The 72089-nt window shown below is 39.6% G+C and overlaps 1 protein-coding gene across 1 annotated transcript; it reads right to left on the bottom strand.

Annotated features, from left to right (window-relative positions):
- Positions 1 to 42173: 42173 nt before the first annotated feature.
- Positions 42174 to 69613, bottom strand: LOC138419156 (transmembrane protein 45A-like). Its single transcript, XM_069551436.1, has 5 exons — positions 69424 to 69613; positions 68512 to 68724; positions 64288 to 64472; positions 54748 to 54893; positions 42174 to 42592 (listed from the first exon to the last, which is right to left on the bottom strand). The coding sequence occupies exons 1-5, from the start codon at positions 69611 to 69613 to the stop codon at positions 42499 to 42501; spliced, it is 828 nt and encodes a 275-aa protein (XP_069407537.1). The 3' UTR covers positions 42174 to 42498.
- Between the last annotated feature and the right edge of the window lie 2476 nt (positions 69614 to 72089).

Raw genomic sequence — 72089 nt, 5'->3', positions numbered from 1 at the left:
CCTCCCTCTCCTCCCCCCATCCCACTCCTTTAGGTCATCACAGAGCGCCAGATTGGGCTTCCTGTGTTATAAGGCAACTTCTCTCCAGCTATCCATATTACACATGATAGCATATACATAAGTTGATGCCACTTTCTCCATTTGTCCCACTCTCACCCACCCCCACTGCGTCCCCAAGTCCCATTCTCTACATCTGTGATTCCATTCCTTCCCTGCAAATAGGTTCATCAATACCATTTTTTAGGTTCCATGTGTACGTCTTAATATACGGTATTTGTCTTTCGCTTTCTCACTTTAACAAGCTCTAGGTTCATCCACCTCCCTGGAACTGACTCCAGTTTATTCTTTTTTATGGTTGAGTAATATTCCATTGCATATATGCACCACATCTTCTTTATATATTCCTTTGTTGATGGACATCTAGGTCACTTCCATGTCCTGCCTATTGTAAATCATGCTGCAGGGAACATTAGGACACATGTGTCTTTTAGAATTGTGGTTTTCTCACAGTGTATATCCAGTAGTGGGTCCATAAATCTCTTTTACAAGAAATCTCTTTTACAAGAAATCTCTTTTGGTTAAGATAACTTAAATAGGCATCTTGTAAGTGAAGAAAGCTGAGCGGAACAGAAATGCAAACAGAAATGTACAATGTATATATACAAAGTGGTCAGTACTTAGGGAAGTGGTTTGACATTCCCAAAAATAGATATACAAGAGCAATTATGAGTCTGAATGTAACAGCAAAGTTTTAAGGTTATGAATCAGTCTTTACAACAAGTGTTAAAATGGAGAAATGAAATCTTAGATTCACTGGCTGTAGTAGAATGCCTTTGCCATCACAGACCATGCCCTGGTTGGGCTCAGTTCAACACTGCCTCCTACCAGGTTACAACAAGAAAATGCATGAGAGGATGCTGGAGAACTCTGTTGCAGCTGGAATGGGTTCTTTCCGCCCTACCAAGCTCCTCTGTTTTACTCTCACCCTGTCCGCTTCTCCCCGTAAGTGTAGATGGGGAGCTCAGTAGCTTAGCAAAGGAAACTTGAGAATGAAAGAAGGGAAAAGTCAGAGTGAGATGCACCATGAAGGCTGATATCTATCAGAATTTGCACCCTGGTCTCAATTCAGCGATGGAGAAGGCAATGGCAACCCACTCCAGTACTCTTGCCTGGAAAATCTCATGGATGGAGGAGCCTGGTAGGCTGCAGTCCATGGGGTCACGGAGAGTCAGACAAGACTGAGTGACTTCACTTTCACTTTTCACTTTCATGCATTGGAAAAGGAAATGGCAACCCACTCCAGTGTTCTTGCCTGGAGAATCCCAGGGACAGGGAGCCTAGTAGGCTGCCATCTATGGAGTCGCACAGAGTAGGACACGACTGAAGCGACTTAGCAGCAGCAGCTCAGTTCAGTGAAAGAGTTGCCTCAAGTAACAGTCTCCTTCCAAGGGGAGAGGAGACAAGAGAGATCACCTCTGCTGGCAGCTCACTAAGATTTTTCTCCTGAGGAAAGCTAAGGGGTTGGTGACCTGATCTTAGGGCTGGAGGCTGAAGACGAAAATCTTATCTACATGTATAAAGACCTGAGCCCACAAATGTTTCTGCAAAAGATCACCTGGGAGAGGGTAAACTGATAATCCATCATTAGAAAAATAAGTCGACTAGAAATTCAGAGTGGGAGGAAAAGGGACTGAGTGTGGTTATACCATTTTATATTTTAGCGTGCCCTATATTTAAATGTTTTATGTATCCTCTACATACCTTCTTTGACGTCATTTGGACTTACACATAAATCACACAGATTTGGTTTTTTTTTCTCCATGCCTTAAGCTGGTAAAACCCCTAAATGTTTATTGTTGGGACAGTGTTTTCATCTGTCTCGTGATCTGTGATTTTCTCAGCTGAATCCCACAGTGGCTCTTTGCTCAGCCTTCTCATCAAAAACATCCACTCTTCCCCTTTGCCTCCAGCAAGACAGCAAACACAGAGCCTCCAGCTCTGAAAGGAGTTCACTGAACATAGACTCTGGATCTCATGGGTGCTGCCTTCTCCAACTTCAAGAAAAATGGGAGGATCCACACACCCAGTGAGAAAGATCCAGACTCCTAGCGAAATCCAAGGTCATTAAATATACCAGTTCAATTGTTTACAACAACCCTACCACCATCTCTCAGATGTATAATCTTGTGAGTGTTCTGTGCCTTTGTGCTTTTTCTACTTTGAGAACTCAACACTAAATACGTACTTATAATAAATTAGAGAACTGAGAACTACATCTAAGAAATAATAGGTCATGGAAACAAAGATTATGTACAAGAATGTCAACTGCTCAAAATATTAAAAGACCTGAAACTATCTAAATGTCCAGCACCAGAGAACTGCTTAATAGTTCACTCATATTATGCAGTAATCTATAATTTGTGATATAGACACATAGGTATTTATACTAAAAAGATGGTTATAAGGTATTATTGAGTAACAAAAACAAGTCTTAAATTTGAAAAGTATGTACTAGGGACCTCCCTGGTGGTCCAGTGGTTAAGACTTCACCTTCCAATGCAGAGGGTATGGGTTCACTTCCTGGTCAGGGAGCTAAGATACCACATGGCTTGTGTTCAAAAAATCGGAAGAATACAGAAGCAATACTGTAACCAATTCATTGAAAGACTTCAAAATTAGCCCACATCAGAGAAGAAATCTTAAAAAGAGTATGTAGCAGGATGCACACACATAGAGGAAAAAAAATCTTGAAGAATATATACCAACGGGTTAATAAAGATGACACAATTTTAAAATTTTTGATCTTCTATACACTTTCTTATTTTCCTATAACGTGTATGCATATTTAGTTAAATTTTGAAAGAGTTAAGAAAACTGTATAGAAAATAAAAACACAATGAATCCTTGTGAGAGACGTCCATGAATGAAGTACATGAGTGTTAGTATAAATGCACAACCAGAAGTAATCTGTGACATAGGAATCGAAAAGAGAGAAAGCAGGCAGAGTTGGATCCTCTTTTTTTTTCAGTGTAGCCTTGGGAAAGCTTAATCAAACTACACTAGGCTCTTGGGAAGAGCTGAATTCGGGTGGGGTGGAGGTGCAGGGGAGCTAGAAATGTCTCTTGCAAAGCTATGCTGTTATTTGCAGCTCTGTGCACTGAGAAAGGAGCTGGCAGAATTATGCGTGCAGCGGTTCCAGTGACATGCCAAACTAAGGCTGGGAAGTGAAAGTCGCTCAGTCGTGTCTGACTCTTTGCAACCCCAAAATTCTCTAGGCCAGAATACTGGAGGGGGTAGCCTTTCCCTTCTTCAGGGGATCTTCCCAACCCAGGGATTGAAGCCAGGTCTCCTGCACTGCAGGCAGATTCTTTACCAGCTGAGCCACAAGCAAAGGCTGGGAAAACAAGTCTTAATCTGAATCCTCCCAGTTATTCTATTTCACAGGCCATGAACACCCCTGGAACCAAGAGTTAACATTTACCACTCTATTAACTGAGATCAGGTGGAAAGCTACGGCTTTTGGAACCAAGAGTTAACATTTACCACTCTATTAACTGAGATCAGGTGGAAACTACGGCTTTAGTCTGCCAGAGGCATCAGTCATTTAGCGCATCCATGAGAGAAATAAAAATACCTCTGTTAATGATTTAATTTAACAGAGATCAAATTGCCAACATCTGCTATATCATCGAAAAAGAAAGAGAGTTCCATAAAAACATCTATTTCTGCTTTGTTGACTATGCCAAAGCCTTTGACTGTGTGGATCACAATAAACTGTGGAAAATTTTGAAAGAGATGGGAATACCAGACCACCTGACCTGCCTCCTGAGAAATCAGTATGCAGGTTAGGAGGCAACAGTTAGAACTGGACATGGAACAACAGACTGGTTATATCAAGGCTGTATATTGTCACCTGCTTATTTAACTTATATGCAGAGTATATCACGAGAAATGCTGGGCTGGATGAAGCACAAGCTGGAATCAAGATTGCAGAAGAAATATCAATAACCTCAGGTATGCAGATGACACCACCCTTATGGCAGAAAATGAAGAAAGACTTAAGAGCCTCTTGATGGAAGTGAAAGAGGAGAGTGAAAAAGTTGGCTTAAAGCTCAACATTGAGAAAACTAAGATCATGGCATCCAGTCCCATCACTTCATGGCAAATAGATGGAGAAACAGTCAGTGGCAGACTTTATTTTTGGGGCTCCATAATCACTGCAGATGGTGACTGCAGCCATGAAATTAAAAGACACTTACTCCTTGGAAAGAAAGTTATAACCAACCTAGACAGCATATTAAAAAGCAGAGACATTACTTTGTCAACAAAGGTCCATCTAGTCAAGGCTATGGTTTTTCCAGTAGTCATGTGTGGATGTGAGAGTTGGACTATAAAGAAAGTTGAGCGCTGAAGAATTGATGCTTTTGAACTGTGGTGTTGGAGAAGACTCTTGAGAGTCCCTTGGGCTGCAAGGTGATCTAACCAGTCCATCCTAAAGAAAATCAACCCTGAATGTTCATTGGAAGGACTGATGTTGAAGCTGAAACTCCAATACTTTGGCCACCTGATGTGAAGAGCTGACTCATTTGAAAAGACCCTGTTGCTGGGAAAGATTGAAAACGAGAGGAGAAGGGGACGACAGAGGATAAGATGGTTGGATGGCATCACTGACTGAATGGACATGATTTAGAGTAAACTCTGGGAGTTGGTGATGGACAGGGAGGTCTGGTATGCTGCAGCCCATGGCGTCTCAAAGAGTCAGACACGATTGAGCAACTGAACTAAACTGAATGCTTTAACCTAGGAAAGTAAACAGGACCTCACTAGGTTTTCCTTCCAAACAGGAATTGTGCTTACACTGTGAAGATATCATCATTATTAACGGCAGCAGTTCCTTGTAAAACATCTTCACTAGCATCTAGAAGTTGACTTACTATTGTCACAGCAACTTTTTTCACCTGCCAGAAAGAAGACACTGATCATCACAGAAGACACATTGCACACCACCATCATCACCATAGTTATCATGAATTATGGTATCAAGTGGCACCATTGGTATGGTAATCTAGAGATGTTCTTCAAAACCAAAGGCTTGGTTTTTAATCTACCTAAGAAAGCAGAGGGAATAAAGATAAGCACAGTGAAAATATAAACTGAGTCAATTAGGAGGCTTAGGTCTCTGAATCTGACCTCATAGCAACCTCAACCCTCATCCCAAGAGCACAAAAGCAGGTGCTTGGATACAGAAGCAGAAACAAAATGAGAAGAGTACAGGACTGTTCAAAACCTTAAAGTCCATGATACTTAGCATAACATTTAGTTTTACTTAGTATAATTGTTAGACTTAGTAACTATTAGACTTAGTAGAATTATTTCCAGTTTTCTTTCCATTAAAGACTCAGGAGTACATCAGAGAAGATGTCTCTGCATCTGATTACATTTTAAATGCCTTCTTCAGGGAAATACCCTTCTGTCTTTATGGGCTAATCCTTCTATAACTTGTACATATTGTGGTCATTGTTTTTATTTCAATTCCATCTTTATTAACTTGGGATTTGAATCCCACTTTCTTTCTAAAGGACCTAGGATAACAAAAGAACTTTTTTTTTTGAGATAAAATATTTAAAGGGAGTAGAAGAAAATGAATGTTTTTAGGCCATGCTGATATCCAACTAGCAGATACTGGGTCCTTCCATATTGGTGGTTTATAAACCCTGCTAGGCCAGTACCTAAGGGGTGCCAATTGGTGAATGCTGCCTGCAGTTCTCATTTTCAGGTACCAGAGTTTAACAGGTTATGATGTAAATTAGGCTCAGAAATGTAAACTAGGCTCAATTTTTTTGAAAACCCAAATGCAAATATGCTCAGGAGAAAGGGATCACAGTTTAAAATAGCATGATCCAAAGTGAGTTTCTTAGAACTCCAGTTACTTGGAACTGGAGGTCAAATACAACTGATAAATATATTCAGTTCAGTTCAGTTCAGTTGCTCAGTCGTGTCCAACTCTTCGGGACCCCATGAATTGCAGCATGCCTGGCCTCCCTGTCCATCACCAACTCCCAGAGTTCACTCAAACTCACGTCTATCGAGTCGGTAATGCCATCCAACCATCTCATCCTCTGTCGTCCCCTTCTCCTCCTGTCCCCAATCCCTCCCAGCATCAGAGTCTTTTCCAATGAGTCAACTCTTCGCATGAGGTGGCCAAAGTACTGGAGTTTCAGCTTTAGCATCATTCCTTCCAAGGAACACCCAGGACTGATCTCCTTTAGAATGGACTGGCTGGATTTCCTTGCAGTCCAAGGGACTCTCAAGAGTCTTCTCCAACACCACAGTTCAAAAGCATCGATACTTCAGTGCTCAGCTTTCTTCACAGTCCAATTCTCTCATCCATTCATGACCAGCGGAAAAACCATAGCCTTGACTAGACAGACCTTGGTAGGCAAAGTAATGTCTCTGCTTTTGAATATGCTGTCTAGGTGGGTCATAACTTTTCTTCCAAGGAGTAAGCGTCTTTTAATTTCATGGCTGCAATCACCATCTGCAGTGATTTTGGAGCCCCAAAAATTAAAGTCTGACACTGTTTCCCCATCTATTTCCCGTGAAGTGATGGGGCCGAATGCCATGATCTTTGTTTCCTGAATGTTGAGCTTTAAGCCAACTTTTTCACTCTCCTCTTTCACTTTCATCAAGAGGCTTTTTCGTTCCTCTTCACTTTCTGCCATAAGGGTGGTGTCATCTGCATATCTGAGGTTATTGATATTTCTCCTGGCAATCTTGATTCCAGCTGTGCTTCTTCCAGCCCAGCATTTCTCATGATGGACTCTGCATAGAAGTTAAATAAGCAGGGTGACAATATACAGCCTTGACGTACTCCTTTTCCTATTTGGAACCAGTCTGTTGTTCCATGTCCAGTTCTAACTATTGCTTCCTGACCTACATATAGGTTTCTCAAGAGGCAGGTCAGGTGGTCTGGGATTCCCATCTCTCTCAGAATTTTCCACAGTTTATTGTGATCCACACAGTCAAAGGCTTTGGCATAGTCAATAAAGCAGAAATAGATGTTTTTCTTAGTAAAGTGAAATAGACTTGTTCATTCCAGGACTTTCCAGAAGATTTAACTTGATAATCATCATTGTGACTGTTAGGGGAAGCACAGTGACTGAAACCACCCACCCTGGCCAGGCACCATAGTAACCATGAGTTGTTTTATGACAGGAGGTCCTGGTAAGGAACACGGGACTAATAAGCCACCACCAATCAGAAGAGTTCAGGAAAGGTCAAAAGGAGACACCACATGTCTGACCACCTCCCAGAATCCTTCTCACTGGCATCCATCTTGGCTGAACAAGGTGTGCACCACCAGGAAGGACTCTGAGTCAGAATGATTGGCTAAAGACAACCCAGAAACTAATCCCATCAACCTAAAACCTGAGACTGCGAGCCATATGGCAGAGCTGTTTTCCTGGTTTCCCTTACCCTACTGCTCTCTTCCCAGGTGCCCTTTCCCAATATAATCTCTTGCTTTGTCAGCGCATGTGTCTCCTCGGACAATTCTTTTCCAAGTGTTAGACAGGCCCTGGAAGGAGTCCCCTTTCCTGCAACACAACTATTCCCAAAGAGAATATTTGGACAAGGAGCCTTTCAATATCGATATTTCTTTGAGCATCTCCTAGAAATAGTGCTCTGCAAAATGATTTTGAGCCCTGCCCAAGTCCATACCTTGGAATTAGGAGTAGAGTTGAGATGTCTTTCTTCCTACCCCTCCCCTTTTCAAAATCCTTGTGAATTTACCTCAGGTAAAGCATTTCTGGATGTGTTAAAAATCTATCTGACCATTTTAGAAGCAGAAATAATGTTCTCAGGACTTAATTAACTGGCATTCAATGTTAAAATCTGGGCTTTATCAGAAATATTTTGAGGCTGCATTGAGATGTTTTGTTTAAAAAACAAAAAGGCCTAATAAAAATGTCTAAACACTTTGCAAGGAACTACAAGTGAATAAGCCAGAACTGAGCTGATCCTCAACCTCCTGAACATTGTATCCACTCCGTTTTTCACTTGCATAATGGACACAGTTCATGCAGGCCAGTGGCTTTCTCAGCCCTTACTATTGATACTTGCCAGGATTAATTAACTATGCCAGACCACCTTAGCTGGTAGCGCTCCTAGGTGTGATCCATGGGCCAATGTTGGTTCAATGATTGTTACAGGGTCCATAGGGAGATAAGAACTGAAAGTGGTCAAAAACATATAACAATTCTACACTATTGAATCTGATAATTTTTAATGCATTTTTATTTTATATAGTTTTCATTTCATTTTCCTAGTAATTCATTTTGACAATGTTTTACAAAATTATGGTCTGCAATGTGTTTTTTAAGCTGGCTTTCAGCACAGAGAGTCTGGGAACACGGACCTAGGTAACCTTCCGGATACCCATGAGCCTCAAGGTTCTGGGTTGTGAGACTAAAGCATGTTAATACATATTGTCTTTAGTGGGACCATGTGTCAATGTGTATGTACGTCTGCGTGGCTTAGTTTTCACTAGATGGCAGCACCAACGCAAAATTAAAAACCAAGGTCATAGGCTATTCACCCCCATGAAAGAATCAGAAACAATGTCCAATCAGTAGGCAGAAACAAGGCTCTCAAAAAATGGCCAGGTCTCCGTTATGTGTTAGGCACTTTACTAGACATTTTATCACATTTAATATGCAAAAAACCATTATGAGTTGAGCACCCTCCTTCTTATTTAAAGGCTTGGAGAGGTTATAGAACTCACCCAAAGTTCATGTAGATTACAAATGACAGAAAGTAAGTGTTTGCTGTTCAGTCATGTCCGACTCTTTGCGACCCACTGGACTGTAGCCTGCCAGGCTCCTATCTCCATGGAATTTTCTAAGTAAGCATACTGGAGTGGGTTGCCATTTCCTTCTCCAGGGAATCTTCCTGATTCAGGGACTGAACCCGGGTCTCCCACATTGCAGGCAGATTCTTTACAAATGACAGAAGTGAGAGTCAAAAACTGACTTATCAGACTTCAGAACATGAAGCCTTTTTCCCAATCTGTGTAGCTGATATAACCTACGTAGTTGGCAGCACACACTCCACCATCAACCCAACTCCTTCCTTTGCCCAACTGAGATTAGGGAGCCAGGATGCTACAGTGTGGACTTTAAAATCAAGACCAGCTCCATCACTTTTTGACCATGATTCACTGGGGAAAATATTAAACTCTCAGAGACATAGTTTCTTCATCTGTACAATGGGAACATCAATGCCTATTTAGCTATTTTTTAAATTAAAATAACACATGTAAAATGTTTAGCACAGTATTTAGCATGCCATAAGTGCTTAATAACTTGTAAGTGTGATTAGGTAGAATTATCTATGAGAATAAAAATCTAACTCACAGAGGTTATATAAGGCCTAAATGAGATAATACATCTAATAGGTCTGTTACCCAGAGGAACACATAAATTTCTTCTTCCTCCCCTTGCTTGACCCCAGGTATTAACAATTCCTTGTATTTACATTTGAGTATATCATTAGTCAAAATAATCTAATTGGCATGAAAGAACAGCCACGCCAAGAAAGTATATTTGCTACTTCACCTGCTCATGGATATAACCCTGAGACCAGCATCAGGTTCTGAACTTTCTTGTTTCAAAGGGATTTTTGGTCATAGTTTGTTTCTCTTTATTCTGATCCAGCAGACCATCAAAATACCTTCCTTTTGGTCTTAAATGTTAAGGATCTATTTTCAGTCAAAACTTTGATGGTCAAAAATATAAGGCCATTTCAAATATGCTACAGAGTATCATTTGCTGACCTTTGTCAGACCAACATGTCTACCTGTCCCTTTTCACAAATGGATATCAACTTAAAAAAAAAAAAAGAATGGTTTTAGTTACTTGTCTTTGTTGTTTCTAATTTGAGAGTTTTAAAAGCGATGATTTGGCATCAAGTATCTAAAGAACAGAGAATATGCACCATCTGAACCTTTTCCCATTGCCCATCTCATGGAACATAGAGCATACCTGCTTTTCCATGGTTTTCAGATTTTCATTACCATTTCCAGTTGTCACATTTTATAATTCTGTCTCTCCATATTTATTAAGACTGCACAGCCAATGTCCCTAAATCACCCACTTTAATAAAAAGCAGCAGCAGGGAGGGATAAATCATGATTATGGGATTAACAGGTAGATACACACTACCATGTATAAAATAAACAACAAGAGTTTACTGTATAGCACAAAGAACTAAATTCAGTATCTATAACAGAAAATCAAAAAAAGAATACACATGTATATATGAATTTAAATCACTGTGCTCTACACCTGAAACTAACACAATATTGTAAATCAACAACAATATTTCTTTAAAAAAGAAGAAATACAGACAATACTTGCAAAGATGGGAGCAATCATCTGTCCCAGTACACAAAACCCTTTGGCAATGTGATTTTACTGCTCCTCCCATCAAGTGAAGTCTGTTCCTCCATTTCTTGAATCCAGGTTGGCCTTATAACTTTCTTTGACCAACAAAATGTGGTAGAAATGACAGTGTGAGTTCAAAAACCTAGATCCTCAAGAAGACTTGGACTTTAGGTCTTCACCCTCCTGAAATGCTGTCCTGAGACCATCATATAAGGAAGCAAGTCTAATCTACTGGAGGGTGAAAGGCCATGTGGAGGAGACCTGAAGCCCTCTAGCCAACAGGCAGCACCAATGCCTCATGTAAGTAAGATCATTTTAAACCTTCCAACACAATCCAGCTGCCACAGTCAACCCACAGGACTATGAGGAGCTTGTATCTTTACTGCTGTCAGCCAGTAACTTTGGGGTAGTTTGACACACAGCAAGGGAAAAGTAAATCAAACAGTCACTGCAAGAATATTTCAGGGAGATACCACTTGTCTTGATTTTTAAATATGGAATTCAAAAGACCAGTTACCTATTTCCTTCCTTTGAAGTTTGCAAGGAAGGCTTGCCACCCAATAACTAAGGACAAAAGGGCTTTGAATTGGATATGAAGGAGAATACTGACCTGAGAGACCAGAAATAATATGAAAAGTTCCTACTAGATACTGAATCATATGCTGATCTTCCTTTCTTTAATCAAATCTGGGTAAAACATGAAAGGCAAAGAGTTCTACAGTATTGCAGCATCTAGAGAATATGTTATTGCCTCTCAATAAGTCACTGGGTTTATTTCCTAGGATTATACCTGAGTCTCTGCATCTCAGTGTCCTCCTCTGGCTAGTACTCAAGAGGCTGTAAATAGATAAAATCACCTCCAGCTGTCATTAGAAGGACAGCTGATCAGTAGGTGAACTCTCCTCGGAACTCTCCTCAGCTTTGGGTAGCTGTTTGAGCAACAATTAGAAACACAGAAACTAGACACTGCTCCCATAACACTTAAAGTAGAAGGTTAAAGCCATTCTTACATGATCGTTCCATCTCTACGGCATTATGGAAATTTTAAACATTTACATAGGATGTTATTTTTTAAGTGGTCATAGTTCAAATGCATCTTTTCCTCTATATTACCTACAAGTATGAACCCATCTACTCAAAATCATTGAAAAGAATTTTGGTCATTCACTATCAGTTCAGTCGCTCAGTTGTGCCCAACTATTTGCAACACCATGGACTGCAGCACACCAGGCTTCCCTGTCCATCACCAACTCCTGGAGTGTACTCAAAATCATGTCCATCGAGTCAGTGATGCCATCCAACCATCCCAGCCTCTGTTGTCCCCTTCTCTTCCTGCCTTCAATCTTGCCCAGCATCAGGGTCTTTTCAAATGAGTCAGTTCTTCACATCAAGTGGCCAAGTACTGGAGTTTCAGCTTCCGCATCAGTCCTTCCAATGAATATTCAGGACTGATCTCCTTTAGGATGGACTGGTTGGATCTCCTTGCAGCCCAAGGGACTCTCAATTGAGAGTCTTCTCCAACACCACAGTTCAAAAGCATCAATTCTTCAGCACTCAGCATTTTTTATATTCCAGCTCTCACATCCATACATGACCACTGGAAAAACCATACCTTTGACTAGACGGACATTTGTTGGCAAAGTAATGTCTCTGCTTTTTAATATGCTGCTAGGTTGGTCATAACCTCTCTTTCAAGGAGTAAGCATCTTTTAATTTCATGGCTGCAGTCACCATCTGCAGTGATTTTGGAGCCCAAAAAAATAAAGTCTGCCACTGTTTCCCCATCTATTTCCCATGAAGTGATGGGACCAGATGCCATGATCTTCGTTTTCTGAATGTTGAGTTTTAAGCCAGCTTTTTCACTCTCCTCTTTCACTTTCATCAAACTCTTTAGTTCCTCTTCACTTTCTGCCATAATGGTGGTGTCATCTGCATATCTGAGGTTATTGATATTTCTCCCAGCAATCTTGATTCCAGCTTGTGCTTCATCCAGTCCATCATTCATTATATAAAGCCAAAAAATTAGGAGTAATTGTTAATATGTTAATACTACTACTGTTACTACTAATAATACTGAAGGCAAATTTGCCAATAGTTGTAATCTATGTGCTTAAATAACTTTATGGGATCAATCTTAAGTACAAGTATACTATAGTATAAATAAACATTTTCATAATGACTATATTTTGTATACTATACTATAAGTATAGCAAACATTTTCATAATAGTTACTCAGAGAAGAAAAATATATAACCAAATGAAAGATGGTGATTCTCTGGTCTCAAAAATGTAATACATTTCAAGCAATTGTGATGTCCCTTGATGGGTATACCACTGCAATCACCATCTGCAGTGATTTTGGAGTAAATCAACTATATTCCAATAAAAATTAAAGGGAAAAACAGAGTTGGATAATTGACATTACTAGTTTTATGACTTACTACACAGCCATGGCAATCAAAATATTATGATAACTTCATAAAGACAGTCAAACACACCACTGAAATAAAATAGCTTAGAAATAGATACAACATATATAGTCAGTTTATTCTAAAAGATTCCAGGGCAATTCAGTGGGAAACGGAAAACGGTTTCAACAAATAGTGCTAGACTAACTGGATAATATACCATACTCAAAACGCAATTTAAGATGGACCAGAGATCCAAAAGTAAAAGCTAAAACTACAAAGCTTCTCTAAGAGATACCCCACGTCCAAGGTAAGAGAAACCCAAGTAAGATGGTAGGTGTTGCAAGAGGGCATCAGAAGGCAGACACACTGAAATCATAATCACAGAAAACTAGTCAATCTAATCACACTAGGACCACAGCCTTGTCTAACTCAATGAAACTAAGCCATGCCCTGAGGGACCACCCAAGACGGGTGGGTCACGGTGGAGAGGTCTGACAGAATGTGGTCCACTGGAGAAGGGAATGGTAAACCACTTCAGTATTCTGGCCTTAAGAACCCCATTAACAGTATGAAAAGGCAAAATGATAGGATACTGAAAGAAGAACTCCCCAGGTCAGTAGGTGCCCAATATGCTACTGGAGATCAGTGGAGAAATAACTCCAGAAAGAATGAAGGGATGGAGCCAAAGCAAAAACAATACCCAGTTGTGGATGTGACTGGTGATAGAAGCAAGGTCCGATGCTGTAAAGAGCAATATTGCATAGGAACCTGGAATGTTAGGTCCATGAATCAAGGCAAATTGGAAGTCGTCAAACAAGAGATGGCAAGAATGAATGTTGACATTCTAGGAATCAGCGAACTAAAAGGGACTGGAATGGGTGAATTTAACTCAGATGACCATTATATCTACTACTGTGGGCAGGAATCCCTTAGAAAAAATGGAGTAGCCATCATGGTCAACAAAAGAGTCCAAAATGCAGTACTTGGATGCAATCTCAAAAATGACAGAATGATCTCTGTTCGTTTCCAAGGCAAGCCATTCAATATCACGGTAATCCAAGTCTATGCCCAACCAGTAATGCTGAAGAAGCTGAAGTTGAATGGTTCTATGAAGACCTACAAGACCTTTTAGAACTAACATCCAAAAAAGATGTCCTTTTCATTATAGGGGACTGGTATGCAAAAGTAGGAAGTCAAGAAACACCTGGAGTAACAGGAAAATTTGGCCTTGGAATGTGGAATAAAGCAGGGCAAAGATTAATAGAGTTTTGCCAAGAGAACACACTGGTCATAGCACACACCCCCTTCCAACAACACAAGAGAAGACTCTACACATGGACATCACCAGATGCTCAACACCGAAATCAGACTGATTATATTCTTTGCAGCCAAAGATGGAGAAACTCTATACGGTCAGCAAAAACAAGACTGGGAGCTGACTGTGGCTCAGATCATGGGCTCCTTATTGCCAAATTCAGACTTAAATTGAAGAAAGCAGGGAAAACCACTAGACCATTCAGGTATGACCTAAATCAAATCCCTTATGATTACACAATGGAAGTGAGAAATAGATTTAAGGGACTAGATCTGATACATAGAGTGCCTGATCAACTATGGAATAAGGTTCGTGACATTGTACAGGAGACAGGGATCACGACCATACCCATGGAAAAGAAATGCAAACAAGCAAACTGGCTGTCTGGGGAGGCCTTACAAATAGCTGTGAAAAGCAAAGGAGAAAAGGAAAGATATACCCATTTGAATGCAGAGTTCCAAAGAATAACAAGGAGAGATAAGAAAGCCTTGCCCAGTGATCAGCGCAAAGAAATAGAGGAAAAGAACAGAATGGGAAAGACTAGAGATCTCTTCAAGAAAATTAGAGATACCAAGGGAACATTTCATGCAAAGATGGGCTCGATAAAGGACAGAAATGGTCTGGACCTAACAGAAGCAGAAGATAATAAGAAGAGGTGGCAAGAATACACGAAAGAACTGTACAAAAAAGATCTTCACGACCCAGATAATCACGATGATGTGATCACTCACCTAGAGCCAGACATCCTGGAATGTGAAGTCAAGTGGGCCTTAGAAAGCATCACTACAAACAAAGCTAGTGGAGGGAATGGAATTCCAGTTGAGCTATTTCAAATCCTGAAAGATGATGCTGTGAAAGTGCTACACTCAATATGCCAACAAATTTGGAAAACTCAGCAGTGGCCACAGGACTGGAAAAGGTCAGTGTTCATTCCAATCCCTAAGAACACTCAAACTACCGCACAATTGCACTCATCTCACACGCTAGTAAAGTAATGCTCAAAATTCTCCAAGCCAGGCTTCACCAATACGTGAACCATGAACTTCCAGATGTACAAGATGGATTAAGAAAAGGCAGAGGAACCAGAGATCAAATTGCCAACATCTGCTGGATCATGGAAAAAGCAAGATAGTTCCAAAAAAACATCTATTTCTGCTTTATTGACTATGCCAAAGCCTTTGACTGTGTGGATCACAATAAACTGTGGAAAATTTTGAAAGAGATGGGAATACCAGACCACCTGACCTGCCTCTTGAGAAACCTATATGCAGGTCAGGAAGCAGCAATTAGAACTGGACATGGAACAATAGACTGGTTCCAAATAGGAAAAGGAGTACGTTTAGGCTGTATATTGTCACCCTGCTTATTTAACTTCTATGCAGGGTACATCATGAGAAATGCTGGGCTGGAAGAAGCACAAGCTGGACTCAAGATTTCCAGGAGAAATATCAATAACCTCAGATATGCAGATGACACCACCCTTATGGCAGAAAGTGAAGAGGAACGAAAAAGCCTCTTGATAAAAGTGAAAGCGGAGAGTAAAAAAAGTTGGCTTAAAGCTCAACATTCAGAAAACAAAGATCATGGCATCAGGTCCCATCACTTCATGGGAAATAGATGGAGAAACCGTGGAAACAGTGGTAGACTTTATTTTGGGGGGCTCCCAAATCACTGCAGATGGTGATTGCAGCCATGAAATTAAAAGATGCTTACTCCTTGGAAGGAAAGTTATGACCCACCTAGACAGCATATTCAAAAGCAGAGACATTACTTTGCCAACAAAGGTCCGTCTAGTCAAGGCTATGTTTTTCCCAGTGGTCATGTATGGATGTTAGAGTTGGACTGTGAAGAAAGCTGAGCACCAAAGAATTGATGCTTTTGAACTGTGGCGTTGGAGAAGACTCTTGAGAGTCCCTTGGACTACAAGGAGATCCAACCAGTCCATTCTGAAGGAGATCAGCCCTGGGATTTCTTTGGAAGGAATGATGCTAAAGCTGAAACTCCAGTACTTTGGCCACCTCATGCGAAGAGTTGACTCACTGAAAAAGATTCTGATGCTGAGACGGACTAGGGGCAGGAGGAGAAGGGGACAACAGAGGATGAGATGGCTGGATGGCATCACTGACTCGATGGACGTGAGTTTGAGTGAATGCTGGGAGTTGGTGATGGACAGGGAGGCCTGGCGTGCTGCGATTCATGGGATCACGAAGAGTTGGACACAACTGAGTGACTGAACTAAACTGAACTGAACTGAAGAATACAGGAGAATACCTTTGCAACTTTGGAACAAAGTTTTTTTTTTTTTTTTTAGAGGACACAAAAAGCACTACACATAGAAGAAAAAATATTGATCAACTGTACTTAATCAAAACTAAAAACTGCTCATCAAAAGACACCATTAAAGAAAATAAAAATGGAAACGACAGACTGGGAGAAATGTGTGCAGTACTTCTCTGACAAAGGAAATGTTTCTATAACTTTAAACTAGGATTGTAAAGAGTATACATTATTAATAAGAACACAACCCACTTTTTTAAATGGGCAAAAGGCTTGAATATACACTCATAAAAGAAGATATACAGACGGGTACTAAGCACATGAAAATGATCAGCATATTAGTCATCAGAGAAATGCAAGTTAAAACTACAATGAAATATCATCCTACATCTGACTAGAACAGCTAAAATTACAAAACAGACAATGCCAAATGCTGTTAAGGAAGTGAAACAACTGGAACGTCAGCAAATTGCTGAGAATTTCAAATAAAGCAACCACTGTGTTAAGCTGTTTGGTACTGCCATAAAGTTAAAGACACGCCTACCAGAAATTCCACGTCTAGAGGTATATGCAAAATAAATGGAAATATATGTCCACAAAGGGACTTGAATATTTCTAGTACCTGCAGTAAATGCGGTCAATCATATGCCACATTTAGGACTAAAGCACTCACTCCTCCAGCCTTGGGGGATGTTGGCAACTAAGAAAATAGTTGAATCCTTTTCTAGAAATTGCCCTCAACTGAAGAGAGTCAGCCTATACAAGAGCCTCGTGATACATGCCATGACTAGTCAGTGCCAGGGAATAAAGGCTCATCCTTCAGCCTCAATACCTCAAAGAATGCATTTTCCAAAGACAGCTGTACTACACATTCCACCTCACTCACTCTTCTTGCAGTGATGACACCTCTCCATTGAGAAGCCTGGCTACTCTGAAGCCTCCATGCTGGAGATACCAAGCGGGGAACTACACAGAGACAGGGAAGCTGGAGGAGCTTCAGCTGTTTCAACTTTCTGAGTCTTCCCAGCCCAGGCACCGGGGTTCCCAAGTGGCACAGCAGTCAAGAATCGGCCTGCCAATGCAGGAGACACAAGAGACACAGGTTCCATCCCTGGGTCAGGAAAAGCCCCTGGAGAAGGAAACAGCAACCCATTCCAGTATTCTCGCCTGGGTAATCCTATGGATAGAGGAGACTAGCAGGCTACAGTCCAGGGGGTCGCGAAGAGTCAGACACAACTGAGCACCTGCACAGAAAGCCCAGGCACCACACAGGGTGAAGATGCATTTAGGTGACCCCGGCTCCAGTCACCACCTGAGGGCAACTTTATGACAGATCCTAATCCAGAACTACACAAGGCAGGCTGCTTCCAAATTCTAAATTCTGACAGATAATAAATGATTGTGGTTGTTTTAAGCCACTAGGTTTTGGGGTGATTTCTTCTGCAACAAGAAAACTGATACACAGAGGGCAACTCTGAAGGGCCAGTCCAGTTTCAGCTGTGTTCAATTTCTCCTTTCACCCAATCCTGCCTGTCATTTCCCATGAGTACGGATCTCAACACCTGTTGAAACCTTTATGTAGAAAAATCAATTCAGAATTTGTTTTCCAGGGAACACAATCTTGGAATTTTGTGGGTTTTTTTTAAACTTTTAATTTTTTTTGGCCACACCACGTGACTTGTGAGATCTTAGTTGCCTGACAGAGGATCAACCTGTGCCTCCTGCAGTGCAAGCAGTCTAACCACCAGATCACCAAGGAAGCCTCTTGGAAGTTTTATTCATGATAGCCAAAAGAAAAGGAAACCACCCAAACAGTCCATCAACAGGAGACTGAAAAAACAAATTATGGTATTCATACAATAGAATACTGATTGTTTGGTATTAAAATCAATACACTCAACATGGACATGTTAATGAAAGTATTCAGACACAGAGTAAATCTTGTATGGTTCTTTTCATGAAGTTCAAGAAAACAAAACTAATCTTATGGTGATAAAATCAGAACAGTGTGGCCTAAAGGGTGGGTAGTAGGGATGGGGAGATTGACTGGCAAGGAACACCTACAGCTACCATAAACAGTGAACACAGTCTAACTCCTGGCCTGACAAACATAAAACCTCACACTAAAGGCTTGCACCTCAATTCCGTTTACCTAATATATCATGTCTGATTTTCTAGTACACATTTAAAGGGCATGCTGAAAGGCAAAAGACAGCCTGAAGGGACAAGTCAACCATCAGAACCAGATTTCTAGATGACAGGGATTTTGGAATTATTAGATCAGGAATTTAAGATAATTATGATTAATAAGCTAAGAGCATTAAGGAAAAAAACTGGACAATTTTTAAAAACAAGGAGGTGATATAAGTAGAGAGACGTAAACTCTAAGCAAGAATCAAAAGAAATGCTAGATTTCCCTGGTGGGCCAGTGGTTAAGAATCCACCTGCCAGGTTCAATCCCTAGTCCAGGAAGTTTCCACATTCCTCGCAGCAACTAAACTTGTGCCCTACAACTGGGCCCATGCATTGCAACTGCTAAACGTGTGCGTTGCAACTGCTGAGCCTGCTTGCCCTGAAGCTCGCCCAAAAAAAAAGCTACCACAATGAGAAGATCACGCACCACAAATAGAGATTAGCCCCCAGTCTCTGCAACTAGAGACAGCCCACGCACAACAACAAAAAGCCAGAACATCAAAAAAAATTTTTTTAATTAATTAAACTAACAAATGAAGAATGCCTTTTCTGGGTTCATTAGTAGACTAGACAAGAATCAAGGAGCTTGAAGGATGTCAGTAGGAACTTCCCAAACTAAACAGCAATGAGAAAAAATAATGAAAAATATAATATCTAAGAAATGTGGGACAAAAGGTATAGTGTATACATAATGGGAATAACAGGAGAGGAAAAGGTAAAAGAAATATTAAAAATATTTGAAGTTTTTATGTCTGAGAATATTCCAAAATAAATGACAGACACCAAATTACAGATCCAGAAAGCTGTCAGAGAACACTAACTGGGATAAATATCAAATACAATACAAAACCCTACACTTAGGCATTTCCTATTCAAACTGCAGAAAATCGAAGATGAAAAGATTATTTCTAAAGAAGTTAAAAGGGGAGAAAAATACCTCTAGAGCAACAAGTACAAGAATATACTGAAATTTTCTTCAGAAATCACATAAGCAAAAGAGAGTAAAGTGAAATATTTGGTGTTGAACGAAAACCAACAAAGAATTCTGTATCCAAGAAATTATCCTTTAAAAGTAAAGTAGAAATAAAGACATTTAAAAGTAAAGTAGAATTTAAGACAAAGAAAAATTGAGGGAGTTTGTCACCAGTAGACCTGCCTTGCAAGAAATATTAAAGGAGTTTATTCAGAAAGAAGGAAATGATAAAGGTCAGCAGCTTAGATCTACATAAAAAGAACATTAAAGAAGGAATAAATGAAGGCAAAATAAAATCTTTCAGTTACTTTTATTTTTAATTGATCTGATAACTGTTTAAAATAATAATAGTAATGATATATGAGGTGATTAAAGCTCATGCACAAATGAAATGAATGACAAAAAGTGTTATAAGGAACAAGGATGAGGAACTGGAAATACTCTGCTACAAAGTACTGGCATTACCTATGAGGCCATACATTGTTACTAGAAAGTGAATTTAGATTAATCGTAAATGTATATTGCAAACTTTAGGCTGCTCCTAGGCATTCACCCAAATAAGTGAAAACTTGCCCCCAGACAAAAAGCTGCACCTGAACGTTTACAACAGCTGTATATGCAATCACCAAAAACTGGAAGCAAACAAGATGACCTTCAATAGGTGAATGGATTTTAAAAAAGCCTGCAGTATATCCATACAATGGTAAATTATTCAGCCATAAAAAGAAACGAGCTATGAAGCTGTAGCCCACAAAAGATAGGAAGGAATCTTATATATATTTAGCTAAGTGAAAGAAGTTAATCTCAAAAGGTTACATACTGTATGATTCCAAATATGTTATTCTGGAAAAGGCAAAACTCTAGAGACAATAAAAAGATCAGTGGTTGGGGAAGGGAGAGAAGGATGAATAGGTCAATTTTTAGCCAGTGAACTACTCTAAATGAGCCTGTATTAGTGAATATGTCATTTTGTCAAAATCCACAGAACTGTACAACACAAAGAGTTAACCATTATAAACTATATAGTTTAACTAATAATAATGTATCAATATTGGTGTGTCTGTTTTAACAAAAGCAACACACCAGTGTAAGCTATTAATAAGGGAAACTATAGAGGAGGAGTGATGAGAGAGAGACAATAAATGGAAATTCTCAGTACTTCCTGCTTAAATTTTCTGTAAACCTAAAACTGCTCTAAAAATAGTTTTTTCAAAACAAGGTATGGATCCTGATCTCAAAGAGCTTACAACCCAGCAAGAGAGATTTAACTGTAACTGTTGCATGACAAATTTCTCTATGTGAACAAGAGATATGAAAATCTTTCTAAATTATGAAATACTTCAAATACACAAAGTACAGAAAGTAATAAAACATCACTAATTACCCACATTCAGGTTTAAAAGACAGTAACTTTCTCACATATTTTCTTTAGATTTTTTTTTTTAATGAGCAATGAAACTTTACAGAAAGAGATGAAACCCCCTGAATTTCTGTCTATTGATATTCTTTTAACCCCCTACCTAGAAATAACACTATTCAGAAATTATCTTCTCCATCACATTTTATACTATTGTTATATCTAAGTCAGTATGTAGCATGCATGTAGCTTTTGAAAAAAAAAATACCAATAACTATTTTAATGGTAACTGTTCTGTTTAAGTTTCTTCCCTTCCTTTTGGAGTAAATTTTGGTCACTTACATTATTTCAAGAAAATTGCCATTTGACCAAAGTTTCATCGTAGCTAAGATTCTTCATGGTATCTACTTATGAGTTTCCTCATAAGTTACTGTTTCTTTGAAATCACTCTTACTTTAATACATATTTTAATAGGTAATATACACAGAGTTGAAATATAAAAATAACACTTGTTCCCATTCACAAATATACACAAGTAATAATTTCTATTCATTTTTCCAATTTTCCTTCCACAAGGATAAGAAAATATGAATCTACAGTCTTATTTTCTCCCGTTTTCTGTAGCTTGAGCGAGTGAGTGAGTGAAGTCGCTCAGTCGTGTCTGACTCTTTGCAACCCAGTGGACTGTAGCCCACAAGGCTCCTCCCTCCACGGGATTCTCCAGGCATTTCTGTAGCTTGCTCTTTACGAATGTCAAAAATCTTTACACTGCAGTTCACAGAGAACTTCCACACCTTCCTTTACAGTCGCATTATATTCCATTATGTGACTCTACCCTAATTTACTTAACTAACCTCTTTTGAACAGAACTAGCATTGTTTTCCGGAGAGGGCAATGGCACCCCACTCCAGTATTCTTGCTTGGAAAATCCCATGGATGGAGGAGCCTGGTAGGCTGCAGTCCATGGAATCGCGAAGTCGGACACGACTGAGCAACTTCACTTTCACTTTTCACTCTCATGCATTGGAGAAGGAAATGGCAACCCACTCCGGTGTTCTTGCCTGGAGAATCCCAGGGACAGAAGAGCCTGGTAGGCTGCCATCTCTGGGGTCGCACAGAGTCAGGCACGACTGAAGCGACTTAGCAGCAGCAGCATTGTTTTCAGTTGTTGCTTCAAAGTTGCATTATGCACATTTTATTTTGCCACTGTAGAAATTCATCTGTAGAAGAAATTTCCAGAAATGAAATTTCTGAGCCAAAGAGTACACATTCACATCTTGACAGTTTTTACCATCTCGCCACAGGGGTGGTGCTAATTTGTATTTTCAGCAGCAACACAACCATATGCACGGTCTGGGACGAAATACGATGAAGACCTATGTACCATTTATATATAAGAAAAGTCTATTCTAAAGCCATAATAAACATACCTTCACAAAGACCTGAAAATTCAGGTCTGGGACTTAGAAACCGTGGGTTCCTCGGAGCCCTACCTCAGAAGGCCAGCGACGGGCAGCTGCCCCTTCTCGCCCCATGTCCGTCCTGTCCCACCCTCAGGGACAGGGTGATCACACACGCAGACAGCCCAGCCCACACCCACAAGCTCTTCTCACACCACACTGTGGACAGCCTCCCCTCACAGTCAGCGAAGCACCGCCAGCATGGCTGACCCGAGAGAGGATGATCGGAAGGGGAGGCACAGTCTCGCGGGCTGGTCAGGGCTTCTAAAGACCCGGATGCAGGAGAGGCGTGCAGCGCTTAGAAGGGGTGATGCAGGATCTGGGTGGGCGTATCTCCTTGGCTTCCCAGAGAAGTGGGAGTTTGCTTAAAGAGTCGTGACCCTTTTATTTTTGTATGAAAGCGAAAGAAAGTGAAAGTGTTAGTTGCTGAGTCGTGTCTGACTCTTTGTGACCCCCATGGACTGTAACCCACTGGGCTTCTCTGTCCATGGGGTTCTCCAGGCAAAATTACTGGAGTGGGTAGCCATTCCCTTCTCCAGGGAATCTTCCCCACCCAGGGGTGGAGCCAGAGTCACCTGCACTGCAGACAGATTCTTTACCGTCTGAGACACCTTATTTTTGTATATATTGCTTAATTATGCTTGTTGGTTTTTTTTGGTCCTAATAAGTCTCCCAGGACATATATCTATTTAAATTATTCTTTTTAAAAAATTAATCTTTTGGTTTTGTTGATCTCTCCTCTTGTTTGTTTGATTTACATTAATTGGTCTTCCTTTTATTGGTCTTCCTTTTATTACTGCCAAACTTACTTACTTAGAACTTACTCTTTTCATTTTTACCTTCTAAAATTAGAATCCTTAATTTCACTCTGTCCCACTTTTTAATATATACCTAAAGTTATACATGTCAGTCAGTTCAGTTCAGTCACTCAGTCGTGTCAGATTCTTTGAGACCCCATGGACTACAGGCTTCAACAATACGTGAACCGTGTACTTACAGATGTTCAAGGTGGATTTAGAAAAGACAGAGGAACCAGAGATCAAGTTGCCAACATCCGTTGGGTCATCGAAAAAGCAAGAGAGTACCAGAAAAACATCTATTTCTGCTTTATTGGCTATGCCAAAGCCTTTGACTGTGTGGATCACAACCAGACCACCTGACCTGCCTCCTGAGAAATCTGTATGCAGGTCAAGAAGGAACAGTTGGAACTGCACATGGAACAACAGACTGGTTCCAAATCAGGAAAGGAGTACGTCAAGGCTGTATATTGTCAACCTACTTATTTAGCTTATATGCAGAGTACATCATGAGAAACACTGGGCTGGATGAAGCACAAGCTGGAATCAAGGTTGCCAGGAGAAATATCAATAACCTCAGATATGCAGATGACACCACCCTTATGGCAGAAATTGAAGAGGAACTAAAAAGCCTCTTGATGAAAGTGAAAGAGGAGAGTCAAAAAGCTGGCTTAAAGCTCAACATTCAGAAAACAAAGATCATGGCATCTGGTCCCATCACTTCATGGCAAATAGATGGGGAAACAATGGAAACAGTGAGAGACTTTATTTTCTTGGGCTCCAAAATCACTGCAGATGGTGACTGCAGCCATGAAATTAAAAGATACTTGCTGCTTGAAAGAAAAGCTATGACCCACCTAGACAGCATATTCAAAAGCAGAGACATTACTTTGCCAACAAAGTTCTGTCTAGTCAAAGCTGTGGTTTTCCCAGTAGTCATGTATGGATGTGAGAGTTGGACTATAAAGAAAGCTGAGCACCGAAGAATTGATGCTTTTGAACTGTGGTGTTGGAGAAGACTCTTGAGAGTCCCTTGGACTGCAAGGAGATCCAATCAGTCCATCCTAAAGGAAATCAGTCCTGAATATTCATTGGAAGGACTGATGCTGAAGCTGAAATTCCAATACTTTGGCCACCTGATGCGAAGAACTGACTCATTTGAAAAGACACTGATGCTGGGAAAAATTGAAGGCAGGAGGAGAAGGGGACGACAGAGGATGAGATGGTTGGATGGCATCACCGACTCAATGGACATGAATCTGAGTAAACTCCAGGAGTTGGTGATGGACAGGGAAGCCTCGTGTGCTGTATAGTCCATGGGGTCTCAAAGAGTCGGACACAATTGAGCGACTAAACTGAACTGAACTGACACTGGTAGGATAAATTCAGCTTCTATAGCCTGGGGTTTCATTTACATGTGGTGACTTTTCTTTTCCTACTCATTTCACTGAACGATGATACTGGTTTTCAGTGCTTCTCTGGAGTAGTGAAAAGAACTTTTCTAACCTTCTAACAGTCGAGGCAACTTTTTAAGGCTTTAGGATACTCCCTGTGGCTCAGGTCTAGCTTTCCCTATTGACACAGGATGGAATACATGCTTCCAGTGCCCATGTGTTCATTGAATGACCACCCCCAGCCTCTAAAGCTAATGCAGTGCCTCATCATTATGGTACTGACTTTTCTCTCTGTTTCTGCCACCTGGCATTTCCCTTCAAGAAAGAAAGTCTGCTATTTATTTCAATTATTTTTATTTTTTATTTATAATTTCTATGTGTTACAAACACATACAAATACAAAGTAGGAAGGGTGCCTATCTGTGTCTATTTTTTTTTTTTTGCCATTAATCAAGAGTCATTAAAGTCATTCCTTTTACTTAATGGGTATTTTGACTCCCTTTAGAGAAGGGCTGTCTGTAAAAGGCAATGCCAACCTGTTCCAGTACTCTTTCCTGGAAAATCCCATGGACGGAGGAGCCTGGTAGGCTGCAGTCCATGGGGTCGCGAAGAGTCAGACACGACTGAGCAACTTCACTTTCACTTTTCATTTTTATGCACTAGAGAAGAAAATGACAACCCACTCCAGTGTTCTTACCTTGAGAATCCCAGGGACAGGGGAGCCTGGTGGGCTGCTGTCTATGGGGTTGCACAGAGTCGGACACGACTGAAACAACTTAGCAGCAGCAGAGAAGGACTGTGGGTTGTATCTTCAGTTGCTAGCACAATGCCAGATACATAGAAAGTACCCCAAAATTTTTGCTCACTGGCTTCTTTGCCATTTACCTTTTTGTTGAGGATATCAAACTGAGCTATCTACTCTTGGATCATAATCACATTTCAACTCCTTGTGCTCCCCAGTTCAAGACCCTATCCTCTGAAATACCTAAATTACCCACAAATATATAGCAAAAGTAGTATTTGTATTTTTAAGCCTCTCTGTTTTAAGTAAAGAAAGTCAGATCCAGAAAGATTGAGCGATTTGTTTTTATCCTATAACTAGTATTTTAGAGTTATTGACTCATAAAAGTAGCATTAGCTCTTCACTGGCCCAACTTCCTCATCCTATGTAGTGGGTATATTCTCCATTAAGAATAATCCTTTCTAGTTCAATAATTGGTTGGTAGCTGAGTAGGGGCTATAATTCAGATCTCATTATTAGCAACCAAGACCTCCTGGCCCCTCCTCACAATGCCTGACTTTACCACAGGGATAACAAGAAAAGTAGACATCAGCTTCATATCACTTGAGATTCCATACATTGGAACATACTTTATAGTACTATTTTTCTTTTATAACATCAGTATGATAATAATAAATATTAATCATGTTTAATAGTTACAAAAGCCAGCACATGGAATCAACCTAGATGTCCACTGACAGATGAATGGATAAATAAGTTGTGGTACATATATACAATGGAATATTATTCAGCCATAAAAAGGATTGAATTTGAGTCAGTTGTAATGAGGTGGATGAATGTAGAGTTTGTTAAACAAAGTCAGAGAGAGAGAAAAAAACATTATATATTAATATATGCTAGTAAAGTAATGCTCAAAATTCTCCAAGCCAGGCTTCACCAATACGTGAACCATGAACTTCCTGATGTTCAAGCTGGTTTTAGAAAAGGCAGAAGAACCAGAGATCAAATTGCCAACGTCCACTGGATCATGGAAATAGCAAGAGATTTCCAGAAAAAAACATCTATTTCTGCTTTATTGACTATGCCAAAGCCTTTGACTGTGTGGATCACAATAAACTGTGGAAAATTCTGAAAGAGATGGGAATACCAGACCACCTGACCTGCCTCTTGAGAAATCTGTATGCAGATCAGGAAGCTACAGTTAGAACTGGACATGGAACAACAGACTGGTTCCAAATAGGAAAAGGAGTATGTCAAGGCTGTATATTGTCACCCTGCTTGTTTAACTTATATGCAGAGAACATCATGAGAAACTCTGGGCTGGAAGAAACACAAGCTGGAATCAAGATTGCTGGGAGAAATATCAATAACCTCAGATATGCAGATGACACCACCCTTATGGCAGAAAGTGAAGAAGAACTAAAAAGCCTCTTGATGAAAGTGAAAGAGGAGAGTGAAAAAGTTAGCTTAAAGCTCAACATTCAGAAAACGAAGATGATGGCATCTGGTCCCATCACTTCATGGGAAATAGATGGGGAAACAGCGGCAGATTTTATTTTGGGGGGCTCCAAAACCACTGCAGATGGTAACTGCAGCCATGAAATTAAAAGATGCTTACTCCTTGGAAGGAAAGTTATGACCCACCTAGACAGCATATTGAAAAGCAGAGACATTACTTTGTCAACAAAGGCCCGTCTAGTCAAGGCTATGGTTTTTCCAGTGGTCATGTATGGATGTTAGAGTTGGACTGTGAAGAAAACTGAGCACCGAAGAATTGATGCGTTTGAACTGTGGTGTTGGAGAAGACTCTTAAGAGTCCCTTGGACTGCAAGGAGATCCAACCAGTCCATTCTGAAGGAGATCAGCCCTGGGATTTCTTTGGAAGGACTGATGCTAAAGCTGAAACTCCAGTACTTTGGCCACCTCATGTGAAGAGTTGACTCATTGGAAAAGACTCTGATGCAGGGAGGGATTGGGGGCAGGAGGAGAAGGGGACGACAGAGGATGAGATGGCTGGATGGCATCACTGACTCGATGGACGTGTGTTTGAGTGAACTCTGGGAGTTGGTGATGGACAGGGAGGCCAGGCGTGCTGTGATTCATGGGGTCACAAAGAGTTGGACACGACTGAGCGACTGAACTGAACTGAATATATATATTGGGCTTCCCTGGTGGCTCAGATGCTTAAGAGTCCACCTGCAAAGCAGGAGACCCTGGTTCAGTCATTGGGTTCAGATGATCCCCTGGAGAGGGGAATGGCTATCCACTCCAGTGTTCTTGCCTGTAGAATTCCATGGACAGAGGAGCCTGGCAGGCTACAGTCCATGGGCCTCATAGAGTCAGATACAACTGACTGACTAACACTTTCACTTTCCTTGCTAGGAGCCTAGAAAAATAGTACTGATGGACCTACTTACAGACAAGGAATGAAGGTGCAGACATGGAGGACACTGGTGGACACAGTGGAGGAAGGAGAGGGTAAGACAAGAAAGTAGCATTGATATAGTTCATTTCAGTCCCTCAGTTGTGTCCAACTCTTTGAGATCCCATGGACTACAGCACGCCAAGCTTCCCTGTCCATCACCAACTCCCAGAGCTTGCTCAAACTCATGTCCATCAAATTGGTGATGCCATCCAACCATCTCATCCTCTGTTATCCCCTTCTCCTCACATCTTCAATCTTTTCCAGCATCAGGGTCTTTTCAAATGAGTCAGTTCTTCACATCAGGTGACCAAAATATTGGGGTTTCAGCTTCAGCATCAGTTCCTTCTAATGATATTCAGGACTGATTTCCTTGAGAACTGACTGGTTTGATCTCCTTGCAGTCCAAAGGACTCTCAAGAGTATTCTCAAACACCACAGATCAAAAGCATCAGTTCTTCGGCACTCAGCTTTCTGTGTAGTCCAACTCTCACATCCATACATGACCACTGGAAAAACCATAACTGTGACTAGATTGTCCTTTGGTGGCAAAGTAATGTCTCTGCTTTTTAATATGCTGTCTAGGCTGGTCATAGTTTTTCTTCCAAGGAACAAGTGTCTTTTAACTTCATGGCTGCAGTCACCATCTGCAGTGATTTTGGAGCCCCCAAAATAAAGTCTCTCACTGTTTTCACTGTTTCCCCATCTATCTGCCATGAAGTGATGGAACCAGATGCCATGATCTTCGTTTTTTGAATGTTGAGTTTTAAGTCAGCTTTTTCACTCACCCCTTTCACTTTCATCAAGACACTCTTTAGTACTTCTTCACTTTATGCCATCAGGGTGGTGTCATCTGCATACCCGAGGTTATTGATGTTTCTCCCGGCAATCTTCTAGCATTGACATACTATACACTATCATATATTCATGAAGATATACTAGCGGGAAGCTAGCATAACACAGGGAGCCCAGTCTGGCACTCTGTGATGACCTAGAGGGGTGGAATGGAGGCTCAGAGGGAGGCTTAAGAGGGTGGGTATCTATCTATCTATCTATCTATCTATATGTATATATAGATGTAATTTATATTTTTATTTTAGAGGGACAGAGAGGCTTTCCATGCTGCAGCCCATGGAGTCACAGAGTAGGACACAACTCATCAACTAAACAACAGCAAAATAAAATTATGACTGATTTGTATTGATGCACTGCTGAGACAACCACAATATTGTAATGCAATTATCCTCCACTTTAAAAAATTCTTCTTGGGAATCTGAGAGATGTGATGAAAAACATTTTTCATTTTTCATCCCTTTTATGTTTTCATCTTATATTTTTATTATTTTTTCAAGTATTATAATAATAAATATATCTATTATCTCTTCAATAGTAAAGAGAATCATTTTCAATAAATAAGAAACCTAAGAAAAAAAATACCAACAAAGGTGCTAAGCACTTTACATATTGTATTTCATTTATAAATATGTACAATAATCCCATGGAATAGATGCTTTTGCACATTGCATGAATGAAGAAATGAGACTTGGGCAGGTACTACTCTGAACAGGAGCTCTGTGGTTAAGGACATCTGGGTGACACTAGGTTACACAAAGTTAACAGCTTTCTTCAGTTCTAGGATTTCTCAGAGCCTTTCGTATGCTCACATACTTGTGAATTATCAGGTTTATAATTATCCATCCCATGTGGATACCCTTCTCACTAACCATGACTCTTGAGCATTATTTGGCCACAGAATCCTCTTGCTGAGAACCTTTCAGAGGTAGCATTCTTAGAAGTGTGCTTTGGAAGCACTGCCCCACATGAACATCTGCAGGGCGGTCTTAGTTGAGCAGTGTGACTGTAGGCTCTGGTCATGGGCAAGTCTTTCCCATGTAGCGAAGGGCATTCATCTCATGTAGAGTTCCAGGTATTCTGAAGGGGTTGTACCCTGGTGACTGAGAACCAGCTTTGGTAGTGCTCAGACATTTTCTGTTCCACACAGGATAGAAGTGCTGGAATCCTCGGAATCTTACAGTAGCCATACCTTTTTAGTGTCTCCATCTTCATCTATAGGCCAGATATCCCCCTAGGCACTCTAGAAATTCAGGGAATGGAGGAAATCCCTAGCCACAGAAATTTAGATGTTGACATTTATATAAGAGCATGAATTTCTGTTGGTTATAGACCAATATTAACATATAAAGTCATTAATCTATGCACACATATACTAAGATGACAAAGAAGAAATGGAAAAGAACTACACAGGGGATGCTTCACTCATTCATTCATTGTATTCATGGAGACTTCACTCTAGGTGCTGGAGACAAAGCAGTGAACAAGAGAGGCAGGCTTCCTGCTCTCACGTAGCTGACACTCAGGGAGGCCTGGACTTGTACTGACTTTGTCTCAATTTGATCTGTGACCAGGGACAAGCCACATAAACTTCTGAATCTCTGTTTCTTCACATTTTAAACAACCTATATGATGCCTTTCCTTCATGAAAATTTCAGCCATAAAGTCATAGTTGAGGAAGAACAAGGTAGGTATCTGTGATGGGGGTATAGAGTAGCAGTAGCCCAGAGCAGGTGTCAGAACTCAAGGGGATAAGGAGGGGATTCACAGTGGGGGAGGGCAAAGGACGGGGAAAGCCTGGCATGAGATGGTAACCCCTAAGCAGGGTGAATAAGCCACCCACACGATGGGGAGAGGAGCCTGGCATGAGGTATCAGAAGCAGGTGTGAAGAAGGTGTCCAGGTGATAGAGAGTCCCGTGTGGGAAACCAAAGTCAGAACAGAGGAGGACAGTGCTTCAGAGACCAAGACGGGTCAGAAAGACATCTTCAGGATGAGCTGATTGATGTGGGAACTCAGAGTCATCGTTAGTGAGAAGGGTGTCCACATGGAATGGCAGCCTAGAATAGGGAGTCAGACCCCAAGCAAGAAGAAAAGGCTGTCCACACATGGGTGGAGGTGGGGAGTGAAGTTGCTCAGTCATTTCCAACTCATTGTGACCCCATGGACTGTAGTGTACACCAGGCTTCTCCGTCCATGACATTTTCCAGGCAAGAGTACTGGAGTGGGTTGCCATTTCCTTCTCCAGGAGATCTTCCTGACACAGGGAATGAACCTGGGTCTCCCGCATTGCAGGAAGATGCTTTTACCCTCTGAACCACAAGGGAAGCTATTAGGTGGAGGTGGGGGTGAAGATCAAAGTTTGGTTACACAGAGGTTACATCAAACAGGTGAATGTTTAAGAATAATCAGAGCCAATTTCCTTACTCTAGAAGAGAGTTACAACAATGCAAAGGAAGAAAACTTAATTCCATGAGAATTTCAAAACAAGTAATCAGCAACATGGAGAAAGAAACAAAGCTACATGCAGTCAATTCTGAAGGAAGCAATATCCTCCAGGGAAAGTGGCGGTCAGACAAATGCACAAATGCAGCAATGAACTTCTCATCCAAAAGCTGAAAACTTGTGACTTGCTGTGATACAACAAAAACAAATATTTTGAAGACATATTATAACAAAGACAAATATTACTTTTTATTTCTAGTGCTTGAATGAAATAATTTCCATTGTGCCTTAATGACAGTCATGTATGGATGTGAGAGTTAGACCATAAAAAGTCTGGGCACCAAAGTACTGATGCTTTGCAACTATGGTGCTAGAGAAGACTCTTGGGAGTCCCTTGAACAGCAAGGAGATCAAACCAGTCAATACTATAGAAAATCAACCCTGAATATTCATTGGAAGGATTGATGCTAAAGCTGAAGTCCCAATACTTTTGCCTCCTGATGCAAAGAGTCCACTCATTTTAAAAGACCCTGATGCTGGGAAAGATTGAAGGCATGAGAATAGGGTGACAGAGGATGAGATGGTTGGATGGCACCATTGACTTAATGGACATGAGTTTGGGAAAACTCTGGGAGATAGTGAAGGACAGGGAAGCCTGGCATGCTGCAGTCCATGGGGTCACAAAGAATTGGACACAACTGAGCAACTGAACAACAAACTGTAGTGTTGAATTGGAATTGGATGTATGTGTCAATATAAACTCACTGCTTTTCATATATTTTGATATACTTTTCATCATATATTTCAACATATATTTAATAAATTTATTTTATATATAAATAATATAGAAGAAAGCATAGATGCAAGTGTGTTAAACACAAAAATGTATATACTGCACATTTGTGACATATATCACACAGATATTCTCTAGCTCCAGCCACTCATAGGGCCTGGAAGCAGTTATACCCCATTAGCAATAAGCCCAGATTCTGACTTCTAAAAACAATTTTCCACTAAAAGGAATATGGCTCCTTTAGGAAACGGCTAATTCCAAGACTGGGGCAGGGAAAATCCAAGTCGAGCATAGAATATCATAGACCAGAAAGCAAAAAAGTGTGCAAGGAATGATAGTTACATATTAAATAGACACAGACTCCAGCATGAAGTGACTCTCCATTACCAAATGGGAGACAATTTGAGCATCAAAATAAATGATGTTTACAACATATTATAATTCATTAAATAAAATAGGAAATCTACTGAATCTGAAGTAGGGCCCAGCAATCTGTGGGCCCAGTAATCCCCAACTCTATGCCCACAAATGTTTGGTAACCACTGTTCAAGGTGATTCTCCCAAAGGAAGTGATCCAATTTATAGTAAACTAACAAATGGCAAGAGATTGAATGGCTTTTTTAACAATAGGACATTCCTTTGTTAATGCTTATGGGAAATCTCATGGCTTCAAAGATTGCTAGATATCAGATAAGTATGCTAAAATTCATAAGTAGACTATATTTTTTTGTCATATGTAAAACTACCATTCTGTTTTATCTTATTCATTTATTCAACTAGATTTTTAATGGGTTTATACCCAGAAGTATCACGCAGTTCTTAAATCCCTTTAATCTTCCTACCATCTGGACTGTGACCCCAGCAAAGAGCTAAGTACATATAAACCTGCTTACCTTACCTCCCACAGCATTGATGAGGAAGGCCAATCTCAACTTCCCCCATCTGTTAAAACTTAGAGATGAGTCGTGGGTGTTCAATGGAAGGACTGATGTTGAAGCTGAAACTCCAATACTTTGGCCACCTGATGCGAAGAGTTGACCCCTTTGAAAAGACCCTGATGCTGGGAAAGATTGAAAGCAGGAGAAGAAGGAGACGACAGAGGATGAGATGGTTGGATGGCATCACCGACTCAATGGACATGAGTTTGGGTAAACTCCAGGAGTTGGTGATGGACAGGGAGGCCTGGCATGCTGTGGTTCATGGGGTCGCAAAGAGTCGGACACGACTGAGCAACTGAACTGAACTAAACTGAGCCTCTGAGTTTCTCTTTTGGAAAATATCCCAGTGGCATTATCTACCTCTTAATTAGTGAAAAGTCTGAACTATTGCCTACAGAGAAGCCTTGAACTCACCTGTTTATATTTCTATTTCAACCCTACCATCCTCTGTTTCTACCTAGTCAATGGAGGATAGGAAGAAAGATATGGAAGAAAAAAAAAAAAAAAACCTTTTCTGGGCCAAGAGGAAGTTACCAAGTCACTCACCTTGCTTTCTTTGTGCTTTTCCACTTTCCCATGCTCTGTGTGTCTTTATTCATCAGGTACCTCCTACGCTCCCCACAGCAAGGTGTTCCAGATAGTATTTCAAGGGCTGATTTCTTCATAGATGGAAATACCTTGCTTAATACTAGTAGTAGCTTGTTGCCTAAGAAACTCAAACATATGTGGAAGATGCTGCACTCTGATTAATGTGTATTCAGTCATTTCTGACTCTTTGTGATCCTGTGGACTGTAGCCTATCAGGCTCCTCTGTCCATGGGGTTCTCCAGGCAAGAATAGTGGAGTGGGTAGCTATTCCTTCTCCAGGGGATCTTCCAACTTGTGTCTCCGGCATCTCCAGCATTGCAGGTGGACTTTTTACCACTGAGCCACTGGGGAAGCCTTGGTTAATGCAACCCTGAGCTAACCTCTTTGTGCCCCAGAAGATGAAAGAAAAGGCACCCTCAATTTTTTTTTAGTTTTAAATTTACTTCTGCATCTTGCTCCAGAGAATCTCAATTTCTCTCTCCATGTATTCCAACATGTTCCTATTAAATTTCTTCCCTGTTTTCTCCTCTTTTATTTCTTCTCTTTTTCATCCCTTGTTTCAGCTGATGGGCACAGATATGCGGTCAAGACTGAAAGCAGAGAGAAATGGTCCACTATGGGTTAGGTTAAGAAACTATAGTGTAGGATAATAGTGTGGGGATAGTTTTATTCTTTTCCTTCTAGAAACCCAGCTCCAGGTGAAAGACGAATCCAGAATTTATAGCAAATAGACATGAGTTTTAGCCAAGAAACATTAGTCCCATGTAAATGCTAGTCTTCCTGAAAATATTAATATGAAGTCTTAAGCTTAGCTGAGCTAACTTGATGTTTTCAGTGTCTTATGTCAAAATCGCTATGATTTATACCTTAACAATGGAGATCCTAAGTCTCTCCATTAGTATGATTATTTTACAGAAATCAATTATCTATTGCTGTATAACTGGCCACTCCAAAGTTTAGTGATTTAAAACACAACCATCATTTATTTGCTCATAATCAAGTAATTTGGACAGAACTCAGCAGCAGTGGCTTTGCTCCACATGATCATATAGCCAAATCATCTGGAAGTTTCACAGGAGCTTCAAGGATCCAAGATGATCTTTCTCACATGTCTGGGATCTCAGCTGAGATGACCAGAAAGGCCAACTGCCCGGGCCTCTCTCTATCTCGTGGTCTGTTCTGCTCCAGGGCCTCCTCCTTGAAGATTTCCCGACAAAATAGGCTTGTTTCCTTCACGTTCAGGCTGGGTTTCAAGACAGCAACAGGGTGAGCTGTAAGACCTCCTAAAGTGGAAGACCATATTTGCCGCATATGCTCTTCCCACATTTCATTGGTGAAACAAAATTGTAAGGCCTGTCCAGATTCAGTGCTGAGGGAACCACAAAACACATGGAATCGAGTAAGCAGAATCCCTAATGGCTATGAAGTTTCATTTTATGTGTCAACTAAGCTAGGCCCTGGTTCCTTCTTATTGGTCACACTTTATTCCAGATGTTTCTGTGGAGGTGATTTTTAGATGAGATTAATGGTTTCATCTGTAGACTTTGAGTAAAGTGGATTACCTTCATCCAAGCAATTGAAGACCTTAATATTAATAGAAAAACACTGACTTCCACCTAACAGGGAATTCTGTAGCAGGCTGCCTTTGAACTCAAACTGCAGCATCAACTCTTTCCAGCATCAACTCTTTCCAGCATCAATTCTTTGCCTTCTTAAAAGCTTAGGAGGGCACTCTGCAGATTTTGTACTTGACAACCTCCACAATGAGTCAGTTATTTAAAATACATAAATTATATATATATATATATATATATATGCACACATATATATGAGATAAACTAGGAGTTTGTGATTAAAATATGTACAATATTATATATAAAATAGATAATCAATAAGGACCTTCTAAATAGCACAGGGAACTACATTCAATATCATGATATATGTACTGAATCACTTTGCTGTATACCTGAAACTAACAAAACATTATAAATCAACTAAATTTCAAACTAAACAAAAATTTAATTAAATATATCATATATATATATGTGCCAAATTGTTTCAGTCATGTCTGACTCTTTGTGACCCCATGGACTGTAGCCCACAGGATCCCCTGTCCATGGGATTCTCCAGGCAAGAATGCTGGAAGGAGTGGGCTACTGTGCCATTCTCCAGGGGATCTTTCTGACACAGGGATCAAACGTGAGTCTCCTGAGGCTCTTGCAGTCTGAGTCACAGGGGAAACTTATATATATGTATGTATATATATCTTACAGGTTATGTATCTGGGAAACCTTGGCTAATACAAGAGCATCTTGTGATGAACACCATGCATTTTTCAGAAAAGGACTAATTCCCAGAAAGCTTAATATTAGTGTATGATACTCAAGGAGTTTGTGATCTAGTTAGAGAACAGGCATATAAAAAGTTTGAGAATACCAAAGATAATAATGCAGAAGTTACTTGCTGATAAATGATTTACTCTCCAAGTGTAAACTCTACCTACCTGAGAAATGTTGAACAAAAAATCCAGTTAAGGAAAATTGCCAACCTGAGTAAGGCCATAAAAAAAGCGTAAATGTATAACCAAGCCACTTGTCAGCAGTTTTTCCAATAAGGACAACATATTTTATGGCTGTTAACAAAACATAGGAGGGATCATATTTTCATGTCTGGAATTGCCATATAACTTTACATGCCATTTCCCAGCTCAAATGCATATCTTATTTTGAAGTCTAAAACATTAAATTTAAAACTGATGTTAGAGTAGTGAATGTATTAGTTTTCTTTGGCTGCTATAACAAAGTAACACAAATAGAGTGGCTTAACAGAAATTTATTGTCTCACAGTTCAGGTAGCTTAGAAGTCCAAGATCAAATTATTGGTAGGGTCATGCTCCTTCCCTCTAAAGTTGCTGGGAAAGAATCTGTTCCAACTCTTTCTCCTTGATTCTGGTGGTTTGCTGGCATCATTGGCACCCTGGTCTGTCCCTTCCTGTCCACATGATATTCTCCCTATGTGTATCTTCATCCAAATTCCTTTTTATGTGGCCATCAGTCTATTGGGATTGGGGGTCACCCTACTCCAGTATGACCTCATCTTAACTAAGCTAATTACATCTACAACAACTGTATTTCCAAATAAGTTCACAGTCTGAGGTGTTGGAGGTTAGGACTTCAACATATGAACTTGAGATAAAACTTAACCCATCACAATGTGTTTAGGGTACTGATAAATTAAAATCTAAGATATTTTTATTTTTTAATTTTTTTTAAAGAAAGAAATGGGAGAATATTGCTGAAAGAACACAGGAGCCAAACTAAAGGAGTTCCTAATAGCCAAAGCTGCAATAGTTTGAGCAAAAGAAATAATGTTATCATTGAATTAATAAAGTATATATCCATGAACCCTACTGACATAAATTTTATTTTTACTTTATTTTATATTTTTTACTTTATTTTACTTTACAATACTGTATTGGTTTTGCCATACATCAACATGAATCCACCATGGGTGTACACGTGTTCCCAATCCTGAAGCCCCCTCCCGCCTCCCTCCCCATACCATCTCTCTGGGTCATCCCAGTGCACCAGCTCTAAGCATCCTGTATCCTGCATCAAACCTAGACTAGCGATCCCTTTCTTATATGATATTATACATGTTTATAGGATATTTTTAAATAACCCAAACTCTTCTCCTAACAATGCTTGTGGTTTGACATGTTACTTTGATAAGTGAAGCCCTCTTTTCAGGTGTGAAACATGATATTTTGGCTTATGAGTTGTGTTTCCATGCTTTACCCCTAAAGGGTAGCATCATTGCTATTTTTTTCTGCTGCTAAGTACTCACCATTCATCCATAATGGGGACACATCAGATATGAAGTAACTGTAGATACATTTCTCCAAGGAGTGAGGAGTAGGGAAGGCTATCATCTGGGAAGAATAGAGTGTCCTGGTCATCCCCATATTGGTGATTCCTCTCCTGAATTTTTGCTATGGACTGAATGTTTGTGTACCTTCAAAATTCATGTGTTGAAACTCTAATCCCAGTATGACGGTATTTGGCCCTGAGGCTGTTGGGAGAAAATGAGGTCATCAGGGTGGCGCCCCTGTGATGGGATTAACACCCTTATAAGAGAGAGACTTGAGAGAGAGGACCTATCTCTCTCACCAGAAAGTGGGCCTTTACCAGACACCAGATATGCTGGCACCATGATCTTGGACTTCCCAGACTCCAGAATCATCAGAAACACGTGTTGTTTAAGTTACCCAGTTTATGGTCTTCTATTACAGGAGCCCAAACTAACATAATTCTGACCAGAATCAAATCACCAGACATATTAGAACAGAAGCCAAAGTCTCTTCCCCTGAATGGACATTTGTGTGGAAAGCAGGGCTGGGTGACAATGGGTCTTATGAGTGAAGCAGGTCCCTTGAAAAAGGAACTGAGCCATTCACTGTGCAGTCATGAAGCCTCTTCAGTGGACAGAGCCCTCTCTCCCGGGGTCAGGAGATTTAAATCCCATCATGGGCTTGGCCACTAATTGACAGCACAATCTTAGACAAATCACTAAATCTGGCCTCAGAATCTTTACCCATAGACAACCTTTGGGGCCCTGTTTTCTTTAAAGTATATTTTCCTTTGATTCTTCTCTCTCGTTCCTGCTCCTCTAGCTCACCTTTCAATGCTGCAGGTTGAGGATTCCTTAGGTGCTACAGCAGAGACGAAAAAAGTGTGACTGCCTTTAGGGAATTACAATTTAACAACAAGATAGCATTTCATTGCAGAGGTAATTAGGGGATTGAACAGCCTATGATCCTGTGCTGCTCTGGGCTCCATATTGTAGGAATTTATAAACAGCAAAGGGTGGTAGGAAGCAGCAGAAAAGAAGAGCTTTGAACTGGGCCTTAAAGAATCTCCTGAAGTTAAGCTGCAAAGAGGAGGAGGGAAAAAAAGGCAATTAGTATGATACAGACACAGAAATACACATGTTTTAAAAGAAACAAATTTTAAGAAACAGGGAACAAGTCACATTTCTGGAACAAGGGTTGTGTTGGACAATATGAGAGTATAACTACATATTGAAGTACATTCAAAGTAATTTTATTTTATTTGGGTGTAATGTTAGCCAATTTAGAATTGATCTGAGAGGCCAAGGGAACAGAAGTCAGTTTCTGAGCACAAGAGAGAATTGTTTCAACCTAAATTGTTTAGCCCTTTGATTACTTGGCTGAGTTTTTTCTGTGTTTCATCACCTTAATTTTGGCTTCAGACACAAATTATAAGTGGGACTTATATTGGGCTCCTCCACATGGCTTGTTACTAAAAATATTTAATTCTCCCTTTTGGACAGTTGAAAACAGGCAGAAGAGCTCAGGTTCATGAGAGGAACCAGACAGGAGGCACTTTTTTGCCTCCATTTTAACCTTTTGCTTTAGTCATATCAATTCCTCCCACAATTTATGCAAGCACTGAACAGAGAGGTATTGTCCTGGCTTTAAAGGATTAAAGGCTAAGAAATACTGACATCCAGGCTCAGAGCTGCTGAATCATTGTTAAAAGAGAGTGACCTAGAATTCATTAGAATATCATCTTAATATCTGCAGAAAATGAGTAGTCTCATCATACAGGAAATGGTCAGGGGGGTGAGGGGGAGTGGAGGATTCTATCAAGTTCAGAAATTTCTACTTAGAAGGAAACACAATTAATATCTTAAGAGCTAAAGAATAATGAAATCCCACCAAGTGACATGGCAGCCTGGGCAGGGGTTGCAGATTTTCATGAGTAGGCAGAAAAGACAGATAATTTTAAGTATGACTCCAGCAGGGGAAGCCTCCTTCCATATGCTGTGCAAGACTGGGAGACAGCCTATGTGGAAGGTTTGATACAGTGATTGTAAACAACAGGATTCATTCCTAACTGTCATTCATTCATAAAGTGCTTTTAGGGTCACTGTCAAGAATCCTGTCCTGTTCAGTATCTGGGCCCAAAATCTCAACAAGCAGACTAGATGTTCCCTGGCATTGTCTGTTTTAAACAAATCATCTCCTTACCAGTAAGTTTATTTTAACATGAGAAGACTCCAGCTAAGTACAGAAACATTTAAGAGCATCAGAATCAACAAACGTTGATATTTGTGCCTTCTAAAGAATTGTACATGTATAGCATTTTAAGTATTTATATCCTACAAATAATTTTATCTATGCAGATTAGTCTTGTAAGTTCAGTTTATAAGTGTGCAACTGACCAACAAATTTATGCTTGTGAGTTTCAGCTGCAATCTCACTGTTTATACAGTATTGGAATATTTAAGAAAGTTTAAATAATACCACATTTAAAAGTTTAATAAATTGAACTTTTAATAATAACAGCTTGAGAAGATCTGTTGATTAATTGAAGTACACAAGAATCTGAAAAAATATTTAATTCATAAACACAGTGAGGAAATCTAAAGGGCAATCTGATCATCTAAGTTTAAAATTGTGCCCCAAACACTAAAGTTTCCTTAAAATTGAATGCTTAAATTTGCCAGACTTAAAAATAGAATAATACTATTCATATATTGAACTTAAATGTATAAGAATGGCTTATCTTTTTCATTTTTACTTGTATGAATCAGAAACCCAAACACTGTATTCTCTGCACAGCTCTTGAAGCACCTCTCCAAACAACATCTCCTTTTATTGCTACTTATTTAGGGAAAATTCTTGTCTATTATTTTATGCATGTCCTCTATTCTTTCAACCTTCTCCATCTGGAATTCAGATTAGATAGAATATAGAATTTCTGGATGTATTCTGCATGTATACAAATGTTTCTTTCATGCTTTGTAATCTGTTAATTCCTTGCATTTGGGATACCTTGTCGTTTCTCAGCTTTTATTTTCGCTGCTCCTGTGGTCCTCAGTGACTCGTGCATCACCTTCTTAATCCACATCCAAGATACAATCACTACAACCTTGAGTGGTGAGCCCTGTGGTGACATGATGAGGACGCCATGATGGCCGTAACCTGATCTCCCACTTTAACAAGTGAACTGGCAGTTGGTGCCATGCGAGGCTGCAGTTCCCTAAGCAACAGTGGTAAGAGATCACAGAATTTACTGAGGAGGTATTGGAGACCACAGAAATAGCTGAGGAGGTATTACCATATCCATAGCCATGTGGATATTGTGCTGAGTTATTTAAAGAATCTCTTTCCCTTGGTTATGACATGTTAAGCATGGGTGAACTCTGAAGAGGCTTGATAAAAGCTCAGGACTTGAGACTGGTTTTTGGAAGAGTTGAGATAAAATACAAACAAAAGTAAGGGAGGCTGCTCTTCCTTTACTCCTTCTTTGGTGAAGGTTCCATAAAATTATATTAATTATATTTAGTTTATTGCTCATTTCATGGACTAGAGGCAGCCCAAACTATGGACTTAGACCTGAACAGGAAGTTTCTCCTCTGAGAACTCACTGGATTGCATCTCACTTGTGTTCTCTCTGTGCAGAAACTGCAGAAATAGACATTTCTGCTATCTTGTAAAGACTGCTAGTATATTTACACTTACAGCTGTCAAAACTCCAGCCTCAATCTCATTCATGCTAATTATCATAGAGTTCCTACTCAGGCCTAGGTACCAGCAATGCCATTTTGACATAACTGCAGTTGACAGCTAACTTGTTTGAAATACAAATTGCCAAAAATCATAGAAACTTGCCCTAAGATACAGGATACATATAGGGCAGAATGCCATGATCACCTGGGGACCACAGCATGTGGGCATTTCATATGCCAGTAGTAAGGTCTACTGCAGTGTTCAAGATAAACCTTTAGGCACCCTCATCAGCTCTTTTCAACCATTACATAAAAAAAGAAATGTGTCCAGTTTTTTGGCCTAAAGAATCCACTCACATTCCTCCTCACTGTCATGTGAAAATACCAGACTGGGGCAGCTTTCTGGATTAGTCAGTGCTTCTGGAACACCAGGGAGCTTCTGGTTTAAATTGCACGCATGCCATCTCCAGCTACCCACTTTTTTTTTCTGGTTATTGTTTAATCACTAAATTGTGTCCAGCTCTTTTGCAACCCCATGGACTATAGCCCCCCAGGCTCCTCTACCTGCTAGACTGCCTCTTTTCCTTCATATTCGGGTCAACCATCCATGGACTCATGCAGTGCTCCTTATCTTTTCTGGCACAGCAGAGACTGACCTTTCTGTCTAATCTGTACTAAATTAGCTTCAATTTTGTCTCAGAGATTCTAGATTCATGAAATGTGACAGCCAGAAATTGATCCATTCAACTGAATTCCCTACCTTCAGAGAGAAGACATGGTAACTGTTTAAACCCTAGAGGCTAGTGATGGTAAAGCCAGAATGAGAAAGAATTTCAGACTCTCCTGTGGGAGTTACTTAGTCCACCAGTGAAAAAGGGCTCTGACTGTTTACCCATGTATTCCATAAAAAGCTTTTGTTTTAAGCCCTCAATTATTTTAGCAGAGGAGATGGCATGGTGGCCATCCTAAGCCATGTGATGATTTTTTCCTCTATGGATAATATTCAAACTCTCCTTTCCTAGATTTTCATGGCTTTTTTGCCATGTGCCCTGTAACCATGGATCATCCCTTTTATCTTCTTTGAGAGAATGCACCACAGGATGACCTCCAGCTTGCTCTTCCCAGGAGAGAATGCAGGTGCTACAGAAAGAGATATCTCACGAAAAGGAATTTCAGTGTCACAAAGGTTCTGTCTTCATGATATAAAGGTGGGGTGCAGCTGAATAACAAAAATATCTGTGGTGTTTGAACCAAGATCCATGAATTTGTTTATTTCCCACTATAGCAAGATGGTAAACAAGTGAAATCCCATCTATGAGTTACAAGTGATAGTAAGCCCAGGAACTTTGAGCATATATATCTATTAGGCAAACAAAACAAATATTTTTCAGAATGTGAGCATCATGCTTTAACTAACCTAGGGAGAGCCACCTCAAGCCCCCAATATCATGACACCAAGAATCATTCTCAATCAGTTGTTCTCCAAACAAAAGGTAAACAGGCAAAACTGTAACTAAATAGAAAAAGAAAAACTTCATCTAGAAAGACTGGATGCCCATCAAAGTCACATCTCTTCTTCTGAATCTTGTTCTCGTTCAGCATTTTTCAGCAGTTCAGCTTCTGAAGGGCAGAACCTCGTAAATCGAGATTTAACCAACCTGAGGAGAATGAAAGTCATCTTACAGTATTCCATTTAAAATTAAAACCACAAACTATCTGTATCTATAGTACAACAAACTCTGACTTATCTGTGCAAATGGAAGAGGCACACCCCAAAAGAAAATCACTTTTATTTGGCTTTGGATTTACCTGCAAACATTTTGTGGATTAAAGCAGTCAATAAGCAAACAGACACAATAAACCTCTACTATGTAACATGATTGTTTGCATCATATTCAAAATTCATAACTTTAATTATTTCTAAGACAAACAAAAGAATCTCTGGACTGTAGTAGGCCCTGAAGAAACTGAGCTCAGCTGAGTATTACAAAAAGGAGCCCTGTCCTGAGAAGGAAGCCCATGAAGCCATCTCCTTCCCCAGGTTGAGCCCCATGTCAAGTCTGGGCTGTACTGCAGCCCTTACTGTGTCTTCAGAGAGCTGCTTCTATGCTGGCCCCAGGCTGTTCTATTACATGTGATGGTCCCTGATGCACTAAAAAGCTGAAAGAAGTAACCTCTATTCTTGTAACTGTTTTCATAGATTAAGAGAATCTGTAGATGCTAGGGGGAAATTTCAGCATTGGAAGATGCCAAGTTTCTTGGTAGCAGAAACTCAGCAGGCTCTCAACTTTTCTGATGTAATCAGAACTACGTAAAGCTTTTCCTGTGCAGGATTATTTGTGAAGAAATGGTGCTGTGCTGCTGCTGCTGCTGCTGCTGCTGCTGCTGCTGCTGCTGCTGCTGCTGCTGCTGCTGCTGCTAAGTCGCTTTAGTCGTGTCCAACTCTGCGCGACCCCATAGACGGCAGCCCACTAGGCTCCCCCATCCCTGGGATTCTCCAGACAAGAATACTGGAGTGGGTTGCCATTTCCTTCGCCAATGCATGAAAGTGAAAAGTGAAAGTGAAGTTGCTCAGTAGTGCCAAACTCTTAGCGACCCCATGGATTGTTAACTTCCAGAGGTACATAAGGATATGCAAACAAACTGATAAACCAAATCCAAAATCATTATTGTTTTATGAAAAACATCACCAGCCTATCTGTAACTTTACACTTCTTTTCTTTTTCTCCCAAAGAAGGTCTGGCCCACCCCTCTCAATACACCAGGGTTTTACTTGTGCTCTGGATCTCACTAGAGTATGAACTTGCTAAGAGCAGAAGCTTCATGTTATTTACTGCTCTAACTCTTGTCAGAGTCTAGAATAATCATAATAATTATTCTATGGTTCATAGAATAATTGTTTACTGATTCATAATAGTGGTTCACTGTGTACGTGATGATTCAGTGGACTGTGGAGCAATCCTACAGGAGTTCATATCACTCATCTACCCAGAGGTAATTCTTCAGTCACTTCCAATTCAACATTAATTTCTCCAACACACAACAACTGAATGGTATCAGTAACATCTACTGACTTATCAGAAGCCAAGAAAAACTATTCAAAATTGTTTGCCTTGATAATTAGTTGACCATCGACCTGGTTCCCAACGTTCTCAACTCTTCAAGGCATTGTTTTCATGAAAAGCTAATAGTTTTAATTAAGGTTAAAACTGGGACAGTGTATCATTTCATTTTTTAAACCCACATGGTTATCTCCACATTGCACAACCTGAGTAGGTGCTAAATGAAAGGGATTAATTAGTTAGCATATTCCTTAGATTCATTCTTGATGACTCTTCGGAAGTGAAACAAAGAACTAGCTATTTCTTGTAGTGCGTTGCCTACATGTGAAACTTCAATTTGCACACTTTCAAATATATAAATATGCATGCCAGCCCCTATATGCCAGCTGTTGTACTATAGTACTGTACTTTTCAAGGTCCTATATTGTGAGGTTAAAAATACTTCTTTATTTTTGTGTTTGTTTTTTATGTACATATTACTTGCAGTGTGGAAAACCTGGGTTTGATCCCTGGGTCGGGAAGATCCCCTGGAGAAGGAAATGGCAACCCACTCCAGTGCTCTTGCCTGGAGAATCCCATGGACAGAGGAGCTTGGTGGGCTATAGTCCACGGGTCGCAAAGAGTCGGACACGACTGAGCGACTTCACTTTCACTATTACGTGTGGGAAAAGTATTATAAACCTATTACAGCACAGTATGATATACAGATATATATACAATTGTGTTAGTAGGGTCCTAGACTAACTGTTGCACTTACAAGCAAATTGAACTTATGAACATGCTCTCAGAATGGAACGCATTTGTCTGTAGGGAATTTGCTGTAGAAATTGTTTACACGGTTAACAGTGTTAACACAGTGACTACTCCTGTTCCGGATTCCTCCTCTCTGAGTTATATCTGCTGTTGTTAGACGCCATCAAGCTGAGGCATATTCAGGTTCTGTCCACACCCTGAAGCCCTTGGTATTGGCACACACAGAAATGGCTACTGGGGAGAGATTGAGGGATGGAATAATAAAGAGGAAGTACAAATAATTGCTAGCTCCTGGAATGGTGCAAGTTCAGGAAACTAAGTTCAGGGTGTGTCTGGGCTTTTGCTCCCACATGTTCGCTTCTGCTCTTAATACAAGAGCAGAGCTGAGACTCTGGGTATACTTTCAGAGTTGAAGTGGAGATCAAAAGGCAAACTACCATCTACCATGAATTTGGTCATTTCTATTTTATTCTTCAAAATGGCTCACAAGAATCATTTGCTTGAAAAACCAACCTGAAAATGGGTAATATTTCTCTGTCCATCCAGAGGGGCTTTTGAAATACTTCTCTATCACAGTGACGTTTATGTAAGTTTATACGGGAAATACAGTAAAACACACAATAAGATTTCCCAACAGATGGGTCTTTCCTATGAGCTCTCATGAGAACAACAGGCATGGGACTAGATGAGGCAATCTTTAAACCATTATTCAGGAAAGCTGGAAAGCACAGCTTCATTTTTCAGAGATTTGAGGGGCAGCAGTTCCATAACACAGTTTTGTTTCCATGGTGATCTTTGTGCTTTGTCAAATAAAATCAGATAGAATGTCCTTAAAACCTATCACTTGTGACTGAGTTACAATCCACTTCACAGTCAAACCCAGATGTACAGATTTTCAAAGCTCTTCATGACTACAGGATTGAATTGAATTATCCTACATATAACCGCACTAAAAGTCAATATTCAATCTTTGTGATATTGTTTAATCTACTGCTTAATATTATATTAAAATATATAAGAATATAAGCCCTTGGCCTTATATTTCACAAGCAGTATGAGAGTAAAACTTAAAAGCATACAAAACATGATTCCCAAACAACTGAATCCTGTTTGAGTAGTTCTGAAGCAGAGCTGTTAAAACAGAAAATGTTTATTTAGAGTACGCCAAGATCAGTGAGAGATATGAAAAAGATCTTTTCCTCCAGGTAGCACAATCTAGTTAGCAGATAAGCCTAACATGAGCTAATAGTAAATATCACAAGATAGATCACAACTGTTAAAATGTGTGATCAAGACTAAAGTACTGTAAATTCATGCAAGGAGATAAGCAAAGACTAGAACAATCACTTAAGTTTTCATAGAAGAGATGAGCATTTGATTGGATATGCCGGGTAGAGACAACATGTTGTCAAGAAGTCCAGGGTGCCAGGGAAGGAGAGTCAGTTGCAAAAGTAAACATGGAGTTTCTGGTTTCTAGAAAACTATACTGGAGAAGGCAATGGCAACCTACCCCAGTATTCTTGCCTAGAGAATTCCATGGACAGAGGAGCCTGGTTGGCTACAGTCCATGAGGTCACAAAGAGTCGGATACGACTTCGCCTGTGTGTACTGAACTGTAACTTCCTCCAATTTTAAAGGAAAACTGGAGAAGGAAATGGCAACCCACTCCAGTGTTCTTGCCTGGAGAATCCCAGGGACGGGGGAGCCTGGTGGGCTGCCGTCTCTGGGGTCGCACAGAGTCGGACACAACTGAAGGGACTTAGTATTAGTAGTAGTAGAAAACTATACATGGGTAAGAGGCTCATTAGGGCTTCTTTTGGCTCCAGAACTGACATGGAATAGAGAGGCTTCTTGAAGGCCGGCTTTATTCTTGGAGGCTGCCCAAACCCTAAGGAGATGAGGCCCAGAAGTAAGCCTAAAATAACAGAGGAAGAAGTCAGGTTTCACTCAGTGGCAGAGTGAACCTTAACCACCAGTGCATACACATGCTTTGGGGGAACTGAATAGGACTAATAGAAATCATTCAATAAGCAGGTAGAATTTCAATCAGGCATAGCACTTAGACCTCTACAAGGAGGTAACTACAAATCAAAGCCTACGAGAGACATCTGGGAGCTAGACAAGGAAAAGGCTTCTTCACCCAGAGACACAGCACCAAAGCTCTTTAGCAGTAAAGCCCAAAGAAGCACACAGCAGTAGAGGTAGCTGCAGAAACATCTAGAGAGAGGACTAGAAAGCTAGTTTGGGCAGAGGCTGAGACCCAACTGGGCCTCGAATCAACTACTGAATTTAGGGATCTAGAGAACATGCTAGACATGCACTATCCAAAATGATGGTCACTATGTATATATGAAAGCTAAAATTAATTAAAATTAATGTAGCACTGGGTTGGGAAGATCCTCTGGAGAAGGAAATGTCAAACCACTTCAGTATTCTTGCCTGGGAAGTCCCACAGACAGAGGAGCCCTGCTGAGCTACAGGACATGGGGTCGCAAAAGAGTCAGATATGATTTGGCAACTAAATAGCAACAACAATAACAAGGCACACGTCAAGTATGCAATTATCACACATAGATCATGGCCATATGATGGAGACTGCAGATATAGAACACTTCAATCAGTGCTAAAGTCTGAAGGATTAGAGCCTACATGATTAATAGTTGGAATCAGCCAAGCCAACTGTGGTTTGGCATTGGCTACCATGCTAATGGAAATAAGGAACCATGCTCATTCCATTCCGTTCCTAATCATCCTTCAAGATGTAGCTTAATTCTCAATTGTGAGGAGGCCTCCTGTGTGTTCCAATAGTGCTTTATTCTTACATTATTTCCACTTATCATACTATATTTAAACTGTCTCTCTCTCCCCATAGGGTCTATCTCTTATACAATTTTTGATACAGAAAAGAAGGAGAACAAGAACAAGAAGAATAAAAAAAACAACAAGAGTGGGTGGGGGAGGTGGTTCAATAGCAGCCTAGGAAGGTCCTGCATTCACCTCCTCTCATGGACACAGCAAATCTACAGCTACATAAGGAACAATTCCCTATGGAAATAGAAAAAGACCTGAAAACTAGCCAAACAGCTCCTCTACAATGAAGGACAAAAGGTCTACAGTGAGATGGATAAAAGGGGCAGAGACATGGTCCCACCAAAAACCCCACCTCCAGGGTGGAGACCCACAGTCAATGAGATCTCACAGATACAGAGCTTCTTCCTGAGGAGCAAGAATTTGTGCCCTATATCAGGCACCTGAGCCCTTGGGACTTGCATTGATGAGATGAGCCCCTAAAACATCTGGCTTTGAAGACCAACAGGGCTGATGTCCAGAAGAACCAAAGGGCTGTAAGGAATGGAGATTCCACTCTTAATGGGCTTGCATGCAGACTCACCCACCTGGCCATACAGCACAAAAATCACAGTTGGAAGACTCCAGACCATATGTGAATGGGACTCATTTGCTAATCTTAAAGCATCTGCCAGCAAGGAAGAAATCTGTTAGGATTCTCTCCCAGGAAAGGCAGCACTGGCAGGTACAATTTTTGCTTTCTTCCCTCTCTATTTTGCTAGTGCCAGCATTTTTGTACTCTCATTCTAACTTGCTAGCACCAGTGTTATATCAGAGGAGAAATTAAAAACCACCTGGAGACAAGTGGAAAATGGAAATACAACATACCAAAATCTATGCAGTGCAACAAAAGCAGTTGTAAGATGGAAGTTTATAGCAATAGTCCTACCTCAAGAAATAAGAAAAATTTCAAATAAACAACCTCACTTTTACACCAAAGGGAACTAGAAAAAGAAGAGCAAAAAAAAAAGCCCAAAATTACTATAAAGAAGGAAATAGTAAAGATCAGAGTAGAAATAAATGAAATAGAAAGTGAAGAGACAATAGAAGAGATCAGTGAAACAAACAGCTGGTTATTTGAAAAAATTTAAACAAAATTGACAAACCTTTAGCTAGACTCACTAAGGAAAAAAGAAAATGAAAATGAAATGTTAGTCATTTAGTCATGTCTGATTCTTTGTGAGCCCATGTAGCCTGCCAGGCTGCTGTGATCATGGGATTCTCCAGACAAAAATACTGAAATGGGGTGCCATTTCCTTCTCCAGGGGATTTTCCCTACCCAGGGATCAAACCAAGGTCTCCCACATTGCAGGCAGATTCTTTACCATCTGAGCCACCAGGGATGGAATAAAAGAGAGAAGGCTCAAATAAAATCAGAAATAAAACAGGAGAAACCAACATTACCCTCACACTAAAATCAGACAAAGATATCACATACAAAAAAGAAAATTACAGGTCAATATCACTGATAGAAATAGGTGCAAAACTTTCAACAATATAAGTAAACTGAATTAAAGCTATATTAAAAGGATCAAATACCCTGATCAAGTGGGATTTATTCCAGGGATGTAAAAATAGTTCAACATCCACAAATTAATCAATGTAATATATCACACTAACAAAAAGAAGGATTAAAATCATATGATTATCTCAATAGATGTATAAAAACATTTGACTAAATTCAACATCATTTATGATAAAAACTTTCAACAAGTGGATATAAAAAGATGTATCCTAACATAATAAAGACCATATACAACATGCTCATAGGTAACACCATACTCGGTGATGAAGTCATGAAATTTTATTCCTTAAAATCAGGACCAAGACAATAAGGTTCACTCTTACTACTTTTAGTCAAAATAAAGTTTAAGTTCTGGCCATAGCATTTAGGCAAGAAAAAAAGGCATCCAAATTGCAAAGGAAGCAGTAAAACTGTTACTATTTGCAGATGACATGATACTCAATACAGAAAATCCTAAAGGCTCCACCAAGAAAACCATTAGAATTAATAAATAAATTTAGTAAAGCTGCATGGTACAAAATCAATATGCAAACCTGTTACATTTTATACAGTAACAAGGAACTATTAGAAAGAGATATTAAGAAAACAGTCCCATTTACAATGGCATCAAAAAGAATAAAATACCTATGAACAAATTTAACCAAGGAAATGAAAGACCTATATGCTAAAAACTATAAAACATTGATAAAAATAATTGAAGAAGACACAAATAAATGGAATGATATTCCATGCTTATGGACTGGAAAAATTAATATCATTAAAATGTCTACATTACCCAAATTGATCTACAGATTCAATACAATCTCTGTCAAATGATGAATGGCATTTTTCACAGAAATAGAACAAACAATCCCAAAGCTTGTATGGAATCACAAAAGATCCTGAAGAGTCAAAAAGAAGTTGTTGTTCTTCTTAAAAAAGAAGAACAAAGCTGGGGAGGAATCATACTTTCTAATTTCAGACTATACAACAAAGCTATAAAACCAAAACAGTATGATATTGGCATAAAAACAAACCCATAGATCAATGACACAAAATAAAGAACTAAACTCATAAATAAATGGTCAATTAATTTATGATAAAGGAGGCAAGAATATAAAATGAGAAAAGGCCAGTTTTTTTGTTGTGCTGGGAAAATTGTACAGCCACATGCAAAATAATGAAACTGGGACACTATCTTATACCATACATAAAAACTAACTCAAAGTGGATTAAAGTCTTTAACGTAGGACTAAAACCATAAAAATCCTAGAGAAAAATATAAGTGGTAAGTTCCTTGATATTGCTCTTGTTGATATTTTCTGGATCTGACTCCAAAGGAATAGGCAATAAAAGAAAAACCAAACAAATGGAACTACATCAAATAGAAAGCTTCTGCACAATGAAGGAAACCATCAACAAAATAACAAGGAAACACTGAATGGAAGAAGATATTCCTAAATGATATCTGATAAAGGTTATATCCAAAACACATAAAGAAAGCAAACAACCCAATAACAACAACAACGAAAATTCAATTTAAAAATAGACAGAGAATCTGAATAGACGTTTTTCCAAAGAAGACCTACAGACAACTAAAAGGCACACCTCCAGAACAGCTGTTATCAAAAGGACAAGATATAACAAGTATTGGCCAGAATATAGACAAAAGAGAACCCTGATGTACTATTTGGTGGAAATGTAAATTGGTATAGCCACTATGGAAAACAGCATAAAGTGTCCTCAAAAAATTAAAAACAGAAATACCATACAATCCAGCAAATCCAGTTCTGGATATTTATCTGAAGAAAATGAAAACACTAATTCAAAAAGGCACCTCTAGGTTCACTGTACTGTATTTATAATATAATAACCAAAATATTTGGGTTTCCCCAATGGCTCAGGGGTAAAGAATCTGCCTGCAGGGCAGAAGATGTAGGAGAGGTGAGTTTGATCCCTGGTCAGGAACATCCCCTGAAGAAGGAAATGGCAACCCATTCCAGTATTTTTACCTGGAGAATCCCATGGACAGAGAAGCCAGCGGGTTATAGTTCACAGGGTCGCACAGAGTCAGACACAACTGAACACACACACACAAACCAAGATATGGGAACAAATATCTATCAACTGATGAATGGATAGAGGAGATGTTTTATATATGTGTTTATACAAGATAAATATTTTATACTTATATGTATATAATAGAATATCACTCAACCATAAAAAAGAATGAAATGGACCTTGAGGTATTAGGCTAAACACAATAAGACAGATAGAGAAAGACAAATACCAAATGATTTTGCTTATCTGTGAGATCTAAAACAGAAAGGAACAAACAAAACAAGGAACAGATTCATGGTTGCCAGAGTTGGGGGAGGTAGGCAAAAATGGGTGAAGGGGATCAAAAGGTACAAAATTTCAGCTTTAAAATAAGTAAGTCTTATAGTTTTGGGAATACAGGTCTTTGGTCTCCTTAGGTAGGTTTATTCCAGGATATTTTATTCTTGTAGTGGGGTTGTTATTCTTGTTATTACCAAGTTGTTATTCTTGGTAAATGGGATTGTTTCTTGAATTTTCTTTCTGATCTTTTATTGTTAGTATACAGACAGTGGCTCAGAGGTTAAAGCATCTGCCTGCAATGCGGGAGACCTGGGTTCGATCCCTGGGTCGGTATCCCCTGGAGAAGGAAATGGCAACCCACTCCAGTATTCTTGCCTGGAGAATCCCATGGACGGAGGAGCCTGGTGGGCTACAGTCCATGGGGTCGCAAAGAGTCGGACACGACTGACCAAGAGACTTAACTATAGATAAGAACAGACTTCTATGTATTAATTCTGTAACCTGCAAATTTACCAAATTCATAATGAGCTCTAGTAGTTTTCTTTTGGTATTTTTAGGATTTTCTAAAACATTTTCTACGTGTATAGTATCATGTCATTTGCAAACAGTGACATGAATTTAACTTCTTTCTCATTTGAATTTCATGTATTTCTTTCTCTTCTCTGATTGCTATAGCTAGGACTTCCAAAACTAAGTCAAATAGAAGTGGTGAGAGTGGTCCTTTTTGTCTTGTTCCTGATCTTAGAGGAAAGGCATTTAGCTTCTCACCAATAAATACGATTGTTAGTTATAGTTTGTCATATATGGGGTTTATTATGTTGAGGTATGGTCCCTCTATGCCCACTTTCTGGAGTTTTTATCATAAATGGGTGTTGAATTTTGTCTAAAGCTTTTTCTGCATCTATTGAGATGATCATATCACCTCACACCAGTCAGAATGGCTAATCATCAAAAAATCTACAAACAACAAATGCTTGAGAGGGTGTTGAGAGAACACCCTCCTACACTGTTGATGAGAATGTAAATTGCAGCCACTATGGAGAACAGTATGGAGATTCCTTAAGAAGCTAAAAATAGAGTTACCATATGATCCTGCAATCCCACTCCTGGGCATACAACGAGAGAAAAACGTGATCCAAAAGGATACATGCACCCCAGTGTTCACTGAAGCATTCTTGACAGTAGACAAGATATGGAAGCAACCTAAATGTCCATCAGTAGAAAATGGATAAAGAATGTGTGGTACATATTTACACAATGGAATATTACTCAGCCATTAAAAAGAATACTGCTATTTGCAGCAACATGGGTAGACCCAGAGATTGTCATATTTAGTAAAGTAAGTCAGACAGAGAAAGAAATATCATATCTTATTTATGAAACAGAAATAGACTCACAGACTTAGAGAAGGAACTTATAGTTACAGGGGAGAACAGTGGGGGGAGGGATATTTAGAGAGTTTGGAATTGATATGTACACACTGCTGCCTCTAAAATGGATAACCAAAGAGGACTGACTGTATAGCATAGGGAACTCTGTTAAATATTCTGTAATAAACTAAGTGGAAAAAGAATTTGAGTTATATATATAACTGAATCACTATTCTGTACACTTTAATTAGCACAACCCTGTTAATCAACTGTACTACAATATAAAATTAGATACATGTAAATGTATAACTGAATCACTATCCTGTATACTTTAATTAGCACAACACTTAATCAACTGTACTATAATATAAAATTAAAATTGTAAAAAACAGAATAAGTCATGGGGATTTTGTATATAACACAGTGACTATAATCAAAAATATTGTATTGCAGATGTGAAAGTTGGTTAAAAAAGTAAGTCTTGAAAGTTCTCATCACAAGAAAAAAATTTTGTAACATTAATATGGTGACAGATGGTGTAACTATTAATAGACTGATTGTGGTGGTCATTTTGCAATGTATACAAAAGTTGAATCATTATGTTGTACAAAATGAAACTAGTATAATGTTGTATGTCAATTGTGGTGGCTGTTGTTTAGTCTCTAGGTTGTGTCTGACTCTTTGCAGCCCCTTAGGCTATAGCCCACCAGGCTCCTCTCTCCATGGGATTTCCCAAGCAAGAATACTGGAGTGGGTTGCCATTTCCTTCTCCAGGGGATGTTCCCAACCCAGGAACCGAACCCCCATCTCTTGCATTAGCAGGCTAATTCTTTACCACTGAACCACCAGGGAAGCCCATGTCAACTGTACTTCAGCTGAAAAAGAAATCTATCATAGGAACCAAAGCGGGGAAAAAAAGAGCAAGGGTAAGAAGAATTTCTGTTGAGCTCTTATTATATTAAGGGCAGTTTAATGATATGATCTCATTTAGGTACCATCATTATCCTCATTTTGCAGACAACAAAACTGATATTTAATGTAGTTAAATAATTTACCCAAAGTCTTTTAGCTGACAAGAAGCAGAGCTGGAAACATGGGTTCTTAGCAATCTGTTACATTGCTCCTCACCCATCATGAATCACTGTATCAAAGTCCTTGTAAAAACATGAAGCATTCAACTTAATCTTACTGTTACAAATATTATAGCAAATATCAAATTAATTAGATACTCAAAGTTAATGAGAGGCATACATGTTGGTCAAAAATGCCACCACGTTTGGGAAGTGTCATAACTGATGTACACATGAGCAAATGGAGGGGGCTCACTGCAGGTATGTTGATGACCATTTGGGAAAGAAAACAGAATATGCAGAGACGTGAAGGCACAGAAGAACATATTGAAGGGTGATGCATAGGTTCAGAGTACAGCAGAGACACTCTAGCTATTCCAATCTTAAACCAGCATTTATTATTTTAATTGGAAATGTTTGTGTTTATAAATAATCTTCTGCTATATTACCCTGTTTGCGGAGTGCTAAGGAATAAAATTGGAGAAGGCAATGGAAACCCACTCCAGTACTCTTGCCTGGAAAATCCCGTGGACAGAGGAGCCTGGTGGGCTGCAGTCCGTGGGGTCGTGAAGAGTCGGACACGACTGAGCGACTTCACTTTCGCTTTTCACTTTCATGCATTGGAGAAGGCAATGGCAGCCCACTCCAGTGTTCTTGCCTGGAGAATCCCAGGGACGGGGGAGCCTGGTGGGCTCCCATCTATGGGGTCGCGCAGAGTCGGACACGACTAAAGCTACTTAGCAGCAGCAGCAGCAAGGAATAAAATACCTCTTTGAACTTAAAATTCAGACTGTCGAGTTTGATGATCACATACCAAAAAAAAAAAAAAAACACCAGAATTTCTATGAACAAAAATCACTAACTTACCAGGTGACAAAGGCATAAATCGCTCCAGTGATGATAATGGCTGTTGCATAATGCCAGCAAAAGCACATGGTGAGAAACGTAATGTTGTTATGATCCCCTAAATCCCAAGGAGGGCCTCCGTTGAGGGGATAAAGGACAAACCCAATCTGTAATTTAAAAGAAAGAGTGAACATTAAAGCATTACCAGCCATATTCCCAAAGATGGTGCAGTTCAAAATGCTTTCTTTCAAGATTAATGGTGACAGATAACTCCCATTATCTGAGATGCTACAGATGAGAAACTATCTGTTTTACTAAGAAAGACAATATCTACTAAATCATATTTTTGCAAAAATGTTTAGGATATTTACAGATCAATTTTCAAAATATGACTACTTTGGCCACCTCATGTGAAGAGTTGACTCATTGGAAAAGACTCTGATGCTGGGAGGGATTGGGGGCAGGAGAAGAAGGGGACGACAGAGGATGAGATGGCTGGATGGCATCACTGACTTGATGGACGTGAGTCTGAGTGAACTCCGGGAGTTGATGATGGACAGGGAGGCCTGGCATGCTGCGATTCATGGGGTCGCAAAGAGTCGGACACGACTGAGCAACTGAACTGAACTGAACTGAGTCATCTCTGTAGATTGGTAGACTTTCAGAGAATTTGGTAGGATTCTAAGTTGCTCAGTTTCACTCTGTTATTTCAAAATCACAGTTGGTTTTTTTTTTTAAGTTTTTGAAATAAACAAAGCCCACTGGTAACATTATATTTATACTTAGAGTTTGTCTCCCAAGATCAGGAGCAAGACAGAGTGTTTGATTTTACCATTTCTGTTCAACACTGTACTAGAAGTTCTAGCCAGAGCAACTAGTCAAGAAAAATAGATAAAGGGCATCCACACTGCAAAGGAAGAAGTAAAACTATCTATGTTCACAAATAAAATGATCTTATGTACAGAAAATTCTAAAGAATCCACAAAAAGCCTATTAGAGCTAATAAATGAATTTAGCAAACTTGCAGGATACAAAATCAACACTCAAAACATGTAATGGACAATTCAAACAAATAAATTAGGGGAACAACTCCACTTATAAAAGCACTGAAAAGAATAAAATATTTAGGAATAAATTTAATCAAGGAGGTTCAAGTAGTGTACCTTGCAAACTACAAAACATTGTCAAAAGAGATCAAAGATCTAAATAAATGAAAGTATACCGCATGTTCATGAACTGGAGCATTTAATATTGTTAAGATGGCAATAGCACCCAAAGCACTCCACAGATGCACTATGATCCCTATCAAAATCCCAATGGTCTTTTTTTCGCAGAAATGGAAATCTGATTGTAAAATTTATGTGGTATTGCAAGGGACCCTGAATAGCCCAAACAGCCTTGAAAAAGTAAAGCAAAGTTGTAAGTCTTACACTTAGTGATTTCAAAACTTACGACAAAAACTATAATAATCAAAACATTGTGGTACTAACATAATGGTAGACATACAGATCAATGAAATAGAATTGTGAGTCCAGAAATAAGACCATAAACCTGTAATAAATTGGTTTTTGACAAGAGTGCCAAGGCCATTCAATGGGGAAGTTTAAGTCTCTTCAACAACTGGTGCTGAGACAAATGAATCTATACATGCAAAAAATATATATATTATTTACCCTTATTTTATACCATATATAAAAATTAACTCAAAATGAATCAAAAACCTAAATATGAGAACTAAAATCATACCTTCTGGAAGAAAACATAAGGAAAAATTTCATGTCCTGGGTTTTAGTGATGATTTCTTATACATGACACCAAGACACATTAAAATAAAGAATTTTTGTACATCAAAGGACAGTATCAAGAAAATAAAAAGAAAATCCTCTGCATAGGAGAAAATCCTTGCAAATCATGTCTCTAATAAGGAATTGATATCTAGAATATATAAAGAAGTCCTAAATCTCAACAAAAAGCCAAAAAAAATTTAATGGGCAAAGGGCGAGAAGACTCATTTCCCAAGAGGCATACAAATGGTTGATAAGCTCAAAAAAATGATGAATATCGTCAAGTTATTAGAGAAATACAAACCAAAACCACTATGAGATACCACTTCACTATGAGATATTAGTATCCCCTAGGGTGGTAGTAATAATAAGTAACAAGTATAGGTAAGGATATGGCAAAAGTGGAATCCTTATGCATTGCTGGTGAGAATGTAGAATGGTTTAGCCATGTGAAAAACACTTTGACAGTTTCTCAAAAAGTTAAATGTAGAATTATCACATGACCTGGCAATTTTATTCTAGGTACTATATATGCCCCACATAATTGAAAAGAGGTATTAAAAAAAAATTCCTACACAAAATTACATGACAGCATTTACACAAGGGCCAAAAGCTGAATAAAATCCAAATGTCCATCAATTGATGATGAATAAGCAAAATGTGGTTGCTCCATATAACAATATTATTCAACCATAAGAAATAATGACATATTAATACATAATACAACATGAATGAATATAACATAATGAAAACATTATGTTAGAGAAAGAAGCTAGACACAAAAGGTAACAGCTTTTTTATTTATCTATTTATGTTTGGCTTTGCTGGGTCTTCGTTGCTGTGCACGGGCTTTCTCTAGTTGCAGCAAGCAGCTACTACTCTTTGTTTTGGTGTGTGGGCTTCTTCTCATTGCTGTGGTTTCTCCAGTTGGGGAGCACAGGCTCTAGGATGCACAGGCTTCAGTCATTGTGGAGCACAGGCTTAGCTTCTCCATGTCATGTGGAATGTTCCCGGACCAGAGATCGAACCAGTGGTCCCTGCACTGGTAGGTGAATTCTTATCCATTGCGTCACCAGGGAAGTCCAAAAGAAAACATATTGTATGGGGCAGGGTGAAGGACAGTGACTTGGATACAAGGGTCTGTGTGAGTCATCTCAGCAGTATGATACAGTTTGAATAATCAGTACCGAGACAGTAGTTGGTCCCATGAAGACATGGTACTATTTCTCCCTTAAAACACAGATTATAGACTAGCAGATCCTGAGCCACATCTATATCACAGACATACTTTGCCTGCCCTGCATATTTTTAAAATAGTTTGAATTAGTTTACAACACTTCTAAAATTAGGGAACTTCACGCAAAAGTACATCTCAGCTTATTTCTAAAAATAGAAATATCTGGCCACACCAGACCTATGTTCCAAAGCATGAATAGAAACATGTGTTCTCCATTGATTCATCATTCAGGTTGGTAGCTGCCTGACCAAGTGGAGCAGGCCAGAGGCCTTCATTTTACACTGGTGCTATGTACTTTATTTATTAATCAATGTCACATTCATAAATTTTTCTTTTTTTTTTATTTTATTTTATTTTATTTATTTATTTTTTTTTTAAATTTTAAAATCTTTAATTCTTACATGCATTCCCAAACATGAACCCCCCCTCCCACCTCCCTCCCCATAACATCTTTCTGGGTCATCCCCATGCACCATCCCCAAGCATGCTGCATCCTGCGTCCGACATAGACTGGCGATTCAATTCACATGATAGTATACATGTTAGAATGTCATTCTCCCAAATCATCCCACCCTCTCCCTCTCCCTCTGAGTCCAAAAGTCCGTTATACACATCTGTGTCTCTTTCCCTGTCTTGCATACAGGGTCGTCATTGCCATCTTCCTAAATTCCATATATATGTGTTAGTATACTGTATTGGTGTTTTTCTTTCTGGCTTACTTCACTCTGTATAATTGGCTCCAGTTTCATCCATCTCATCAGAACTGATTCAAATGAATTCTTTTTAACGGCTGAGTAATACTCCATTGTGTATATGTACCACAGCTTTCTTATCCATTCATCTGCTGATGGACATCTAGGTTGTTTCCATGTCCTGGCTATTATAAACAGTGCTGCAATGAACATTGGGGTACATGTGGCTCAACTCCAGAAAAATAAACGACCCAATCAAAAAATGGGCCAAAGAACTAAATAGACATTTCTCCAAAGAAGACATACGGATGGCTAACAAACACATGAAAAGATGCTCAACATCACTCATTATTAGAGAAATGCAAATCAAAACCACAATGAGGTACCACTTCACACCAGTCAGAATGGCTGCGATCCAAAAATCTGCAAGCAATAAATGCTGGAGAGGGTGTGGAGAAAAGGGAACCCTCCTACACTGTTGGTGGGAATGCAAACTAGTACAGCCACTATGGAGAACAGTGTGGAGATTCCTTAAAAAATTGCAAATAGAACTACCTTATGACCCAGCAATCGCACTGCTGGGCATACACACCGAGGAAACCAGAATTGAAAGAGACACATGTACCCCAATGTTCATAAATTTTTCTAAAATATCAGAGCTGAAATAAGCTAGATAGTCTATAATAACTCCTTCCTGCCCTTCTCTACATCCCAGGGGCCAGACTCCTTTTCTTGTCTCTATTTTACAGATAAGAAAACTAAGTAAGGCATGAGCCTGCCCCTTTGTCTCCAAACAGACAAAAAGGCCAGCTCCTGAGTCACCAGGGAAGTCCAAAAATATGGAAGTGGATAGCCTATCCGTTCTCCAGGGAATCTTCCTGACCTAAGAATTGAACCAGGGTCTCCTGCATTGCTGGTGGATTCTTTACAAGCTGAGCTACCAGGGAAGCCTATATATTGCTTCAGTTCAGTTCAGTTGCTCAGTACTGTCAGATTCTTTGTGACCCCATGGACTGTAGCACTCCAGGCTTCCTTATACATCACCAACTCTTACAGCCCACTCTAACTCATGTCCATTGTGTTGGTGATGCCATTCACCATCTCATCCTCTGTCGTCCCCTTTTCCTCTCGCCTTCAATCTTTCCCAGCATCAGGTTTTTTCCAGTAAGTTGGTTCTTTGCATCAGGAAGCCAAAGTATTCAAGTTTCAGCTTCAGCATTAGTCTTTCCAATAAATTTTCAGGACTTATTCCTTTAGGATTGACTGGTTGGATCTCCTTCCAGTCCAAGGGACTCTCAAGAGTCTTCTTCAACACTACAGTTCAAAAGCATCAATTCTTCAGGCACTCAACTTTCTTTATAGTCCAACTCTTACATCCATACATGACTATTGGAAAAACCACAGCTTTGACTAGATGGACTTTTGTTGGTAAAGTAATGTCTCTGCTTTTTAATAGCTGTCTAGGTTAGTCATAGCCTTACTTCCACAGAGCAAGGATTTTAATTTCATGTCGGCAGTCACCATCTGCAGTGATTTTAGAGCCCCCCAAAATAGTCTCTCACTGTTTCCAATGTTTCCCCATCTATTTGCTGTGAAATGATGGGACCAGATGCCATGATCTTAGTTTTCTGAATGTTGAGCTTTAAGCCAGCTTTTTCACTCTCCTCTTTCACTTTCATCAAGAGGCTCTTTAGTTCTTCTTTGCTTTCTGCCATAAGGGTCATGTTATCTGCATATCTGAGGTTATTGATATTTCTCCCGGCAATCTTGATTCAAGCTTGTACTTCCTCTAGCCCAGCATTTCACATGATGTATTCTGCATATAAGTTAAATAAGTAGGATGATAACATACAGCCTTGATGTACCCCTTTCTCTATTTGGAACCAGTCTGTTGTTCTATGTCCGGTTCTAACTGTTGCTTCTTGACCTGCATATACATTTCTCAGGAGGCAGGTAAGGTGGTCTGGTATCCCCAACTCTTTAAAAATTTTCCACAGTTTGTTGTGGTCCACACAACAAACACAGTCAAAGGTTTTGGCACAGTCAAGAAAGCAGAAGTAGATGTTTTTCTGGAACTCTCTTGCTTTTTCGATGATCCAATTGATGTTGGCAACTTGATCTCTGGTTCTTCTGCCTTTTCTAAAACCAGCTTGAACATCTAGAAGTTCACAGTTCATGTACTATTGAAGCCTGGCCCGGAGAATTTTGAACATTACTTTGCTAGTGTGTGAGATGCGTGTAACTGTGTGGCAGTTTGAGCATTCTTTGGCATTGCCTTTCTTTGGGATTGGAATGCAAACTGACCTTTTCCAGTCCTGTGGCCACTGCTGAGTTTTCCACATTTTCTGGCATACTGAATGCAGCACTTTCACAGCCATTTTGCCTTTTTGCCTTTCTTCTTGGGGATGGTTTTGATCCCTGTCTCCTGTACAATGTCACGAGCCTCCATCCATAGTTCTTTAGGCACTCTGTCTATCAGATCTAATCTTTTGAAGCTATTTCTCACTTCCACTATAATCATAAAGGATTTTATTTTGGTACCTGAATGGTCTAGTGGTTTTCCCTACTTCCTTCAATTTAAGTCTGAATTTGGCAGTAAGGAGTTCGTGATCTGAGCCACAGTCAGCTCCCATCTTGTTTTTTGCTGACTGTATAGAGTTTCTCCATTTGGCTGCAAAGAATAAATCAATCTGATTTCGGTATTGACCATCTGGTGATGTCCATGGATAGAGCCTTCTCTTGTATTGTTGGAAGAAGGTGTTTGCTATGATCAGTGCATTCTCTTGGCAAAACTCTGTTAGCCTTTGCCCTGCTTCATTTTGTACTCCAAGGCCAAATTTTCCTGTTACTCCAGGCAGCTCTTGACTTCCTACTTTTGCATTCCAGTCCCCCATAATGAAGAGGACATCATGTATGGAGAAGTAGTGGGAGAAAAACATTGTGAAAAGCAAATAACAATGTAATTTTATCAGCTTAAGATAGACTTTTGGGAATAAACATTCAAAGCAACCAAACATGGAAGCATAATAAATTTACCTAAGTCCCTGAAACATTTTCATTTCAGAAGAATCCAGCACAGAGGGGGCGAGGGACACGTACCATGGCTAAAGCTTCCTATCCTGCTAGTATGTTTGCTTGTATTGGTATCAAATATTCGTTTTTCTCCAAGTCTCAAATGTCATTTAGTCTGACCACCCAGTAAAGAAAAATACTAGTCTGGACATAATGATGGATAGAAAGTTTTAAAAATAATCTCATATTTATACCCTCAAAATTTAACCTCATATATCTTCCTTAGAAAAGCTCTTGGGGAAATATGAAAACATTATTACTCTGCCAAAAGGGATAACATTAAGCCAACCTATGCTCAGTTGCAAAAGTTCACAGCTTCCTCCCTCAGATATTTAATTAATTAATCATTAATTTTTAATGGAACACTAATTAGTTTCATCAGTTCTGCTGTTAATTGTATTATTACTTTACTCAGCTATCTTGGGTTTCCCCCTTTTATCTTACTTTCTTTATTTGAATATTTAGCTCTTTAAGAAATTGGATTGCATAAACTTATGGATAATCTTTAGCCCAAAAGATGGAATATACTTTCTTCTCAAATATATAGATTATACTACCACTGACATTGGGCTACATCCCAAAGAAGTCTTGACGCATTTCAAAGGGAACACATACAAAGCAATTGAAAACAAATAATAAAATAAAAAGAGTGTTTTTGGAAATTGAAAAGAATGTTTCTAAATAACTCATAAATTAAAGAGGAAAGCACATAGAAAATGCAACATTCAAAACTGCCCAAGGTGAAAGCTACCACATACAAAATTTCATAGGAGGTAGTTATATTAATGTTTAGGAGGAATTCTACAGTCTTAGGAATATTTATATAAAAATAAGAAAAATTAAATATAAGTGAATATTCAACTCAAAAAACTAGAAAGAGAGGGGAAGAATATAGCCTCATGACATTACAGAAAACTGAAAATTAGGAGAAACTGACAAATCCATAAATATAACATAAAATTTTAACATATCTCTATCAGAAAGTGAATGATCAACTAGATGGAAAGCAATTAGAAATAGAGAATATTTAGAAATATTTAATAAATATTTAGAATATTAAGAAATAGTCAATTAAAAAGAGTCAAAGAGCTTGACTTTACCCCTACATCCAGAGAAATCTTTAATTTCCTTTAGTTCCCCTGAATCCATCATGCCTACCCCAGACTTGGAGTCCACAGAGCTGCAGCCCAGCTCTGCTCAGTCTATGAATGTCTACTCTATTCTATTTCTATTCTATTCACTGGTGGCTTGCCCTGTTTTTGTTTGTGGTGTTTAATTTGCAACTATGTATTTTTAAACTCTCTTACTTTCATTTACTTTTCTATTCTTTTAATTTACTTTTTATTTTATAGGTATTTTTGACAGTTTATGTGTCATTGTTACATATTTGAAGCAGAGGCAATACACTGAAGCATAAACTCACTGTGTCATCTTGACCTGAAATTATCACTGTTAAATTTTTTTAATTTAATTTTAATTTTGAATTGGCAATACCAGAACATAGTAAAATATTCCAATCAAGAGATATAGAATGCATAATCACATCTTACATGCCATTCTATTTAGCTTCCCAACTGATGATAAATAATCTCACAATACAACATCTATATACCAACTGGTTAAATTCACTGATTATCAAATTATACCATGATAAGGTATTTGTTATTTTTTCCAAATCATTTTACCTTCAAAAACCCCCTGAATCTCGGCCCCTATTTACAAGCTTGTGCTCCAACAACCTTTCTACTCCCCCACATCTTTCTACTCCCCATAAGCTTAAATATCACATCTTTCCTAGCCCCCGTTTGACCACGATGTTTCTCTGAGTCTACCAGGGCTTTCTTATCAATCTTCACTGAAATGCAAATCCCTGGAAGAACCTCATCATCCCAAATCCCTGCACTTTAGTGACTAAAAATCTCCTCTAAGAAATCTTCTGTGATTAAACCACATTCACCTTTCATTCCAGACTTTCCTTATATCCATGAATGTATGTTCGGACAGAGGATGAGATGGTTGGATGGAGTCACCAACTCAATGGATATGAATTTGAGTAAACCCCAGGAGTTGATGATGGACAGGGAGGCCTGGTGTACTGCAGTCCATGGGGTCACAAAGAGTCGGACATGACTGACCGAACTGAACTGAACTGATAAAGTATATGTTCACTGATTGGAATACATGTTTTCAACAACACTCCAAGGTTAGGGAGTCAACAGTAAAAGTGCCTGGGATTTGGAGTCAGAGAGACCCACATTTAGATCCTAGTTCCACTACTGTGTGATCCTGAGCAAGTAACTTGCTCTCTCTGAGTCTCTTTATCAGTCAGTTAGGGATGATAATATCTAACTTCCAAGTTGTCTTGAAGACAAAATGAAAAGGAAACAATGTGTATGTAAAAGTCATGTCCAGGGGCCGGCACATACTTATTCCTCAATACATAATAATTCCCTCCCTTTCCTGTCTTCCTTATGTTTCTCGAGCTTATTACCCATTAGGCTTTAAGTGGCTTTAGCATCAGGAACTGCTTCCAGCTAAGCACCAGCTCAGAGTTCCTACCAAATGGATATTCAGGTGTGTGATGAAGGTGTACACCTCCCACCTCCTTCTGTCGCTATTCTCACTAGGGCCGCTGGGCCCCTCAAAGGCCTGCATTCTCACTACCAGCAGCATATCAGAAGGACGTCTTTGGGTTCCAGGGTACAACACCCACAAGCAAAGAGAGAAGGCCATCAGTGCAGACACCAGGCACATATCACTGGAGGCCCCAACTCACCTGCCAGAACCAGCTTCCCTGAAGCAGGAAAAGGCTTGTCCGCAGAAGTTCCACAGTTATATTGGCCTGTATGAAGAGCTCTGTGAAGGCAACTAGGCCTGTCAAACAGACGACCAAGAACAGAAGCTTGTGCACAAAGATGTCCAGCATTTCCCGGCCGTGAGTGTGATTGTAGAAGACAAAAGCTGTCAGAGGCAGAAAAAATAGTTTGTCTTTCTCAATGACACTACTGTTCCTCCCCCATCTCCACACAGCTTTATTTTTTTTGTTGTTCTTTTTTTTTTTTTAGTTTTTATTTTTACTTTATTTTACTTTACAATACTGTATTGGTTTTGCCATACATTGACATGAATCTACCACGGGTGTACATGCGATCCCAAACATGAACCCTCCTCCCACCTCCCTCCCCACAACATCCCTCCGGGTCATCCCCGTGCACCAGCCCCAAGCATGCTATATCCTGCATCGGACAGAGACTGGTGATTCGATTCTTACATGATAGTATACATGTTTCAATGCCATTCTCCCAAATCATCCCACCCTCTCCCTCTCCCTCTGAGTCCAAAAGTCCGCTATACACATCTGTGTCTTTTTTGCTGTCTTGCATACAGGGTCATTATTGCCATCTTTCTAAATTCCATATATATGTCCACACAGCTTTACATAAAGCACACACATTTGTCCAAAATATGAGGTGCCCACTGCTCCCCATAATAATGGAAATCTCTAGCATTTTTGGAGTCATCACTATACCTGTTTACGATGTAATCTTTGAAATCTCCTTTTCCCTTCCCTAGTCTTTATTCTCTTCTCCATTACATCGTGACATTTTCAACTAACTAAATTTCAAAGCATATTTTATGCAAAAGGATAAATAATAAGCATGATGAAGGCAGGGGACCAGGAGTTAGGGCAAATGGACAGATGAATGAAATAGTCTTTTCTTAAGCAATTTCGTCTACTGGAGGCAGCAAATATAAACACCAATAAAAAGAGTGGACTTCGATGGGTAGGGCAAGTTTCTCTGGAAGCTCCCAAGAAGTAGTAACTAACTATATTTTTAATCCTATGGACAGAATAGTGGCTTCAACTTCATCCTTTTCATTTGGATGTGGAGGAAAAGATGTTCATTCAAAATATGGTAACATCCGGAGAGTAGCTCTGGTGTGAATGGATATATGCAGATATGTATGGTTCAGTCCCTTTGCTGTCCACCTGAAACTATCACAGCATTGTTAATTGACTATACTCCAATATAAAATAAAAAGTTTAAAATAATATGATAACATCTGAGATAATGAGAATGATGCTGTTGGTGACTGTTGCCCAACTTTTATCTATCCCTTGTTCTCAAAGAGCATTTGGCAAAAGTGCTTATCTTTAGACATAGGAAGCAAGGTGGACATTAGAAAGGACTGCTTTTGATAATTGGGGGCTTTTTAGTTCTATGACCAATCTACCCCTTACATATAAAATGTTGTGGTTCAGTCATTAAGTCGTGTCCAACTCCTTTGTGACCCCATGGACAGTAGCCCACCAGGCTCCTCTTCCATGGGATTCTCCAGGCAACAGTACTGGAGTGGGTTGCCATTTCCTTCTCCATACATATAAAATAAATGAAAATAAAGCATTAAACACTTGTCATCAGTGTTTTCTTATGCAGTAACAGGGAGGCCAACTGAACAAAAAGTGTTAGGACCTCAATTGTATGTGACTGGATTTTTTGGACTCTGTTTTATCATGTAAATGTGGAGTTTCATTATATCAATATTAAAAAGGCTACTTCATCGGTATGGGAACTACTCTGCTTTGAGAGGTCTCTTTGTTGGAGGATATTTATGCTTTACTAACTTCAGAGAAGGAAATAACAACCCACTCCAGTATTCTTGCCTGGGAAATCTCACAGACAGAGAAGCCTGATGGATTTCAGTCCATGGGATCACAAAGAACTGGACACAACTGAGTGTCTGGGGAGGCCTTGCAAATAGCTGTGAAAAGAAGAGAAGCGAAAAGCAAAGGAGAAAAGGAAAGATATAAGCACCTGAATGCAGAATTCCAAAGAATAGCAAGAAGAGATAACAAAGCCTTCCTCAGCAATCAATGCAAAGAAACAGAGGAAAAGAACAGAATGGGAAAGACTAGAGATCTCTTCAAGAATATTAGAGATACCGAGGGAACATATCATGCAAAGACGGGCTCAATAAAGGACAGAAATGGTCTGGACCTAACAGAAGCAGAAGATATTAAGAGGAGGTGGCAAGAATACACAGAAGAACTGTACAAAAAAGATCTTCATGACCCAGATAATCACAATGGTGTGATCACTCATTTAGAGCCAGACATCTTGGAATGTGAAGTCAAGTGGGTCTTAGAAAGCATCACTACAAACAAAGCTAGTGGAGGTGATGACATTCCAGTCGAGCCATTTCAAATCCTGAAAGATGATGCTGTGAAAGTGCTGCACTCAATATGCCAGCAAATGTGGAAAACTCAGCAGTGGCCACAGGACTGGAAAAGTTCAGTTTTCATTCCAATGCCAAAGAAAGGCAATGCGAAAGAATGCTCAAACTACCCCACAACTGCACTCATCTCACATGCTAGTAAAGTAATGCTCAAAATTCTCCAAGCCAGGCTTCAGCAATATGTGAACCGTGAACCTCCTGATGTTCAAGCTGGTTTTAGAAAAGGCAGAGGAACCAGAGAACAAATTGCCAACATCCACTGGATCATGGACAAAGCAAGAGAGTTCCAGAAAAACACCTTTTTCTGCTTTATTGACTATGCCAAAGCCTTTGACTGTGTGGATCACAAAGAACTGAGGAAAATTCTGAGAGAGATGGGAATACCAGACCGCCTGACCTGCCTCTTGAGAGATCCGTATGCAGGTCAGGAAGCAACAGCTAGAACTGGACATGGAACAACAGACTGGTTCCAAATAGGAAAAGGAGTATGTCAAGGCTGTATATTGTCATCCTGCTTATTTAACCTATATGCAGAGTACATCTTGAGAAACACTGGGCTGGAAGAAGCACAAGCTGGAATCAAGGTTGCAGAAGAAATATCAATAACCTCAGATATGCAGATGACACCACCCTTATGGCAGAAAGTGAAGAGGAACAAAAAAGCCTCTTGATGAAAGTGAAAATGGAGAGTGAAAAAGTTGGCTTAAAGCTCAACATTCAGAAAACGAAGATCATGGCATCCGGTCCCATCACTTCATGGGAAATAGATGAGGAAACAGTGGAAACAGTGTCAGACTTTATTTTTTGGGCTCCAAAATCACTGCAGAAGGTGTTTGCAGCCATGAAATTAAAAGATGCTTACTCCTTGGAAGAAAAGTTATGACCAACCTAGATAGTATATTCAAAAGCAGAGACATTACTTTGCCGACTAAGGTCCGTCTAGTCAAGGTTATGGTTTTTCCTGTGGTCATGTATGTGAAGAAGGTCATGTGAAGAAGGCTGAGCGCCCAATAATTGATGCTTTTGAACTGTGGTGTTGGAGAAGACTCTTGAGAGTCCCTTGGACTGCAAGGAGATCCAACCAGTTCATTCTGAAGGAGATCAGCCCTGAGATTTCTTTGGAAGGAATGATGCTAAAGCTGAAACTCCAGTACTTTGGCCACCTCATGCAAAGAGTTGACTCATTGGGAAAGACCCTGATGCTGGGAGGGATTGAGGGCAGGAGGAGAAGGGGACGACCGAGGATGAAATGGCTGGATGGCATCACGGACTCGATGGACATGAGTCTGAGTGAACTCTGGGAGTTGGTGATGGACAGGGAGGCCTGGCATGCTGCAATTCATGGGGTCGCAGAGTCGGACACTAGTGAGCAACTGAACTGAACTGAACTGAGTGACTAAAGAGCAACAACAATGCTTCACTACTCTGAGCTCAGTTTGTTGTGTTAAAAATGGAAATAATGATCATCTCCAGGATAAACCTGAGATAAACGAGCATGGCAGGTGGTTCTTTAAGGCAGATGTGAAATTTGAATACAATACCTGAATGATTGTGCTTGTCCAGTTTTACTAAGTAAGTTAGTAGGGAAGGGAAATCTTTGGCATCCTGTCTAGGACACCTCAATAGTTTACCATGACCCAAACAGCTGGCCTACAGGTCAAGGCTGTACCAGGACACCAAAGGAAAGGTGCCCTTTATTGTTGTAAAGGGCTAGACAAATATCCAATAATAATGAAAGATAAATGAAAACACTCATACTTACCCTCCACAAATAAGGCATTTAATAGCATTAACTTGCTAAAGGAGGCAGGAAGTGACCTGATGGTGGAACATAAGATGTTTGTCACACCCAGCAGCCCAAAGAAGAGGTACATGGTAAAATGATGCCAGTCTAGGAGTCTAACCCACTGATCCTTTTTGTAGTCATATAAGATCAAGTGTGGTCCTCCAGGAACAAACTGTCCTGCAAGGATGCCTGCAGAAGGATAAATCACACTTTAAGCCATCTTTCCACAACTTTACTGAAAACTGAAGTGCAGAAGGATCAGCCTACAGCTTAGCCCAATATATTGTCTTTTTATGGCACTGATTCTTCTTTCTGGGCCACTATCTAACAGCTGAGCACTGGTTCTTCAGACAGGTTTAGAGCTTCAAAGACTGGTTTGGATAATCTCTTTTAATCAAAGACAGCCAATTTTGTCAAACAGCTAAGTCAGATCTTCAAAGCTAATGGTCTTAGTTCCACTGAGTTCCCCGATCAGTTCCACTGATGGACTAAGTTCCTATTTTAATCTAATGACTAGATAAATCCTGAGTAATTTTGGATTTAGATTTGTGAGATTAATCCTACAGCATCTGATTACTTCCTTCTTACACAGTACGTCTTGGGGTCAGGAGTTGTGCTTGGTTTAGGATTAAAATGCTAGAGTTCAGCTTCTCCCCAGTTAAGGATAACCAGATACAACTGAGCAACTGAAGTGAACTGTTAGAAAACCATGCTTGAACTGAATTGCTACATGATCAAGCAAAAAACAGAAATACAATTAGAATATGTATTCAGATGTATTTGAATAAAAAATTTATTTTAGTAATCTCTTGTTTTGATATTCAGTCTTCTCTTTGCATGTGAAAATACACCAAGAAAGCAAACTGAACACAAAAAAGGGTCACTCACCAATTAAAGCCGTTCCAACTAGCACGATTCCCTCCAACATTTCTGTTCGATAGAAGAATGCTTTGGAATCAAAGTAGGAAGTCGGCTTCTGCTTTTTGAAGGCATATTTCAGAACGCACTTTGTAGTCCACCAAATCCCAAGTATAATTAAGATGACTCCAGGGAAAGCATGGCCTTTGAAATCCCCCATGACTACCAAAATAAGAACATAGAGAAGATGAAGGCATTTCATTTCTAGAACTTGGCCTAAGTGTCACTTTTTCGGTAAAGTATACTATCTCTGATAATGGTAGATATGCCACTGAGTCAGAGGGTCCAGTATTACTGAAGACAGTCGTAGACCCATTATAATTCAACAATACCAACAAGTAGAACAATGCACATTTGTTGAACACTTACCTTTCTCTAGACACTGTGTCAAGTGGTTTACATGTGATCTCTAACTTAATTTTCACAACATACTCATAAATCAAGTGTTAAATCACATTTTCAATTGGGATACAAGTATAGGAAGTGAAATGACTTACCCAAAGCTCACAACTATTGGAAAATAAAAACATCATTGTCTTTAACAGAGAACTGAAAAGGTCTCAGAAAAATGATAGTGTGTACTCAACCAACACATTTTAAATATATTTGAAAGAAAGTAACAGGAAAGTTTTATCTTTATGTTTAAAACTTGAAGTGATATAAAACTGCCTACAAGAATTTTTAAATAGGGAATTTCAAAGTATCAAACATCAAGAGTGTAGAAAAGATCATTAGAACTTATTCAAAGATCTGTGCACACTTCCACACTTTCCCAGCCACATCGCCATTTGATCAGAATCACATTTCCAGTTCTGAGCAGTGGACGGTGGCATTTGCCATGTCCAGGCTGAGTCAGTTAAGAACCTGCATGATTCCTTTAACTCACTTTTCCCCTGCCTTGGCAACCTGGGCATAGCATATCTACAAGATAGAAGACAATCAAACAGCCTGTATCAGATTTCTGCAAGAAACAACCCTTTATTGGGTTAAGTCATTTAAGTGTTGAGGTTTAATAGCTTAATCAAGCAGATCCAAAGGGATACCAAGCTAAAACAAACTGCAAATTCTGTTCATTCCATTGCTACATGATTGAGCAATAAAAATCAGACATAGTCTCCTTTTTGGTCAGCACTATACAAAACCATTGCACTCATCTCACACGCTAGGAAAGTAATGCTCAAAATTCTCCAAGCTAGCCTTCAACAGAACAAGAAACAAGAACTTCCAGATGTTCAAGCTGGGCTTAGAAAAGACAGAGGAACCACAGATCAAATTGTCAACATTCGTTGGATCAGAGAAAAAGTAAGAGAATACCAGGAAAACATCTATTTCTGCTTCATTGACTATGCTAAAGCCTTTGATTGTGTGGATCACAACAACCTATGGAAAATTCTTCAAGAGATGGGAATACCAGACCACCTGACCTGCCTGCTGAGAAATCTGTATGCAGGATAAGAAGCAACAGTTAGAACTGGACATGGAACAACACACTGGTTCCAAATCAGGAAAGGAGTATGTCAAGGCTATATATTGTCACCCTGCTTATTTAACTTATTTTCTAAGTATATCATGCAAAATGCTGGGCTGGATGAAGCATAAGCTGGAATCAAGATTCAGTTCAGTTCAGTCACTCAGACGTGTCCAACTCTCTGTGAGCCAATGGACTGCAGTATGCCAGACTTCCCTATCCATCACAAACTTCTGGAGCTTACTCAAACTCATGTCCATGAGTCAGTGATGTCATCCAACCATCTCATCCTCTGTCATCCCCTTCTCCTCCCACCTTCACTCCTTCCCAGAATGAGGGTCTTTTCAAATGAGTCGGTTCTTTGCATACTTTCTGCCAAAGTATTGGAGTTTCAGTATCAGTCCTTCCAATGAATAATCAGGACTAATTTCCTTTAGGATTGACTACTTGGATCTCCTTGCAGTCCAAGAGACTCTCAAGAGTCTTCTCCAATACCATAGTTCAAAAGTATCAATTCTTCGGTGCTCAGCTTTCTTTATAGTCCAATTCTCACATCCATACATGACCACTGGAAAAACTAAAGCTATGACTAGATGGACCTTCATTGGCAAAGTAATGTTTCTGCTTTTTAATATGCTGTCTAGGTTAGTCATAACTTTCCTTCCAAGGAGCAAGTGTCTTTTAATTACATGGCTGCAGTCACCATCTGCAGTGATTTTGGAGCTCCCAAAATCTACTTACCATGAAGTGATGGGACCAGATGCCATGATCTCTTTTCTGAACATTGCTTTAAGCCAACTTGTCACTCTCCTCTTTCACTTTCATCAAGAGGCTCTTTAGTTCTTCCTCACTTTCTGCCATAAGGGTGGTGTCATCTGCATATCTGAGGTTACTGGCATTTCTCTTGGCAAACTTGATTCCAGCTTGTGCTTCATCCAGCCTAGCATTTCTCATGATGTACTCTGCATATAAGTTAAGTAAGCAGGGTGACAATAGACAGCCTTGACATACTCCTTTCCCTATTTGGAACCAGTCTGTTGTTCCATGTGCAGTTCTAACTGTTGCTTCTTGACCTGCTTACACATTTCTCAGGAGGCAGGTAAGGTGGTCTGGTATCCCCAACTCTTTCAGAATTTTCCACAATTCTTTGTGAACCACAGAGTCAAAG

The sequence above is a fragment of the Ovis canadensis genome, chromosome 1 (genome assembly GCF_042477335.2).
Source record: "Ovis canadensis isolate MfBH-ARS-UI-01 breed Bighorn chromosome 1, ARS-UI_OviCan_v2, whole genome shotgun sequence".
Lineage (NCBI taxonomy): Eukaryota > Metazoa > Chordata > Mammalia > Artiodactyla > Bovidae > Ovis > Ovis canadensis.
This window is presented reverse-complemented; position numbering and strand designations above follow the sequence as displayed.

What these genes read in the sequence shown, in the direction of transcription:
- LOC138419156 (XM_069551436.1), bottom strand. Translation starts at nt 69,613, where the DNA reads ATGGGGGATTTCAAAGGCCATGCTTTCCCTGGAGTCATCTTAATTATA. An exon ending in AGTTGGAACGGCTTTAATTG is followed by an intron (nt 68,725 to 69,423) that starts GTGAGTGACCCT and finishes ATCCTTCTGCAG; the next exon opens with GCATCCTTGCAGGACAGTTT. An exon ending in AGGGAAGCTGGTTCTGGCAG is followed by an intron (nt 54,894 to 64,287) that starts GTGAGTTGGGGC and finishes TTTAAATTACAG; the next exon opens with ATTGGGTTTGTCCTTTATCC.